This window comes from Ailuropoda melanoleuca, chromosome 20 (genome assembly GCF_002007445.2).
Source record: "Ailuropoda melanoleuca isolate Jingjing chromosome 20, ASM200744v2, whole genome shotgun sequence".
Lineage (NCBI taxonomy): Eukaryota > Metazoa > Chordata > Mammalia > Carnivora > Ursidae > Ailuropoda > Ailuropoda melanoleuca.
In genome coordinates, this window is record NC_048237.1 from 25,377,424 (window position 1) to 25,448,832 (window position 71,409).

Genomic DNA, 71,409 nt, shown 5'->3' on the forward strand with positions numbered 1-71,409 from the left:
TCCTCAAACAGCCAGCAACCAGCTCACTGCTGAACACCCAACGGTTCTTCACAGGGTAGGAAGAGCAATGGCCTGGGAACCAGAGGCCTGTTCCCACAAGTGGCTATGCCACTGACTGCTAATGTCGCCCTGGGCCGGCCCCTCTGCCTCTTTGAACCTGCAATTTTTGGTCTATAAAGAACAAATAATAAAACTTGCCTAGTCTACGTCATTCCTTCCATAAGGTGTTTCTACTGAGCCATGACTGTGCCTGGGTGTGATGTGCTCACACATGAACACGCATGCACATGCACACGTGCACGCACACACACGCGCTCGCACACACACGCACATGCACACACAGCGCACACACGCCACACACACGTGCACACACACGCACACACACGTGCACATGCGCACACACCCATGCACACGTACACGCACACACGCACATGTGCAAGCACACGTGCACACACATGCACATGTGCATGCACACACACACATGCACATGTGCACGCACACACACATGCACACGTGCACACACACGCACATGCACACACACACGTGCACGCACACGCACTCTCTTAGCCACTTGCTCTCTGTGCTGTTCATCAGACCGAATAAAACAGAGCAAAGCACCGTCTTTCCGGGCCACCATACAGGTGCTCACGAAGGTCCTGGCAGGTGCTCTCAAGAGCGCCACCACCACCCAAAAGAGAGGCAAACACCAGGTTCTCATTAGGGCACTTTCCATAGTCATGGTGCAGTTTCTAACTGGGAGGATGAAGCGTGGTTACATTGGCGAATTTGAAATCCTTATTGGTCACAGCTGGGAAAATATTTGTGAGCCTCGGACGAGGTTAAACAAGTGTGGAGCCCCAGATCTGATGTGCAATTCAAAGATCTGGAAACATGGCAGGACAACCTGCTCCCGTCCCTTCAGTTTGGTTTTATTGTACTGATGATCTCAGCTGGCATGATGGATGAAAACACACGGAAGGGAAAAATCCTTGGATTCTTTGTCTAGGGATGTAATACATACAAATAAAAGGTCTCAACGGACAAGAGAGATTGAGAGGGAGAGAGCGAGCGTACAAAGCCCTGGGTCAGCTGTCTGCCACCTGCTGCCGAGACCCAGCCAGAGCTCTGGACGAGGGAGAACTCAATCCCTTGGCATCCGTAAGAGTGTCTAGACTGGAGAGTGTCCTGGGGCAGGCTGGGCGTCCGGTACACTGGAATTCTCACTGAGGATCCTGGAGCCGTTAGCATGCACAGAGGGACACTGGCCATCCAGGGAGCCCAACCCAGCAGAACCCCAGGCTTGCCTCAGCAGAAGAGGAAGGGACTGTGGGCCCTCGAGCCAGGGTGCTGGCACAAGACAGGTATGGTGTCTTTATTTTAGCTTCTACCTGCTCAGGGGAGGGCTAGAGGATGCTGTAAACCGATACAGGCCAGAGAACACAGGTTTCATTTGGGAATGGTTAGAATTCTTAGGCAGTGGGGCGCCTGGGTGGCTCAGTTGGTTAAACATCCGACTCGATTTTGGCTCAGGTCATGATCCTGAGGTCTTGAGATCAAGCCCCCTCCCCTCTGCTCAGCACTCAATGTGGGGTCTGCTCGAGATTCTCTCTCTCCCTCTGCCTCTACCCTAACCTCTGCTTGCACTCTCTCTCTTAAAATGAAGAAATAAAATCTTAAAAAAAAATAACTCTTAGGCAGAAATGAGATTTGAAACCGGTCTATTTCTCTCCTCCTCCCCCGCCCCCATTTTGTTAGCAAAAATGATTTATGACTCATCGACTATGTGCCATGCACAGCGTCAGGCACTTGACTTACATTCTCTTAGCTTACACGCTCTTTTCACAAAGTTAGAAACGAGGCCCAGGAGCTCATGTGAGTTTTAGAATCTAAAACAGAACCTGGAGCTCCCAACTCCCAGCTCTGTATCCCTCAGTCCTTGGCTTTTCCCAAAGGGTTCTCAGTAGAGCGCCAGTCGGGAAGGAGCTTCTGCGGTCAAGTGGATTTGGGCGTGTCTGCATCTTGTGTCCCTTCCAGTTTCAGGGTGCTAGTGGCTGAACACCACAGAACGCCCCGTGCCCTGAACAACGAAGAAACAAACCCAAGAGTTAATGCAACAGCTTAACAGCATCAGGGCCTGAGATCACCTTCTCTGAGGCGTTCTTGGCTTTTTCTGCTTCTGATATGACTGCAGCCCCTCCAAGCTCATGTCTCTGCACGATAATGTCCAAAGACAGGAAGAGGCAAGTACTCGTACTGTGTGTTTTAAAAGTGAGGGAAGCCTTTCTAGAAGTGCCCAAGTCTGATTTGCCTGACATCCCACCAGCGGGGCTGCGTCTGGTGCCCACACCTACAGCGATCACTGCCAAGGGCCGTGGATCACACTGAGCACCGTGCCTCCCGGCGCAGGGGCGGAGCCCGCAAGACGCCCAGGTCATCATAACCGAACAAAATCCAGGTTATCTGAGCAAAGAAGTGGGGTAGGGGATGGTGTTGGGGAAGAAATCCACAGGGTTTTCTGCAACTTCTTGGAGGGTAACATTGTATATTAGTATATTAAAGGCTCTACATAGTAAAGAAACCCATTTTATGTCTTTGAACCCATTGCTTCCCAAGCTAATTTTTCCTTGGCGCTCTTAGTGACTTCCCGCAGGTGCACCAGAAAAGCAAGATCCCCGAAGCCGCTTGCCCGCAGTGACATGACTGTCCTGAGAGCTCTTGAGCACTGCGCTCCGGCTCGTGCAAACACGGAACACTGGGAACAGCTCAGGAATTTGAAGGAGAGTTTTCTTTGGCTCGGTTAACAGGAAATAAAAGCAGGTTTCTTTTTTCTGCACACTCCTTTTCTCTTTGGCCATTCAAAATTAATAGGTTTTAAGACATTACTTGTCGTTGAATTTCTTTCCACTAACCTTGCCACCGGGGAGGGAGAAAACGATGGCTTTTCAGCGCGATGAAAGAGGGCGCGATGGTAAGGTCACAGCAGGACTGCATTTCCTCCCATTTGGCGTGAGCGTCAGCATTAGCAAAGCCTGTAAGAATGCTCTCCTGACTCATGGCTTCCCGAGGCCCCTTCTCCAAAGCCAACCGCTCACCAGAAGCCTGGATGGCAGGCAGACTGCCCTCCTGAAGCTCTCCGCTCTGCAAGCCCCTCCCTTTCCCTCCTCCTCCCTAATCCTCCACACCCCCCCACCCCGCCCCCCTCTCCCTTTTGCCTTCTCCCTTGTTGTTGGACTTTTCTTACCGGTTTACAAAACGGAAAGCGGAAAGCGTGAGGTTTCTTTGACATTGCTGTTTGAATGAAAATAGAATCCCAGCTGTAGTCCTCTGCTCTGGAGGACAGCCAGGCCCCTGATCCCTGCAGGTCCTCAGAACGGACTGAAAAGGGGAAAAGGGATTTGGGCAGGCAGGAAGGACCTACTTTGCATGCAAGGTAACCAGGGTTCAGGTTGATTTCACAGATACAACCATTCTTCTTTCCCCTGTTCATCCCTGGGTCCTCCTGGGGTCCCGCCTTTCTTCCCATTCTTATAGGTGTGTTTTGAGAGGCCAAGCCATGCAGGCAGGCATGTTAGGGAAGGACTGGCACCCCCAACCTTCATAAATTGTCCTACAAGGTGACAGGCTGAGCCCTCAGGGTTAGGATCTGGAGGAAAGACTGGGTGGATAAGGTCCACCTCGCTCAGAGGACAGAGAGGAGCTCAGCCTCAGGACAATGCAACCAAGTGCATTTGCAAAACTGAGCTTGCTAGAAGCTGGGTCATAGGCGGGTCTGTGATGGACCCTGCCTGGGCTCTTGCTCTCTGACCTGTGGTCTTCTCCTCCACTCTGCTGTACCTGTCTTCCTACTCTCTCACTTCATCCTCTGCCTGGTTGAGCCTTCCCACTCCCTGGGTTCTTCCTTCCTTGATCTCTTTATCAATCTTTTCTTTTACCCCCTGCTCATAAAATGTCTCTCATGCGTCTGTTTCTCTCCTATGGCCTCTACCACAAAGTCACTATCACCTCTTGCCTGCCATAGACAGCCACATTTTCACTCCTTCATGGTCCAATCCACTCTCCACATCATAGCCAAAGTGATCTAAAATGTTAGTCATCTGCTTGACACCCTTTGGTGGTTTCCCACTGGATGAAGAACAAAATGCAAAGAATAAAAGCTTTGCAGGGCCCGCAGATCCCCTGGCATTACCTGGCCCATGCCCCTCATGTGCTTTCCACCACTGACTGTAATCAGTCATGATGCTGGCCTCCTCTCAGTTCTGAACAGGGTCAGTGTCACGGGCCTGAGACCAGGGAAGCCCCTTTGGGCCTTACACTCAGAAGTTGGCGGGTGTGTGTGTGTGTGTGTGTGTGTGTGTGTGGTTGGGCTTTAATACCCTGTGGTCGCCATCTTGAATTTCTTTTTTTTTTTTTTAAGATATTATTTATTTATTCAACAGAGATAGAGACAGCCAGCGAGAGAGGGAACACAAGCAGGGGGAGTGGGAGAGGAAGAAGCAGGCTCACAGCAGAAGAGCCTGATGTGGGGCTCGTGGGGCTCGATCCCACAATGCAGGGATCACGCCCTGAGCCGAAGGCAGACGCCCAACCACGGTGCCACCCAGGCGCCCCAGCCATCTTGAATTTCTTAATAATTACCTTTGAATTTGTGTTTTGCAAGTGAAGCCTGACCAGTCAACGGAGCAGGACATTTGCCCTAGGTTTGGAGCCTCGGCTCATCTGTGGCCACACCTCCTGCCACTTTCCAGCTCCCTGGGGCCCCAGGTCCCACCTGGCCTACTTTCCTTTCACTCTCCATGTCCTCTCTACAATCACGGCCACTACCAGGCACATTGGCAGGGAGAGGCCCATTTTCTGCTGTCACCTTTCACCCCTGGCGACAGGCTGGGCAGGGCTGTAGGGAGGGTCCGAGTCAGGTGCCTGATGGGACTCCTCAGGTAGGGCACCTGGGCTGGCGGCCCCAGAGCACGATGAGTCTCTCACCCAGTCTGGATCCAGGCATCATGCACGTCCTGGGACAGAGGTCGCAATCCTTGGGGGATCCCCCTCTGCCATGGGTTGAAGCAGCGAGCCCCTGGGAAGAGGAGAACAACCTTCCCACCCCTGGCTGGGGGCCTGCATTGTCCTTTGTGCTGGCTGTAGCTAATTACACAGCCGCCCTGGTTGTGAGAGTCTCTGGGCCTCCGCCCAGTCTGCTCTGCCCGTGGTTGGTTCTTTCTCATCCTCCAGGTGTCAGCTCACGGCTCACCTCCTCAGACCCCTCCCTCGGCCCCGCCCCTCCTGCTCGTAGTAGGTCACCCCTGTTATCCCTGCTTGTTTTCTCCGGATCCCTAAGAGTGTGTTTGCTCGGCTGCCTGTTGTCTGTCTGCCCAGGACACGTTACGCTCCATGAAGGCAGGTTGCTTGTCTGTCTTGTTCACAATCACATCAGCCTCACCTAGCACCATCTTTAGTCCAATGTCTGCCAAAAACTACATGCTAACATAGATTATTCGAGATGCTGCATGGTAAAGACGGTTCCTATTTGAAGCAAACACGGCCCAAGACCGCATGGCGGGTCTACAAGTAAACATTTGTGATTTTGTTCTCCAAACTTCCCTGTATGCTTCAAATGATAACATTTTAAGGAAGTTTTAAAAGAAAACAGAAAGTACCGGGGGGGGGTGTTTATATACAACTCCTGTAAGTATTATTTTCAACTCGCCACTTTCCTCTCAACAACAGATCTGTGGGGCTCTTTCCACATCAGTCCGCGGAGATCCATTCATCAGTTTTACACTGTTAAATGCTTTTCCAGAGCGCTTAGCAATGGCGCACCTTATTTAGCTGTTTCCCTGCTCCTAGACAACAGACTACTTAAACAGCCTTTTTGCTGTGATAAGCCAGGCCTCCCTGCACATGTGTGAGCATTCCTCTGAGCTGGAGAGCAGGGCGGGGAACTGCTTGGTTCATAGGCCTTGCCCATGTTTTAATGTAATAGATCCAGGCCCTTAAACCACTTGTCTCCTTGGCACAGAGGGACCTCCTGGAAGGCAAGGTAAGCGAGATGTGTGTGGCTCTGAGCCCACTGGCTGACAAACTTTGGTTCCCTTTCCTGCCTCATATGGTTGCTGTTGCCTCTCCCTCCCTTCTTAATCCCTCATGGTCAATATGGGGAAGGTCCTGGTGATTAGTTATCTCTAGAAAAAAAATGATTCCCCCCCCCATGTTTCTGTGCAGAGTCACTTCCTCTTCTCCGTGGGGTGGGATGGGAACAGGAAGGACTTGAAAAAAACCCTTTGTTTAAAAATAGTAGAGAGTTGCCACTTGGCACTTTTCCTGATTTTTATTTATTGAAAAATCTGACACTAGCTCCTCTTGAGTTCAAGATTGATGGTGGAAAGGCACGGAGCCATGCCAGAATCTAGCGGGCATTTGCCTAACAAGTCTTCCCTGAGCACCTGAGGGGCAGAGGATGGGCATTGATTCATTAGGAGGTCACTGGCCCTAAGATAGAAGGGGGGTCCTGTGAGTCAATGCCTGTGTCGTTGGTGTTACAGACTGAACCTTTGTGTTTCCCCCCAAACTCATGTGGAAGCCCTAATCCCCAGTGTGATGGTATTGGAGATGGGGTCTCTGGCAGGTAAGTAGGGTTAGATGAAGTCATGGAGTTGGGACCTTTGCCCAGTGAGATGAATGCCCTTAGAAGAAGAGACTCCAGAGACTTCTCTCTCTCTCTCTCTCTCTGTGAATGTGTGTGGGGTCTGTGTGCACGTACACAAGAAAGCAGCCATCTGCCTGCCAGAAAGAGAGCCCTCGCCAGGAATCTCTCCAGGAACTGAATTGGCCAGCACCTTGATATTGGAATACCAGCCTCTGGAGCTGTGAGAAAACACATTTCTGTTGTTACGGCCACCCAGTTTGTGACATTTTGTCATGGAAGCCCTGCTAAGACTGCTGCATCCCTAAAGCTACCATGGGAGGCACTGACCAGTACAGAGGTACGTCCGTATTTTAGCAGCTGGTACAAGCATGCTGTGGTGTCCTGGCACCGTTCATAGAGTTTACATTCGAGGGAGAGGAGCCAGACAATACAGAAAATAAGCAAAATAGATAGTATGTCAATGGTGTTATGTGCTATGGAGGAAAAAAAGGCAGAGGAGAGAATTAGAAAGGCCGTCAGGAGGGAGGTTGCTATTTTTTGTTTCAGGAAGGAGGAAAGAGAAGGAAAATGGCATGTTGTCTGTCCTTTAAGGGCTCTTTCCAGAAGTTACCCACTACACTGAAAGCCTATTCCTCAAAACTTCATCCCACAGCCACACCTTGCTGCAAGGGAAGATGGGAAATGCAGATTTAATTCTGAGAAACCGCGTGCACAGCCATGGTGGGTAAGTGGGGTCCCATTACTGAAGATGTAGAGAATGGATACGGGGGAACCATCAGCCACGACAGGGCCAGAGCACGATCAGGGAATTGTGTTGTAGAAAATGTTCACGGACCTGCTGAGTGATAGTTCTCCGCGGGTCTCTCACATTTGCGGATGGCCCACGAGCAGGGGACTGGCTGCCGTTCTCCCCGACTATCTTTCCAAGAATGTTTCTATGGCAAGTGGGCTTGGAAGACAGACAGTGTCTCCCCGTGGAGCACAGTGCAGGCGTGCTGGATGTCCAGGATAATAACGAGAATGGCTCCTTTTGCAGACCGTGTCTCTTCTGCATAAGAGGGGACTTACGGCCCATAACACAATGCTTGGGTTCCCCAAGCACAGGATTCCAAATTGAGAGATATGCTATAAAAATACTAATATCATGAAATAGAAAAAAGGAAAGAACTATATATTCTAAACAGCAAGGGACTAAACAGGACAACGAAATGCAATTTGTCACCTTGATTGGATCCTGAATTGAAAAAGGAGAAAACAACTATAATAATATTATCCAACATATGTCCATATTCACATTTCCCTTGGAAAAATGGAATGTGGCCATGTATTAGATAATATGTCCTTGTTAAATTTCTTGAATGTGATCATGGCATTGTAATTATGTAGGAAAGTGTTCAAACTCTTGGGAGATTCACATCGAAATACTTAGGAGAGAAGGGTCATGATATCAACGACTTATTTTCAAATGGTTCAGGAAAAGAATGTGTGTGTACAGAGAGCGCACCCATGGGGCTAACTGGCTAACAGCTGGTGAACTGGGGTGAAGGACATCTGGGCGTCCATTCACTTATTCTGTGAACTTCTCTGTAGTTTGATCTTTTTAAAAACAACAGGTTGGAAGCAATGGGACAGAATCCTGGTGAGCCTGTGGAAGGTGGGTTGGAGGGAGGCCATGGCCGGATTCGGGGAGGCTGAGCTAGGCACGCCATCCATTCAGGAATTCTCTCGCTATCAAGCTTCAGCATGGTCTCCTGTCCTGCTGCAGACAGACTTTTTCCAGGCAGCAGGGCACGTGGCCATGGGCTCCCACAGGTCTCCCAGCTGGTAACCAGAGAGGAAAGGGGGGCCACTTGAAAAATCCTGGGGAAGGGCTCGGCTGGGCTCAGCCTGGGTCACGGACCCAGCCTGGGTCAGAAAAGGGCAGGGAGCCCAGGACCGGCACGGCTGTGTACTCCAGGCGGGGAGAGGAGACTGGGGGCCTTCGTGAGGCAGCGGGGGTCGGTTACACTCGGAGAACTGGGAGGAGGAGAGGAGAGGAGCAGAGGAAATCAAGATGATTAGGCATTTGCTAACTACGGTGACTGGGGGAAGGTGAGGCCGTGAACTGAAAGAGAGGATACGAGAAGTCTGGAATGCTCTATTATGCACTTGAAATTGGAAGCTTTGGGGGCCTAGAAGAGCAGAAATTTCACAGATTGTTGGAAAGATAGCTCTGTAGCTCAGCGGAGCGTTGGCAGGCCCAGCCGCCCCATGAAGGCAGGGGGGCGCCAGCTCCAGTACCAGACGCTGGAAGGGGCCGCCTTGTCCCGCAGCCTAGCAGCAGAGCCCTCTCCTTGTAAGGAAGCCCCTTGGCGAGAGGGACCCTGACTAATTATGAGGGAGGAGAGGCTGGAAGTCATTAAAAGGCCTCGTATCACATTTCTGTTTAACGCCTCAGCATCCAATGACTCAGCAGGGCCGTTCCTGCTTCTTGTTCCAAAGCACTGGGAGTTGTTGGGCAAATATCTGAAGAGCATTTAGGTCCTAAGCCGGCAATGCCCTGACCCACTCCAGTTACAGAGCCCACTGCCTCCGTGTAGACGCCCTCTGAACTCTTCAAACCCAGCTACGGCAGGGGCCATGGGGCCGCTCAAAGTTCAAATCCGGCTTTCCAGAAGCAGGCCCTGCCAAGCAGGGTGTCCCTGGGGGAAAGAAGGAAAAAGCAGGATCACCCTTCTCCTATCTTTTTCTCCCAAAAACAGAGGGCTCCCTTTCTTTACTCTCATCCTTCTGCCTCCTTATTCTGTGTTTAGGGGAGGTGAGCCTGTGGTTCATCCTTGAGACCCAGAATTAGTCAGACATGGGTTTGGATTCTAGTTTCTTTATCTACCAAGGGGACTAACAGTGCACCTTCCTCGTGGGAGTGAGAGGCAGTGAGACAAAGCGGCTTAAGCGCTCGGGGGCGTGAGAGCGGATGTTAGCCCTCCTCCCCCAGGAGCTTCTGAACAAGGCCACAGGTGGGCACCTCCATCCCTCCCGGGGACATTTCCAGCCTCCAAGCAGGGATGTGCCTCCAATCAACCGCCCCAGGAGGCTGTAGGGAGGGAGGCTGGGACTTCACTGTGTGAACTGCACACCTAAAATAAGGCCAGGCAGAAGACTCTGGGAATTTCCTATAATCTTCGCTGCGAATGTCCTATTTATAAAGCTGAGTCACTGCAAGCCGCTGTTCCGCGGCCACTCAGCGTGTGGAGACAGGCTGCCGCAGGAAACGGGGAGCACACCCTGAGACACAGGCCTCTCCCAGGCTCTCGGGGGAGTCACGCTGGGGCCGACGGGCCTGGCTCCGCAGCTCTCAGAAGCACCTTGACAGGCTCAGGGCATTTGTCGCGGCCCTGGGCTTACTATCCCTCTTCCCATTGACCCTTGTTCTGGCTTCTTTGCTCCAGAATAGCTTCCTCTGTTTTGAGGTGATAGATTTACATGGTTTGCTTACAAACAGAGCCAGGCCTGTCTCCCCACTGAGCCCCAAGGGGTCTGGCATCTGAGTGGGATTTGCAGGATCTGTCTGCTTCCCCGCGTGAAGAGACCTGCATGGATGCCTCTGCTCCTCCCAATCTCTTAAAAGAAGCAAATTCTCCAAGGAGAGTGTTCAAGCCCTCAGGGCGCTGGCTCCTGGCGGTGCAGAATTCATGAAGGTCGGTAAGGGAGCAAAAGGGGGAACACAGGTCAGCAAAGAAGAGCTGCATTTAATGTGTTCATCATTCCATCCAGGGCAAGCCCTTGAAGGGGGGACAGGGAGGGAATGGCCTCCCCACTTCCTGATTTTACAGCCACTCAGCCAGTGACTGAAATCAGGGTCACCAATCACGGCTGTTAACCAAGGCCCCCCATCCTGCCTCCCACAGCCCCATCCAATACTGTGCAGGCCCAGGGCAGTCTCTCAGGTGTGCAGAGGTGTTTCCAAACCAAAGCAACCTTAGCATTCAGCCATGGTTTCTCGTTCAACAAGGCAGACAAGCCGCCCAGTTAAAGCATTCTCCACTCCTGGACTTCCCTCAGTAAACTTCTTCTCAGGACCAGCCTGAGTCCTCAACGTGGACTCCCAGGACCAGCCTGACTCCTCAACGTGGCTGGGCCTTGTACATCCAGCTGTGACCTGTGGGAGCTCGGGGGATGTAGGGAGTTCGGACCCTGGGAAATTCCCAGGCCCCCAGCTGTGGGCCTTCGGTCCCTGCTTCATGGGGGCAGAGTGGTCAGCAGGGCCCCTGTCTGTTGGTCAGCATGGCTGGAGGGGGGCTGGAGGGGGCGGGAGGTGCCCAGGCTGGTCTCCTGCTGCTTGACCTCCTCACCCCCACATTAGGTGACCAACACGTCCCAGGTTTTTTGGTAAAATTGCAGGATGGTGGGTCTCTGGTCCAGCTACTCTTCTGGAACCAGAGACTCTTTTACCATCTGCTGTCCCGGATACTCCCAAGGCCCCAGATGGAGCCCTGATCCTGTCAAAGTCCCTTCGGAAGAGTCCTTCCCTTTCCTCTTCTTTCTCTTTCCAAATCCCTCTGTCTTTTGGGTGACATTCCCACCCCTCCCCTTCCCTGTTACCAGAGAACTTTAGGCCAACTTTTCTCCCACCACAGTGGTGGGGGGCATGACTCTGGAGAGGCCAGTGTCACAGAGGCCCCGGCCCTCCTGTCGCGGGGAAGGAGGAAATATTTTCCACTCCTCCCTGGTGAGTCATCCCCTTTGAAAATCACCACCACTACCTGCCACAGAAGTTAAATGGGGGTGTTTCTTCCTGCGGCAAAGGAGAAGCAGAGTGTCAACTGAGAAAAAACAGAAAGATTCTCAAACAAATCAGAACTCATAAGGTTCAGTAAGTCTGCCAGGTACAAGGTCAACCTGCAAAATCGACAGCATCTCTCCTCACCCACGAGAGCTACTAGAAAATATCCCTGAGAGGACACCATTCACAATAGCAACAAGAATTACAAGACATCTAGGTATTAACCAAGAATACACAACTTCCATCCAGATTTTTGAAATTCTAATCAAGGAAACAGAAAACGATCTGAATAAATAGAGCACATTCCATGCTTTTGGACGGGATGACCGAATATAAGATGACCTATCTTGGATGACTCTATAAAAACCTAATTAAATTAACGATTAACTTACAAAGTCAGTGCATTCCCACTCAGCATTCCAGTTGGATTTCTTTTTGAGGAACTTAATAAATAAATAAGTTAATTTTTTAAAAAAGGAGAGTAAAGGGGTGCCTGGGTGGCTCAGTCAGTTGGGTGTCTGCCTTCAGCTCGGGTCATGATCTCAGGGTCCTGGGATCGAGCCCTGTATTGGGCTCCTTGTTCGGCGGGGAGCCTGCTTCTCCCTCTCCCCTGCCCCTCCCCTTGCTGGTGCTCTCTCACTCTCAAATAAATAAATAAATAAATAAAATCTTTAAAATTAAAAAAAAGGAGTGTAAAGAAGGAAGGCTTGCCCCATCCAATCCACTACAAACCAGAGTAAGAACAGCGTGGTGCTGGCTCATGAACAGCCCACTAGACCGGTGGAACGGAACAGAAAGCTCTGGGACACGCCCATGCACTGTATGTGTACAGAAACTGTACGGAAAAACACACCCTCTCTGTGGGTTAGGCCACAAGTTAAGGTTTTGTTGAGACCTTCTGCTCTACCACTATCACCATAACAAGCATACCCAAAGAATAACAAAATGTGTATGTCGAGGTCCCTGTGTGACTCAAAATGAACTACCTAAAACGGGATCTGTTGCGAGAAGAGAGCTTAACTCTCCACAGGCCTAAGCTTCTGGAGCTCTCTCCGGAAGTCAGCAGCAGCCGCACATCCCTGCCACACAAGACATGAGAAACCAAGGCCCAGGGCACGGAGGCAGGTTGGCGTGCAAAGCCACGGGGCGCCCGGGTCCCTACCTGAAAAACATTGTTAGCAAGTGAGAGGATGAGCTCCAACTGCCAGATGAGCCCGGNGAGCCCGGGGGGGGGGGGGGCGGTGAGTCCAGGGAGGTGGGTCTAGGCTGAGAAAAAAGACAAGGAGTCCACAGAGCAGTTCTGTTCTAAGCGCCCAGCAACTTTTACATCTGCTAATTCACGCAGATGTTCAGCTCTCCTGAATTCCTAAGAAGCATAAAAAACTTGAAGAAAAATATGGCGTGAAAATCAAATCTCATGAATTTCATGTCCAGGCTCTTTACCTATCTGTCAGTCACGTAGTATTTCTATAAATATTTTATTTCTATAAGATAACATCCCTTCCCCTGTTTTTAGGTAGGATTAGTCCAGGTTGTGCTGTAGTAACAAGCTAGCCCCGAATCACAGAGGCTTATGTCTTGATAATCACTGAAGCTAAGTAAGAGATAGAGTGGGTTGGATATCCTCTTGCTTCTGCTTTCATGCGTTGGAAACTTCCATGAGAAAAGTTTTTCTATCTCTGTGGCTTAAAACAACTTGCTCCTCCTGTGCGTCCATCTGGGATCAGCCAGGTTTGTATTCCCACTTTGTCCTCATGGAGAGAGGCCGACCCATGGCCTTCCGCTACCTGAAGCATGGCTGGTGACACGGCAGGGGGAGGACCACAGGAGCGCCCTGTGATGGCTGATAAGGCTTTTGCCTGGAAGTAAAACCACCATGCTCTTCATATTTCATTGACAGAGCAAGTCACACAGCCACACTTAAATTCGGTGGCTCAGAAAAATATAATCCTACTACGCGCTCAGTTGAAGGAGAACAGAAATATTTGGTGAATAGCGCTCATGATTTCCACAGCCCCAAAGAGAAGTGAATTTGGAAATTAATTAAAGGCAAAAAGATTTTCTGATATACACCCTCATTTTTCTCAGTGCACCCCCAAACAGAAAATGCTCAGCTTTTTCACTTAAGATAAAACATTCAAAACTATACCAAGATGGGGAGTTCCACAATGTCAGGGACAGTTTATCCGCCTTTACCTTTCCAATACGGAGCACACTGTCTTGTCTTTACCAGGTGCTACAGTAAGATTTGCTGAACTGGGGGCGCCTGGGTGGACCAGTTGGTTAAGTGTCTGACTCTGGTCTTGGCTCAGGTCATGATCTCAGGGTCATGGAATCAAGCCCCATGTCGGGTTCTACGCTCAGCGTGGACTCTGCATCAGATTCTCTCTCCCTTTCCCTCCTGCTCTCTCTCTCTCTTTCGAATAGATTAATAAATAAAATCTTTAAAAAAAAGTGTTTGCTGAACTGAAGAGTTACTGGAGGCAAGCAGGGTGAATTAGCAGGCGTTCTTCTAGAGAACCCATTGCTACTTTTACCAAACTCTGTCTTACGACACTCCCAGGCAGCGTGGGGAATGGGCTGGTGCTTTTCTAGAATGCTGGGTTATTAAGGCTGTCCTAGGTGGCCTGTCTTCCTCCGCTGAGAGCCTCAGCTTGAACTTGCCAATGTCAGAAGGTCTAGAAGGGAGCCTCAGGATCAGCCCCAAAACATACATCTTACAGGTGAGGACACTGAACCCAAGAGAAAGCAATGACTGCTCTCTCTCTCTGCCATATTGTACTGAGCCATGTTATAAATGTGTTCAGCAAAACTAAAATTAACAGAGAGAGAGAGAGAAGAGGGAGCACTCTCTAAAAAATACAGGAAATTCTGCCTGCGTTTCCCTTCAGTGAATGGACATGAGTCTGCTATTTCCAGTAGGTCTTGGTTTCTGCCTTCTCATTGCGTAAGGAGTAGCCCGGCTTTGTGTAGCTCTAACACGGCTCCCAGACACAGGCCAGTCCTTCACGTGGGTTCCACAGAAAGACGATATTCTGTTCCAACACTGGAGGGAAGCTGGACCTACTGGACTTACTGAGAAATGGTATCATGATCTCCAACATGGCAACTTCCGAGAGGATTTCCAAAGGTCATTTGGACCATCCTTCCTGCCTTTAGAACCTACGCCTGGGTAAGAGGAGCTTCTGCTATAATGACTGCCAGTGCCAGAGACAAGCTGCCAAGAAAGGACCTGCCCGGAACAGCGCCATGTGTTCAATAACCCGTTGGTGAGCTCCTGCTGGAGCCTCTTACGGGCAAGGGAGCGTGCAGAGAACGAAAACCTGAGCAAGCCTGCACATCACTGGACTATAAAAATCATTAAAATATTGAGGAATTTAAAGACTTAATGACCCAGTAAAGATGGAAAATACTCTCAAATGCAGATCTCAGTCATTAAAAATGCATTTTGCATGCCACATTTACCTCCTGTGAAAATGGGGGCAAAACACATTTAGGGCAAGATTGCCACAGCTCCCCAAGAGGGTGGGTTAGAAAAAGCGAGTGCCCAATGAGGTGCAAGCTCTCAGGTGCTCCGGCTGTCCTCCGCGGGGGGTGGCGACTCTGCGACCATCTCAAGCGACAGCCAGTTCACCACCCCAGAGACTTCTGAACAGTGCGTGATGGAGAAACTGTCTTTCTGAGCGAGAGTCTGGCTTGGCAGAAGCATCCAGAGGTAAGGCAGTAGGACGAATGCATATGGCAAAAACCACTGAGGGAAGCACCTTACCACAGAGACCAAGTTAGTCTCTTACCAGTGCGTGTTTGTGTTTTTTCGTACCGGACCTTTCTGCATTAGTTTGCTAGGGCTGCTATAGAAAGTACCAGCGACGGGGTGGGTCAGACAACAGACATGCACTTTCCTCCCGGTTCTGGAAGCCAGAAGTCTGCAGTGAAGGTGCTGCCAGGCTTAGTTTCTTCCGAGGCCTCTGTCCTTGGTTTACAGGCGGCCACCGTCCCTCTGTCTTCTCATCACCCCCTCCTCCCCCCGTGCCTGTGTCCAAATGTCCTCTTCTTAGGACACACCACTCACACTGGATTCGAGTCCACCCTCATGACCTCATGTGAACTTAATGACCTCTTCAAAGACCCTGGCTCCAAATTGCTCAGACTGTGAGGTGCTGGGGGGTTAGGATTTCAACATATGGATTTGGGGGGGGGGGACACAATTCAGCCTATTACAGTCACCAACATGTTATAATACCCCCAAAAGGAGACTATGAGGGGTTTTGTTTTATAGAGAAAATTCGAAGTTTGTGTCATGTGGAGTGGCTTGTGCCTTTCTAAGGTGTTGGATTCAGTGAGACTCCGAACTCACAAGCGCTCGCATGGGCGTGAAAGCGAGAGAACAAACGCCAGGGCTGTTAGCCGTGCACGGTTCCCGGAATGTGACCGTGCAACACGAGCACGGACCCCGCCCCCAGCCTCGATGTCCCATTTGTAAAACAAAGGAATTGAGTCAGTGAGCCCCTGTGCTGACTGGCATTCCAACCCCCTTCTGGGAGCTTCCCCGTGTGCAGAGACAAGAAACCCCAACACTACACTTCCCACATGCCTTTACAGCTAGAGTTCTGCAGAAGAATTGGGTGGCCCCAGTAGGATGCGCTGGGATGAGACGGGGGGTGGGGGGCGCCGAAAGGAAGAAGAGGCCGCCTTTCTGGGGCTGCTCCTGCCGTCCAGGCCTGTCCACTCGCACGGCAAGGAAGGGAGGCGGCTGTGCTCTGCAGCCAGGCCCAGGGGAGGCGGCGGTGGCAGGGGGGTGCCCCAGGAATCCTCCCCGAAGGTACACTGGCAAACACGAAAAACAGGTACAAGCATGTGTGTTGCAGCTGTAGAGGGAGGGGCCGGCCACGTCTCCAACATCCGACAGTGAAGAACCGCTTAAACCAGCCATGGTTGAGCCAAACACACATGATAGAATGTTCTGTAGCTCTATAAAGAAATAAAGAGTATTTCTATACAGAAATATTTCTATAAAGAAATAAAGACGACTGCAGTAATCTTCAAAATAGATCGTTAAGTGAAAAAAGCAAAGTAGAGAAAAGGGTATGACGTATACTACCATTTAGAGAGGGGGGGATAGGTATGTATATTTAAAAGAAATCTTGGAAGAATAAACAAAGAGGTAACCCTAAAGATTTCTTTTTAGTTGTAAGAACAGTGTGACTAAGACATCAGGTCCCAAACTCTGGGAGTGAAACCAGAAACAAAGGGACAAGTGTGCAGGCCCCTGTTCTCCCCACCGGTTCAGACTCAGGAGGGAACAGACGGTGGGGGAGGGGAGGATTGAGCGTTTTCTGAGTGTCTGCCCTCTGCAGCGCCTGGGCCAGGTGATTCAAAGACATCTCCTCCTTTCATCTACCCCGGGCTGGCTTTCAGGTCGGTATTTTTACTGTCCCCATTTTGCAGATAAGGAAAGGAGAACAAAGAGGAGTTGAACAATTTGAGAAATTCAAAAAGCAAGTAGTATCAGAAAATAGTGACACCCCCTTAGGACTCCGGTGTCTGTCTCCTTCCCTCATGCACCCCTAGAGTGGGGTACCAGGCCTGGCTGCAAGGGACGGGCCCCAAGCCTAGCCAGGGCATCTCCCAGCCTCCCAACCCATCCCCATCCGGGCCGGGGACAGGGGAGTGCCTCTAAGCCACTGGCTTTCAATCTGATTGCATATTAAAATCACAGAGGAGCTTTCAGAAATGCTGATGCTCGGGTCCTATCCCCAGAGATTCTGATTTAATAGGTATGGGTTGCAAACTAGACATGGGGTTTGGGGAAGCTTTCCAGGTAATCCTAACGTGTGGCTAAGTTTGAGAACCGCTGTTCTGAGCTCATGCTGTTTCATGTGTAGTCCAGGACCGTGGGCATCACCTGTGAGCATGTGAGAAATGAGAAATCGTGGGCCCCGCCCCAGACCTACTAAATCAGAAACTTGTGGGGAGGGAGGAGTGAAGGGAAGGAGACAGTGATCTGTATTTTCACCAGCCTTCCACATGATTCTAACACACCCTAACGGTTCAGAACCACCGCTCTGAGCAGCAAGTAGAGACAGACCATCACATACTGTGGTTGCCTTTACCAACTGCCACACAACTGTGTTTATTACAACGGAGGGCAGACCTGATGCCCTCAGGTGACGAGACCGTCCAGGCCACTCCCCCAAGAACAAAACTTTGAGAGACATGGGAGAAGGTGTTTGAACGTCACTTGGAATCATCTGGAACCCACTGTAGCTTCTGAGAAGGGGAGTGGCTTGATCAACATGCACCAAGAGCTGCCACAGGGAGCGTCGGGAGCCCAGGAGAACATGGACGGATGGCGGCGAACCGGCAGGCTGGCCGTGGCTCGCGCCAAGGCTCCTTGGTGTGAGTGTGTATCCATTTCCCAGGGCTGCCATGCCGAATTGCCACAGCCTTCATGACCCGAAACAACACAAGTCTATTCTCTCACAGTTCTGGAGGACAAAAGCCCAGAATCAAGACATCAGGGGTGGTTCCTTCTGGAAGGCCTGAAACTCGAGAATCGGTTCCGTGCTTCTGTCCCAGCTTCTGGTGGCAGCTAACAATCCTTAGAGCCCCTTAGCGTGTGGACACATCACTCCAGATCTTGGCAGCACTTCCCTTCTGTGCCTCAAACTTCCCTCTCCTTTCTTGTAAGACAATCATTAGATGTGGGGCCTACCCTAACTCTAGGATGATCTCAGCTCAAGACCCTTCACGTAATCACGTCGGCCAAGATTCCATTTCCAGATAAGGTCACATTCACAGGCTGCGGGGCAGGGGTGGTGGTGGTGTCAGGACTTGGACATTTTCTTTTTGAGGGCCACAGTTCAACCCACAACAGATGGGAAACCATTTCACCTTCTTACAGGGCCCTCCCTGACGCGGATTCTGAGCAGAGGAATTTCCTGACGTAACTCAAGGCAAACACGATGGGCCTGCCATACCGCGCTATGATTGTCTTCACGGAGTTCCGCATCATACAAAGTGCTTTCATGTGTGCTCACTTAAGCCTTGCCACAAAGCTGGGATGTTCTTGTGCTCTCGCATAGGAGGAAACTGAGGCACGGGGAGCCTGGGTGACTTGCCTGAGCTCCCAGAATCAACCAGGGGTAGTCCTCCCACTCTGAATGTGCTGCCCTTTCTGTTGGCACCAGCCGCTGTCAGGAGTCATGATTTAACCCCACTGCCTTCGAGAAAGTGGGGGGCAGGGAATCTCTTACCTGAGCCGGCGGTGTGATGGAGACTCAGCAGTGTGCCACCAGTTTATCACCAGTGGTTAGGGGAGGAGGTCTGGTCGCTTGTTTCTCGGTTTCCCGTGACCTTTCTCAACTCCAGTTCGACACACAGAGCCTTGTTCATGCCAGGCACTTGGCCTCTGGAAGGAGCTCAGTACGTGTGGCTGGAATGATGTGGTTTGTTCTGGCCCTCGCTGGCAGGAAACCTGTCTGAGATACACAGCTGAAAATATTCACCTCTTCCCAGGAGTTCGTCCAGGGGACCCTCAGACCCACTCTGCCAAGTAATGACGGCAGAAGCCCCGGGTTCTGACATCAGCCTCCTCACTGTCAACTCAGAAACGGATAAAAGCCCCTAACCGAGCAGCCAGACCCTGGGGTGGGTGCCTAATTCTCCAAGCGGTCTGGTCAATGATAGGATGTCGGCTTCACCTTTAGGGTCTTTGTTGCTGAGCCCCGAGCCTCAGGTTGGCTTGCTCACGTCACCACAGCTGCTGTTGCCCCTTCTAGGAGTCCAGGGGCACGTGTGGCTTGAATAGCCTCGGCCTCCCAGCTCAGGACTCCTGCTTCCCTGCAGGTCCCAGCGCTCAGCCTTGGGTTTCCAGCCACCAGCAGGACTGGCCCGCTCTCACTTCAAACTCCAAAATAACATACCAGCCCTACGTTCCCCTTCGGAGTAGTTGCCCCTCCTGAACTTCTCCATCTGCTCAGTGGCACCACCTGGAAAACAGACATCACGGTTCACCCCTCTCGGCCCCTTTCCTCCAAAGGCAATCCCTTCCCACAAGACGGGAGGTGGGGCACGGAGATGGACCAGTGAGGAAGGGAGCGAACATTTTCGAGCACTCCCCATGATGAGACAGACTGCGTGCCGTAAGCCAACTCACTGATCTCAATAATCCAGCGAAGTGGGGCCGGTATTTCTGTCCTAATTCTACAGGTGAAGACGAGAGGCTCAGAACGATTCAGGCCACACAGCTGTAAGGCAGAGAGCAGAATGCAGCCCGTGCTCTCTGCAGTCCAGGTGGTGCTCAGCCCGATTTATTCCTCCTTTGGTGACTCCCAAGTAGGCTGCTTCTCTCCTGCCTTCGCCAGAGCGGCTCTCGGCCAGCTTTCACCTGCTCCCTCCTGACTTGCGGCTCTTCTCTGCACCGACACTTTCCTCCTCTGATTGGCCTGTGTCCAACTGCTTTACATTTCTTTTTCTTTCTTTCTTTCTTTCTTTCTTTCTTTCTTTCTTTCTTTCTTTCTTTCTTTCTTTCAGAAGGGGGACACTCCCAACTGACTGAGCTACCGAGGTGCCCCTGTATTTCTTTCATATTTCCCACAGTGCCTGCTCCTGGACTGGACATGGGGTAGACACTCAGCACGTTTTGTTGGGCGTGGCACAGCAGGAAATTATTTTCTACCATCTAAGAATGATTTTACATGAGGCTAGCTGTCACCTACTGTTATTTGAGAGGATGCAGAAAAATCATACCAGATCCAAACTTGGTTAGTAATGTGCTTGACTTCTTACCATCCTTGGTCGTGAAGGATGAGGGTGGTATGTACACGGAGGTTCACGGATAATCTACAGCGCTTACTGTGGCTGATAGCTTTCATCTCCTCGGCTGACCAGTCTGTAGCCGGTCTGGTTTCTCTACAACTTCAGGTGAGGACAGAAAGTCCCACGGCAGCATAACCTACATACAGAATCCTCCAGACTAGGTGGGAGTTTGTGGAAGGCGCACATCAAAGGAATTGCTATTTTCTCAGGAGACGTGGACGAGCCTGACGCAGGAATGCACACTGACGGGTACATTTTGGAGGGAAAGGTGGATTTTACAGAGCTGAGGTCCATATGCTGATCTGATGTAATCAGTAAAGTGTACAAGTCTGAGTCACAGATATTCCCTTTACCAACCTGGGTGGGGATCGGAAGCACCCCCACTGGGTGGGGTTACGGAGTTAGGAAGTGCCAGTGAGATATGGCAAATATCCCGCACAAGAGAACAGTTGCCAGACGTGAAAACCACACCCAATTTTTCTCCTTTGCCATGAGATTGCCACCTCCAGGGGCCACCCTCCCCCTCGCCAGCTCAAAATATCTTGACAAACGCATCTGCATCCATTCCATTTCATATATTCATCATTCCATTTCATATATTCATCATCTGACTTACCTGTTACACTTCACGGCAAAGTTGCATTTCGTATGAGAATGTAGTCAGATAAGAAGGCTGCTGGACTCAGCGTTTAAAAGTCCTTCCACTGAGAGCAAGTTGGTGCAACCTCTTTGTGGGATGATTTGGAAATATTAAAATTTAAATACAAATATCCTCTGACCTAGCAGTTCCACTTCTAGGAATTTTTCCCCCACAAGAACAAAACCAAGGCAAAACAAAAATACATACATGCGTGGAAATAATAATTTCAGCATTATTTGTAAGACCACGAGAGGAGACACAGTTACGATGTTCTTTAACATAGATGATAGTTAAATAAATTCTGATACATCCAGACAACGAAACTCTCTGAAGTCCTGAGAAAGCAGGAGGTAAATGTTTACGCAGTAATACTGAATCAAGAACGTGCTACAGGTTATGTTACATGGAAAACAAAGGAGCGGAGGAACGGGCACAGTGTGTAGTACGCAGATATCCCGGACATATAAAAAGGGTATCAGAGGGGCGCCGGGGCAGTGCAGTCAGTTAGGCGTCCGATTCTTGGTTTTGGCTCAGATGGTGATCTCAGGGTCGTGGGGTCGAGCCCTGCGTCGGGCTCTGCACAGAGTCTGCTTCAGACTCTCTTTCCCTCTTCTCTTCCCCCCCCCGCTCTCTCTCTTTCTCTCAAATAACTAAATAAATCTTTTTTAAAAAGGGTATCAGAGCAATTATTCATTGACTTAAACTAAATTACCAGCAAGTGCCTCTTCTCCACGTATTCCTCACTTCTACCGAGTTTACTGTAGATTTCTGAGGACTCATCGCATAATCTAACTTGTCCTAAGAAGCAATGATACCATCATCTCTGAATCAAAATAGAAAGGAAAGAGGGGACTAAGAAACTAGGTGCCTCTCTATAACCTCAGGGAAAACACCGGGCTAGGTTTTCAGGCCCTGCACCCCTTCCTTGTTCTCACTGAACCAACCTGCTCCCTTTAAGCTGATATTGGTGGGTTCTCAGGGGCGGGTTCATGGAAGTATCTTTTAAAAAAAACTATAATACTGAGCCTGGTGCTGGCTCCTTACAGCATTTGTGGGCTGAAGAGCAGAGCTGGGTCCTGGTTTTCATCCAGCAGCATAAAGTAAGGGGTGGATACTGGAGATTATAAAAGATCCCACTATGTTTTCAGGGAATTTCCAGACCAGCGGTATGGTAGGGCAGCTGGACTAGGGCATTAGGGCCCATGAGATTCAGCCCCTGCACTTAAGCTTGGACTAGTAATTGGATGAAAAGTATATGTTTGTGAGGAATGTCGCAATAGTTCCCAGTCTCGTAAGTTTGGCACGTTGGCTCTTTCAAGGTGGCAGAGCACAGTCGGTAAGGGCAAGACTCTAGCCAGATTCTAAGATTCAATCCTGGTGATGCCATTTATTAGCTATTTGATCTTGAATAAGTTACTCTTTGGTCTTAGTTTTCTCATCTGTAAAATGGGATAATTCTGGCACCTATCTCCTAAGACTATCATGAAGATTAAACATATAAATACAAGAAAAACACATACCAAGTACTCAATGCCACATCCTTAAAAGCTAACCTGTTTCAGAGAAAGTCCTATTTCTGCCCAGTAAGCATTGAAAGCTTCAAAACCCTCACTGCCTCTCCCCTCTCCAAGCTCCCTGAGGCCATGAATTAAAAGAACAGACAGGATCGTTGTCTCCTACGTTCAACAGAGCAGTTTTTCCTGAGCAACGCTGCGTCTGCGATGCACCTTAGTGTAAACGATTCGTTTTATCTCAAAATCATGTCAGAATTCCGTAGTCATTAATTTCAAACCCAGACTTGCCTTTGTGCTTAATTATTGGTTCTCTCAGGAGTTGAGCGTGTGGCCCTTTCGTTCCTTTGGGAGAGGCTGCTGTGCCTGAAGTGGTGGTGGCGGCCGGCTCTGAGCAGACCCCCAGGGCTCTGGGGTTGCCGCGTTAGCAACTGTGTCGCTGGAGGGTCTGGGCTCCGAGCCGCGGTGGCTTCCTCCTCAGGTGCAGGCAGGATGCGGATTCCAGAGAGGGAGACAGCTGTGAGATGCTGAGCAAACCCTCGCCTGTCTGCACCCGAGTCTTGTCATCTCTAAACACAGGGGCCGCATTAAACGGGCCAGTGGTTCTTTCCAGTCCAACAGACTCTAAGTAGGTATGAACCCAGTCTCAGCCGGGCTTTTTGTCTCCCCGCTGACCCCAGCACTGCCACCACACACAGTGAAATACTAACCGCTCCCCTTTCCTGGGTGCCACGCGCCAAGTGCGTCCGTCACATGCATCCCTGCGCTTGCTGCAGGGGCAGACCTCGGGGCAGCTGTTCGTTTTGCAGACACCCGGAGAGGCCAAGGTGAAGGCCAAAGTGGGAGCCTGGAATCCGGCCCCTCCCCGCTCCATACCATCCTCTGTGTCTGGATCCAAGGGACGCTCGCGCCCTCCGAGGCAGCCACGTGTGCGGTGAGGGTCCTGGAACCGAACCGTGGGAGTCCCCTGAGGTTCCAGCTGTGACATGGCAGCATCATCCTTGCACTTTCTACTTTTCCAATTGGTTTTGTTTCAGCCGTGCCGGTGTTAGGAAGCCACGCCCGAGGAGTTCTCCTCGAGCCCTCAAGGGCCCCCCCAGCAGACAGAGATTGTGCACGTTTGATCCCAAACCTTCTCCCTGTCTCACAAAAATGCACAGCCCTGCACGGTTGCACTCGGGAGAGAGAGGCGGCGGAGCGCCCCTCCTGGGGGCTCTGGCGGGCTTGCGTCAGACCCCAGGGCAGGGCTGGGCCGGAGCACCAGGGACCAGACCTCCCTTTGCGCGTCTGCTTCCAACACAGAGTCGAGCCTGACTACCGCAGCTGCACACGTTCAGAGCCTTTATCTTCCACCCCTGCCTTGAGCACTTCAGTCTGCCAGCCCATCTCTCTCTCTCCACCATACACTCACACGCACTCACACTCACACACTCACTCATATTCTCATTCATTCTCTCTTTGAAGACATTTCATAGCTGAAAATAAACACATCAAAATTAAGACTCTGCCCTGTGATGAGAAAGCACATACAAAAGAATTAAAAGCCAGAGTTCTTAAGACCTCAGCCCTTAAGGAACGTCTCTGGAAGCATCCTTCTCCTTCACAGGGTGGAGAGCGGCAATGCATGGAACTCCTCAGAGCCTCAGACATACTCAGAATAAGAAACACACACATTTACTATGAGCAGCTGTGCTCAGCTGAGTCCCTGGAGGCGTGTGGGAGACGCCTGGCACCCATTCACTGCTCTGGAAAAGGCTGATAACACCGCACCCAAAGGAACAAGAGCCCGGCACTGTGGGTGGCGCCCACCAGGCAGCGGCGTCCACACAGGCGGGGCCAGCCTCTCCCTGGGGCTGGGTGCACAGGGCCTCGTCGCCCCCACCACTTGGCCACCGAGGGGCCAGCCACTAACCCTGCAACCTCCTCTCGGGCCTCCAGCCCCCTAGGCTGTGAGGGAGGGTTTCCTGAGCAGCTCCCCCAAACCCTCCGATGAGGCAGTCCATGGGGCCCCGGACTGTAGCCTGCCCGTGGGGCGGGAGAGGGGCAGGACCCAGCTGGTCAGCCTGCAGCCCCCTCACCAGCCCCTCAGGGATGAAAATCCTGCCATTTGCCAAAGGCAGGCACCACTTCGTTTCCCACTGGGCCTTCACTTACGGTGGGGCCTTACCTCTGGATAGCATTGAGCCTTAGAAATATAGAATACCCAGTCAGATTTGAATTTCAGATAACAAATAATGTTTCAGTATAAATACGTCCCAAATACCGAACGGGGGCATACTTAGGCGAAAACATCTTTTGTTATTTATCTGAAATTCAAATATAACCATGTGTCCTGTATTTTATCTGGCAGCCATACCTCCCTTGCAGACTCCCCTCCCTCCAGACCTTCCCAGGGAGTGTTTATTCTAGAGACGTGCTCTTAAGCAAAATTTGTTCAGTTCTGATTCTCCCAGGATTGCTGATGGAAAGCAAAGACTTCGGGGCCCATCTACGGAATAAAATCTCCATGGGTGGGTCTCAGAAGTCCAGATTTTATCAAGTTGTTATTTAGGGGATTCTGATGCACATTTGCATTAGCTATCATTACTTCTGGGCAAATTACCCTCCAACACAAAGGCTGAAAACCACCAGCATTTATTAGCTCAGAGTTCGTATGGGTCGAGAATAGGGATGGATTTAGCTCTGTGTTTCTGGCTCAGGCTCTCTCGTGATGCTGCGGTCAGGTGTTGGTTCAGGCTGCGATCATCTCAAGACTCCACCAATGCTGGGGAACCACTCCTAGGCCCCCCTGCATGGCGTTCAGTAGGCTTTAGGTCTCTGTTGGCTATTAGCTAGAAACATCAGCTCCTCATCGCGTGGTCTCTGACTTTCCCCAGAGCTGGGGGTCTGGGAGGTAGGGAGGGGGACATCCCCAAGACAAATCCCAATCTAGACTACACTCAAAGGAAGAGAATTTCAGAAAAGCATGAATACCAAGAGGCAGGAATCACTAGGGGCCATCTTAGGGCTGTCCACCCGTACAATACTCAAGTTTGAGAATCACTACTACAGATCAGTCCTCAGTATACTGCAACCAAGACCACATTTTAAATATGGGAGCAAATGTCTGTCTTTACTGATTTCTTTTTTCCTGTTTCTGTCCTTCTTCCATCTCCTCCGCCCCTTGGAGATTTGAGACAACAATGAAGAAGAAACAGGGAAGAAAAAGTAGTCAAAATGACAATTTTAGAATAGCAAAATGTTAAATTTTAAAATGCTTGCAAATATTCTTTGAGTAGAAGTAAATTATATGCAAATTCCATGCATATGTAACTGTCATCCTAAAATTTTACCGCTCAATGTGGTTTCTGAAGACTCTCCTATGAGGACTCTGGTAACACAATAAGTAAGGTGACCAGTTGTCTCAATTTGCCCAGGAGTCTCTCCTTTCCTGGAAAATCCTTCAGTCCCAGGCAAAATGGTCTCTCTCTTTTTTTCCTTAAAGATTTTATCCATTTATTTGAGAGAGAAAACCAGAGAGAGAGAGAGAGAGAGAGAAAGGGAGAGAGTAGGAGCGGTGGGGGATGGGGGAGGGGCAGAGGGAGGGGGAGAAGCAGGCTCCCCACAGAGCAGGAAGCCCACCCTGCTGGAGCTAGAGCCACCCAGGCGCCCAGCTGCTGTCCTTCTTAACAGGGAGCCAACAGGAAACTCCGCCCCTCTCCACAGACAGAGTGGGTCCGTCCACCTTGTGCTGAAGCCGGGAGAGCATGGGATTTGAGTTAGAGTGTGTGCCCTTAGCTGTGGCCTTAGACTCTATCATGAAGAAGACAGGGATCAGAAATCTGCTTTAGGGAAGCTTAAATATAACGACACACGCGGGACTGTTTTGTAAACCTAGAGCTGCCCTATGGCTGCTGCTCTTTGGTGCTATTCTGAAAAGAGCTGCTCCTAGTATGAAAGATGGGACCACACCATTAGCCCTTCACACTGCTGCGACCAGTCTGACATGTTCTCCTGCAACGGGGCTGGCGTTGCTGACCCCCCTAAAAGGGAAACGTAGCCCACATGACACACCTTAATTTTTATTTTAATTTGCAATTTAGTCCCCCAACCGATTTACTCTGTCTCCTCCGGAAAACGCTAAGCTACCAAAAAGGACAGTCCTCTCTAGTGTATCCTCAATGACAGGTTTCCCAGAAAATCTGTGCGAAGCCTTGATAGAAGAGACATGATTCATTTTCGCAGCTCTGATGGTGTGACTCCCTCCTCTGAGAGAGAAAGCCTGTCGCCAGCACCCCTCCTTCCTTCACCCTCCAATTCCATTCCTCAAGGTTTGGGAGATTTTTTTTTGGTGAGAAAAGCAGTCATCTGTAAATTGTGTTAAAGTGCTCATCCTCTCTTTTTTCCTTCTGCCTTTACCAGTTCTGGGCAGCCCTCCCCATTTATGTGATGTGAAGTCTCTAACTCCAAATAGACAATGCGACTTTTGAACTGACTCTGTTTTCCCTCGAGGTGGGCTGACTAGCAACAATGGCCTTAATTTACTTTTTTGTCCAGAGTTCTCCTCCACTCACCCCTGTACCCTAGTACCAGAGCCTAAGCCCCAGGCACGCAACAAAGATGCTGGATCAATTGGGGTGTAAAAGAGAGACCATGTGGGTCTCATCTGCTCCCTGCCACGTGGCAGCCATATAAAACCTGGAACTTCTCCATCTCAACGAGGAGAATGAGGTCTGGCCTTCCCGGGGCACGGGGCGACGAGATACAAGGGTCTAGTTTTTATTGGAGTCCTTCCTTTGGCAGGCTTTAGATATCTGGCCGGCTGAGTATTCCTACAGTCGTATTATTTGCGTTGTTTACTGGAGGAGAATTTCTATTTCCTGACCTTAGCAAGTTTACCTAATAATTATAATAATCTTAATACCGCCACACAACTGTTGCCTTATGATTTCTGTTTTATAGTTTTAACACTTAAAAGGCTGATTTTTGCCCCTGTACTTTAGGCCAGTTTCCAAGGTGTGTCCTTCCCCTGACATACAAGATGGTGAGATTTCCGTTTATGCAGAAGAAAGCTTTGAGTTTCAACAAAGATACAGAGTGTTATAAAAATCTAGTTTTGAAGTCCGCAGTTCTGCCTCAATAAAACTGATTTTTTAAAAATGAACAATGCTTAAGCAAACCTTAAACAAGTACCATAATTAAAGAGAAGATTATAAACACATTTTCCTTCTGGTTCATTAAGTTGCATGCAAGCTTATAGTTAATGTATAATGAAAACATTACAACTATATCAAAAGAAATGACAAAAGAAAAAAAAAATGCTCACCTACACCCCCACCAATCTGATACAATAAAGTAAATTGTTTCATACCAGCCCTTTTCTTCTGAAGGAGAAAAGATGGAGTGAGTAGGGCTCAAGGCTCAGCCCTCTCCCACAGCCCTTCCACCCTTTCCCAGGGCATCTGGGGCCTAGGGGTGAAGTTCAGTAACAAGCAAAAGCTCTCAGAAAATTCTCGATGGAGCTGGGCAAAGACACCGTGATGGTGAGATGGTGAGTCTTTTATTTGTCAACGTGGCTGGGCCACAGTACCCATATATTTGGTCAACCACCATTCTGGATGTTTCTGTGAGGATGCTTTTAGGGGTGATTAACATTTAAATTGGTGGACTTTGAGTAGAGCTGATTGCCCTCCTAAACATGGGTGGGGTTCACCAATCAGAACAAAACACCGGAGGGCCGCAGAGGAGTCCCTCAACATCTCACAGCCTTGCTTTCCTCATCTCAAAAACTGAAAGCACTTGGAAACACTGCTATGTAACGTGGGACGTTATAGTTACTCAGCATATTTCCTACGTTGGTAGCAACAGCTAACACTGGAGGACTCTGTACGTGCCAGGCTCTGTGCCGAGCACATACGTTATTTCATTTAATCCATTCAACAACCCCATCCGGTGAGTAGTAGTATTGTTCCCATTTATAAATGAAGAAACTGAGGTACAGAGAAGTTAATCCACTTGGCTTAGGGCACACAGCCGGCACGCAGTGGAGCTGGGACTTAACCTGTCTAGACCTATCAGAACTAGGGAATGTTCTCCCTAGCGATTAGCTAGTGACCACGGGGAGTTATTTAACTGCCTTAAGTTCTGATATTCTCGTATGTACCATGGGATCCCTATCCCCTAAGCCTACTGTGAGAATTCGGGGAATCACCTTTGGGAGGGCAGCTAGCAGCGTGCCCGGTGTGCACTCGAGGAGTGCGACGAGAATCTCTGTGTAGACCCCCACGTGCCACCCTGCCAGCCCCCCTGCACGGAGGACAGCCTAATCACGTGTAGAATCGGGAAAGCAGCCCCAAGAGCCATAAATCCATGACCGACCTGCCCCATTTATCAAAATCTCCTTTGAAGAAATAGTCTTCCTGAAAAGAATCAATGAATTTGAACAGATTTATGTTAAGACTTTTAAAATGGTAAATGAATATCTTCTTCTTGAATATATCTGAGATTACCCTGCTCTAAAACTCGAAAATTTTATCAAATCATTCCTTAAAATACTGACGAAATGTATCTCGTATTTTAAAATACAGCCGTAAGATGACTGTGTTGGCGTGCTGGAGCCGCCATAACCAGATACCTTGGGCTGGGTGGCTCAAACCGCCGAAATGTGTATTCTCACGGTTCTGGAGGCTAGAAGTCCAAGATAAAGGTGGTGGCAGGCTTGGTTTCCTCTGAGGCCTCTGCCCTTGGCTTGTAGAAGGCCGTCCTCTCCCTGTATCTTCACATCATCTTCCTTCTGCGCCCGTCTGTGTCCTAATCTCCTCTTATAAAGACACCAGTGACAAGGGTGAGGACCTACTTCAAGGACCTCATTTTAACTTAATTACCTCTCTCAACGCCCCATCTCCAAACAGTCACCTTCCGAGGTATTGGGGGTTAGGGCTTCGACATATGAACTCTGTAGGGGCACAATCCAGCCCGTAATACATATTTATTAACTATATTCACAAGAAAAATATACTCCTCTTTGTCGGACATCTTCAGAATCACTGACTATGCATGAAGCATGTATTTATATTCACTGACTATATTTGCGACAAATATATGCATGAATATATTCATACATGGAGTACGCCTTGAAACAAGCTTTGGGAAACTGGTTATTTTGGTAAATTTGACAAGTTGGCCATATGGTAAATTGATACTTTGTTGAACGGTCTCTCTGAGAATTAACGATTTGGCCTATTGATCCAGAGCTGATGTAAAGTCTGTGCGAAACAAAAGCTACTGGGCCCTCCCCACCCCCCAAGCATATGACGCTGTTATCCGAGAGAGAAAAGCGCCCAAAGCCGGGAGCAGCTGCCGAAACACGGGCAGCACTTAGCTGACAGGTCACCGGCAAAGGGCCTTCTGAGGGAAGGGGGAAGTTGGGCCCGCGAACTTCGGAACCTGGGGAAGGCCAGGTGGGTGGGGTGCCCCCTGGGGGCTTCAGGATCCTGGGACGTGGGCTGAGGGCAGGGGAGCGAGGGAAAGGGGACCCTCGGGATAACTGTTTCCCAGCTTTGCTTTTCTTTAGCTTCCCTCTTCCTGGATCTCCCCCCGTCAGGCCACACGGCCATTTCAGTGTCACAGGTGCCACTTTCTAAGTCACCCCAGTCCATGGATCCTTACACCATATGTTCCCTCATGTCAGGACCCATGTCTCCTTTTTGATTCATTTAATAGTGAAAACCCAAGGACATTAGTGGTGAACCCCTTTCCCCTCCACATCCATGTCCAAATGCAGCTCCATCTTCTTTTCTTCCATTAGTCTACTGAAGGGGTGACCCTCTTCTTTCCAGAATCAATTCATCTGCCTGTGCCCTGGATCGCATTCCTTCCATTTGGGATACTCCTAATCTCACGATGTGCCTCGGCCCCCAGGCACCCCCCAACTCTCCCCTTTCATCCTTTCCTACCTGCCTTCTCTCAACCCTAATGCTTTCCGCTCCTACCAAACTCTATGAAACATTCTCCACTCTTGCCTCACTTTTCACTGACGTCTACTCATGTTTGTTTTCCCTCAGGCCCTAGTCACACAGCTTAGGTGCTCAAGAAAGGGTAGTTGGACTAATACTGTACCGGATGATGGAATCTTCCTCCAGCAATAAGTGTAAGGGTCATGCAGGATGCAAGATGCTCCTCTTGTCTTCAAGGAGGGGGCCGTGGAGTTAGCAAGATACATGCGACAAGAAACATGACAAAATGTCACCTAAGCTACACTGTGAACAAACAGAAGAGAATCTTTAAAATGGAGGCGTCTGGAGAGGCCTCTGGGCTAGACCAACACCTTCCTGTTTCCACCCAGCACTTACGTAAATGCGAATCAGCAAAGTCAGAGTAAAGGGCAAGGACCGAAGGGGATCCTCAGCCACCGCGCCCCAACTGGGGCTTTACATAAAATGAGGGTAATGAGTACTTGGGGTTCTCTTTTGTTCAAAAGGGTGGTGTCCTTGGAAGGAGGAAGGCGCCAGTGGACAAATGCGCTCTGAGCCGTGGTCCACGCAGAGCATGAATCCGCACACACGGCACTTCTCCAGCGTCTGGAGACCTCACGCTGGAACCTGGAGCCAGCTGGCCCCGCTCTCCCTGGTGGCGGGCCACAGCGTCTCCTGCTGTAAAGCGTGGGTGGTGCTCTGAAGACGGGAGTATGCAAGGCAATCGCAGACGGATTCTCTGCACCCTGCACAAGTCCTCCACCACCTTCGGGACCGCCCATCCAGGAGCCGCAGAACTTCCTCTGACCGAAGCTGGCGGCCGACAGCAAACACCAGTGGGTTCCTGCAGCTGAGCCCTCCTGCGAGTTTCAGCCCTGGGGAGAGCCCTGCCCGATGAGCCAGGAGCTGAGGGGCCTCGGCACCCCTGCAAGCCCAGTGTCTAATGCCCCGGTCTCCACAGCAGGGCTTCTGATGGGCTAGGAGCTCCCACAAGCCAAAGCAGTGTTGAGAGCCTGCCTTGGAAGACCTGCAACCCTAAAGCCTTCCAGGGACAATGACATACGCCACAGTGTGGAGCTGAGGGGTCCTTTCACTTGATAGGCTGGAGAAGTCAAAGGAAACACATTTGCAAAACCAGGCCAATCCTCAGTGCTCCCGTAGTAGTACTTATAATAATAATAATAATAATAATAATGAGGAGGAGGAGAAGGAGGAGAAGAAGGAGACGAAGGAGAAGGAGAAGACGAGTTAAGTGTTTATAAAACGACTGGCATGTGTTGGGCTCTGGCCTACAGCACGTAAGTCCTCTCAGGAACTGGCTCCGCTCCGTGCCAGCCGGCAGCTCACAACTTGCTGGTCTCCCCGGCACCTGCCACGAGGCCTGGCCTTCCGGACACAAATGAGGAGACACGGTGACTCTGTCTCTCCCTATCGCCCGTGAAGAGAAAAAGGGAAGGTGAAGATTGATAAGATGTGGCCCCAGATCAACCAGGGTCTGCAGGGAAGAAAGCCCGAGAGACCAAGGGGAGCCACGTCCGCGCCCTGGTGCAGACCTGCAGCTAAACGCACCTGCTCGTGCACAGTTGCAGCAGATCCCGGCGGCTGCCGTGAGCTGAGCGGAGAAACGACCCTGTTCGTCCCCAAGGGCGGCAGGGCGGCTGCGTGAGGTGGAAGGAGGAGTCCTGCCTTTTGTCAAAGGTGAGCCCCAAACACAGTAACTCACACTTCCAGTCGGCTTTCAAGCGGACCTTTGGCCCTCCATCCATTTTCCTGTTTGAGCACCTTAAGAGCTCTGTGGGGAGACAGCAAACGTCACCACCATCCTCATCATCCCCATCTCACAGATGCAGAAACAAAGTCAGACCGAGCGACTTGCCCAAGGACTCCCGGCCTGTCAGCAGCAGGGGCAGGGGTTCAGCCCTCGCCATCCAGCCTTCATCTAGCCCAGAAAGTTTCCACTGAAAGATGCTGAGGCAAATCTTTAATCAGGAGGGGACAGGGCCACCTGAGGGGACTCTGAGTGACCAATCCCCGAGTCACAGTCAGTGCTCGGCAGCAAACCCCCCTAGGACCTCGTGGGTCAGCCAGAGAGTGGCTCGAACTCTCCTGTGGCTGGAGAAACTTTTCTGAAGAGACTCGTAAGCTGAAGCCATTTCATCCTCCTCCTGAGCACGGCAGAACGAGGAGGCCAGAGTCCTGGGTTCTCTCTCGACAGAATTCCACTCTCCTTGCCAGGTCCTCAAGGAAAGACAGCAAACAATGCCATTCTTTTTGCTCCAGAAAAACGGTGACATTTTCAAGGCTATCTGGCAACGTGTGCCTGTGCTCTAGAGACACTGGGAAGAAAAATAAAGCTGTGGAATTCTGCCAGCCTTTTATCAATTAATTACAAACCTACTTAGAGCCTTCACCCTCCCTTATACACACACACCATCATTCTCTCTGCTCACATTACACAGGTCTGGGCAGAGATCTTTATCTAAATGCAAAACTCTGAATTGCTAAGTGGCAGTATTAGCTTGAGTCTTAGGTTAGCCCTGATCACATTAAGCAAGATCACATAAAGTCGCACTTATATCAATTTTGACAGTCCTGAGCCCATCCAGATGCAACCCACCATTTAATCTGGTTTCCTACTGGTTGCTAATTTAATTCTCCTATAACTGCAGCCAATCATCTGTCAATCATCAAAGCTGTATTTAAAATCAACCTAGGGCTCTACTGTGGGAACAGAAAGTGAATGCTTGTCTTGGGTCTTTCATATATTAGCCCATGTGAGACGCAGGGATCATACTGGAAGCTTTTGAAATGCATGCTTTTATTTTAGATATATTTTTTAAATCTCAATTTGGTTTTAGGATACTGTATAATCACAACAGAAAAACTTTAGACATCCCATAAAAGGAATCACAAGTTTTAAAACTACCTTAACCAATTTATTTGGAATAATGATATGACTATAACTCGTCTTGACAATTGCAAATCTGGTAATATAAAAAAATTAGGCTCATTACAATCTTTTCAAATACTTTGCTCTGCACTAGTTCATCTAAAGTCCAGTGGAATGTGTATTGTATCTGTAACATCTGCACCCCCAAGAGTCAACTCAGCCTCGATGGCAGGACTTCCCCCTGGCATTTCCTGGGAAAGGGGAGATTTCATCTTGCATCTCTTTGAGTGGCCCACGCAGTGTAGGGGCTTTCCCTGCTGCTTCCAGCTTTGCCCTATCTGTCCAGTAAGTTCTGCCTGGCCTTTCCAGACCTGTCCCCATGCTGCTGCTCCCTTCCTGTGAACCTCCCCAGAGAATAACATGGGCAAGTATGGTTCTTAACACTGCCCTCTTCACTTTCTGCCACCACCCAGGTGTCGCTTTCCTGAAAGCTGTGTAACTGAGGGGAATTACCATAAAAAAGATAAAAATTAAAACTCCACATGAAATGTGGGCTTTTCCTATAATCCAGGGAAAAAAGCAGCAAAGAAGTTTAACTTTTCTTAGATGACACTTTCCATTTCTAATCTTGCTCTCCGGATCTCAGACCTCACTGCCCAGTGACCTCTCCTAATGCACGTTGTAACTGTCCCTCCACTTTTTAGGTACCCCCTAACCTTGGGGGTTAGTCCAGCCCCAGCATCTACCGTCTCTCCTAAGCAATTCATCTTCTTGACTCCTGAGTTATCCCCTCTAAATAAGAATTCCAGGACGGGGACAGAGGTGGAGGCTGGCACATTTTCTGGGTGCAAAGGTGGTGGATTTGCCTTTTTGTTAACACGTGAAATCAAAGTATTGCCCGAAACTATGGGTTTTTGTTTCCTCACTTTTGCTTTCTGACTAGTTTTATGATGTTTACTTTTGTGGTTTGGTAAGTTAAGATTTCCATAGTATGATCAGTAACCAATGCTATTCTAGAAAGCTTGTAAGTCAACTGCTAAGATGATTGGGCTGAAAGAATGGACAAAATGAAAACTTAAAAAGCAGATCACTTCCTGAGAAAAGTGAAAAGGATCGTAAGACAGAAGTAGGGTTTGAAGAGCAGAAAAGCTCGAACACTCTACCAGTTAGGACCTGCTTCACTACAGGGAAGAGAAACCCAATCCCAAACCAAAGGTAACTTGGATATAAAACTGCAGAGTCTAGAAAGAGCAGCTGTCTTTAGGCGTGGTTGGTTCCAGAGGCTCAAAGCGAATCCCAGTTTCTCTCTTTGCTTCTAGACTCTGCTTTCCTCTGGGTTGACTTTTATTCTTGGGAACTCAAGGCTCATTTCACCATTAGTATTAGCTATCCTAGAAAAGAAGTGGCTCTTATCCAGGAGGGCTCTGTGGGGTTAGCTTGGGTCATGTGACACCCACCCCTCCATTGCAGCTGAGGACATGAAGCGGTTAGGCTGGGTTTGGTTACAGGGCGGGCAGAAGGGTCAGTGCAGCGGGTTCTGAGAAATTTGGTCTTTATCAGACAGTCGGGAGAAGGTCTGATGGGGGACACAAGTTATTGCTACAATTGCCCACTATATGAAAAGATCATGAGTAAAGAGTAAAACACACTATATATCCAGAAATATCCACTTTGGCAAGAGAGCAAGAGGCAAGCGACAGGAGTGTACTGGAAAGGATACTGAACGTCCAGCAGGCTCTGGGGATGTGTCCGAGCCGGATGATGGATGGTTCGGAACTCCAAGTTAGGAAAGTGCTCTGCCGTATTTGTTTGCACAGATGTGTGTGGGGACACATAGGAAGTGGGATACTATGACCGGAGCATAAATTAGAGGTAATGAGGCCCGAACTTGAGGTGATGGCAGTAAAAGCAGAAAGGGGAGAAGGACTGTGAGTCCCTCTGAGGGGGATTCTATGACACGCTGGTTTTATGAAGAGGCAGAAGGGATTAAAGATGGTGAGAGAATGGTACCATTAGTAAGATGAGCCAGCAAGGCGGAAGAGTCGAAATGGACACACTGCTGCTCGAGCAAGCAGAGGAAGATATCGGGCAGGCAGCTAAGAGGCAAGGCCAGAGTTTCAGAGAAGCGTCAGAGCCAGAGGCCGAGAGAGGAGGAATCTACAATAAGCTTGTAGTTGCAATCATGAGAACTGTACCATCCATGATGGAGGGTGAGTAGAGGTGAGCTGTCAAAGGACGGAAGTCTGGGGAATAGTGAGGCAGGCACCAGAGAAGGAACAGGATGATGACTGACAAGGAGCAGCCAGACGCTGGGCAGAAGGAGAAAGTTGAAGCTACTGAAGGCAGACAGGAGGGAGTTCCATTCCCAGAGAGAAACAGAATTAGACCTCCATGTTCAACATTAAGACTTCCAGTGTTGGTTCTTGTCCTCTTTATTTTATATTCTCCTTGTTCCTTTGAATGCACAGTCAAACTAAGTCCAGTGAACAGCCAGGCAGGCTAAAGATTTCCAGCTTTCTGAAAACCAGTATTTATTTCCACCCTGGGCTAGCCTGCATTAATGTGAGACCTAAGCTTCCTAGCATGAGGAACAACATAGTCCTTTTTGGGTCTTCTCTCATTTTTATAGAATATGGACCACGTATTAAAATAATTACCCAAGCACCACTGTGCTGCAGACAACAAAACTGTTGACCGGCAAGCAGCATTACTGTGCTGATTTGGGGACAGAGTGACGAAACCTGAACTTGACCCATGAAAGGCAGGCTGGAGATCTTGGTGTCTGAAGTACACGAATAGGAGTTAAAAGACCAACAACATATTTGAATTGAGAACTGCTTGTCCCTGAAGCCAAGGGAGAAGACATTTCCAAGATTTCTCTTAGTTCCCTTCGTTCCAATTATTCCTTGAATTCTGATATTTCCCAGGATCTTACCTTGGAGGTTTTTTTTCTATCTATACATTTGGAGTGATCTATAAGACCTCACCTTTCACTATGCAAGACCAACAACATATTTGAATTGAGAACTGCTTGTCCCTGAAGCCAAGGGAGAAGACATTTCCAAGATTTCTCTTAGTTCCCTTCGTTCCAATTATTCCTTGAATTCTGATATTTCCCAGGATCTTACCTTGGAGGTTTTTTTCTATCTATACATTTGGAGTGATCTATAAGACCTCACCTTTCACTATCCACTCTCTCCTCTCCCTCCAAACCTATATATTTAGCTGCCTATTACATTGTATCTCACCAGGGTTGCAGTATGTGGTTGCTCAGGCTTTGTACTTCAAAAAGTGCCACTGAAAGGGGACACCATTCACATCACAGATATTATTGTTTTGAAGTTAAGGGGGAGGGGCGCCTGGGCGGCACAGCGGTTAAGCGTCTGCCTTCGGCTCAGGGCGTGATCCCGGCGTTGTGGGATCGAGCCCCACGTCAGGCTCCTCCGCTATGAGCCTGCTTCTTCCTCTCCCACTCCCCCTGCTTGTGTTCCCTCTCTCGCTGGCTGTCTCTATCTCTGCCAAATAAATAAATAAAATCTCTTAAAAAATAAAAAATAAAAAAATATTGAAGTTAAGGGGGAAAAATTTAATTATAACTTGACTCCAAACGTGTACAATTTATATACATGACAATTTTCTGGTAGATGGCAGTCAAGTCTCTAGTTGTGATAAATTAATATCACACTTCTCCATAGACACTATTTTAAAGAAAAAGAATCCTATCTGATGTGCACAAGGACGCTACGTGGGCTGCGGGGGCCCTGACTCTACCAGGATGCTTCATGGGCACCTACACCATTTCTTGTTCAGTCTACGTCCATAATGGCTCTCAGATCCATTCCTTCTTGTCCATTCTCACTACTACTGCCTGAGCTCAGACCCCTGCCCCACCCCAACATCTCCTGGCTGGGCCATTGTTCATGCTTCCTTCTTGATCTCTTGGCTTTATGTTTTGTCCCAGGACTGTCAGAATGATCTTTCTAAAATGATTTGACTCAAATGATTTCCCTGTTTCATATCCTCTCATTGCCTACAGAATTCAACTTATACTCCTGAATATGGTATATAAGACTCTCCATGTCCTTCCCCTGCCCTCCTGCCTACCAATCACTTGATACACCCTATGTTCCAATGCCACCAAACTACCACATTTGATGCAGCTTGCAGGTGCCTGTCTGAAACACTTGGCAGGTTGTCCACTGCATGCCAATTCATCCTTCAAAAATCAACTCAGTGGTCCCTTCATGCAATCGTCCCTGATCAACCCAGATAGAGTTAACCAGACCCTCCTTTGCACAGCCACTGTAGCTAATTCATACCTTAATTATTGCACTTTATGGATAAGCGAGCAGCTTAAGGGTACAGACTGTGTTTTATTGATTTATTTGCCTCTAGTACCTAAGCGAGTACAAATGTGTATACTGGACACGTAGGGATACCTGTTTCTGTACCTGTTTGTTGACTTAATTGAAAGAGTGAAAAAATGTGTTGGATGTTTCAGAGAAGTTATGGAGGGTGGATTTGACAATGGGAGAAGGGAAGAGAACCACTTAAATGTCTTGAGGATCCTTTACACCAGGTGTTATTCTAGACAATTTATACATGGGACCTCGGCTTCAGGTTAAATGTGGAAAAACGAACCACAACAAACCACATTTCATTTGCTGTCCCCTTTATAGTAGTTTAAGGAGTCTCCAGGACCTTCTCCGCTAAATTCTGCTCTTGCTCTGCAGCGTTGGGATCTTCGTGGTTTCAAGGGGGCCACTTCTCGGTTTTGCTTTGGTATTGCATCCCCCTGGGAAGCACCAAACCAGTAATGCCTAATATCTCATTAATGCCTTCCAGATTTTTTTATTTTCGGTAAGAGCAACCTCTTACCATGACCTCTTCCTCCTTTCCTGTGATGAAGGTGGAGTCTAAAGAGGAGATGAAAAAGTCAGGGGACATAAAAGTAATTGATAGGCATGCTACAAAACGGAATCCCTCCTTTTTGACAATTGAGGCTTTTGTTTGTTTTCCCCTGGACCATGTGATGTGTTGTTTACTTAGGATGACTTCTTTCACACCTCTCCAGTTTACAAGAGTTGACCAGTCTCAATTCTCAGAGCGAACTCAACAGTTGAGGCTTCTGCTGGGAGATGCCTTCCTCTCTGCTCCCGTCTCCATGTATAACCTAGTTTAGCCATCACCACAGTGCTAGCCAGTGCACCGCATTTTCGTTTCACAGAAAGGGACATTAACATTCAGAGAGGTCGAGTTGCCCAAGGACATAACAGGTGGATTAGGTAGTAATCAAGTGAACGATCTTAAGAGAAAAACAGAATGTTCAAGCTTGGGTGCATAATGGGAAGGTGACCGGACAGAGATCGGAACTGGGGCTGTCTCCTGGGGCTACCCGGGAATTCTGTTCCTCCAGGCCACACTAAGCCACTACTGTGCTCTCCTCTTCCTTAGGATCTCAGGTTAGCAACCAGACAGTTACAGACTGAATGTGGGTGTCATATAGATGCCTGAGAGCACAGTTTTGGAACAACAAAATTAAAAAAAAAAAGAATCTTTGTGACAAGATTTAGAAAGAAGATAGCTATTTTAAAAGCACATTTTTGGGGGTGCCTGGTGGCTCAGTAGTCAGTTAAGTGCCCTACTCTTGATTTCAGCTCAGGTCATGATCTCGGGGTCATGAGGTCAAGCCCCTAGTCAGGCTCCGCACTGGGCAAGAAGCCTGCTTAAGATTCTCTCCCTCTCCCTTGTCCTTCCCTACCCACCCCCTCTCATAAATAAATAAATACAAAAAAATAAATGCACATTTTTGTATCTACATTCATAAATGTCACAGAAATCCAAAGACACTCTCTGGTTAAACATTTATTATTTGTGAGAATGTAAGACTTCTGTTTCCTGTTGTAAAGTTTTGAGAAACCAGGCCTATGTGAATTAGATGCCATGAGATTATTCTTTATACTCATTCTGAATGCAAGTGTAAAGCTTCTCATCTAAGTCTTGGATAAATACACTCTTTATATTTGGAACACCCAATATGCAGCTGTACTGTGCATGCAGTGCAAGCAGGGCTGGCTTTTTTTTAAGATTATTTGTTTTAGAGACAGAGAGTGCAAGCACGTGTGTGCCAGAGTGGGGAGGGGGAGGGGCAGAGGGAGAGAGAGAGAGAATTTCACGCAGACCCTTCACTAAATGCAGAGTCCCATGGGGGGGGAGGCTCGATCCCATGATCCTGAGACCTTGACCTGAGCCAAAATCGAGAGTTAGACGCTTAACTGGCTGAACCACCCAGGCGCCCCACAAGCATGTTTTCGGGACACATTCCTAAAAGAACAAGGTCAGATCCTGCATGCAGATACATGGATGTTTGTGTTGTGTACTCTTAACCCCAGCAATGACTTATCAGAGCAATGATGAGTCTACATGTGGGCCTGAACTCACACTGCTAATGCCTGGGTTTCAGTAAATTAACAAATTGGAATAAAAGTTACCTTTAAAAAAACTACCCGGTAGTGTTTAAAAGCACTGATCCATCAAGGGTTTAACAGACTGCCAGCAGTACTTCATTAAAGCTAGTACCAGGAAGGAAATCTGCTCACTACTCAAACGCTGAAGTCTGTAAAATCTACCCGTAGAATCGCTCTTTCCCAAAAGCCTTCAGTTCGCTTTGCAAGGGAGAAATATCAGTTTTCAACCTCGTGAATACTAAAAAGTGAGAACTTATTCTTCACCAAGATAATTTAGTGTATTATAGGTAAGGAATAAATGTTTCTAAAAATTAAAACCAGCTCTTTAGTGTTCATGACAATCTCTTCCATGAATCGAAAATAAAAAAGGCCTTGAAAATTTAATAAATGCAGATAAATCCATGTGCCTCTTTACACCGGCTGATGAGGAAGCAGCTACAGTTCAAGGTTCTCTCGTTCTTGTCTGTTAGCACAAACTAGCCCCCAGGTAGCCCAGGGGATTAGTTAACTCCTACAACCCATCACATATATTCATTACGTGGTAAAATCTGCTTAAAATACAACGTATTTTACAGTCGCCTTGTTCTTTTAGAGTCAACACACCCGAACTTTGAACGTAGTTACATACATACATCAACTTGGGAAAAGTGACCTGTTGCTATACTTTCATTACCTGCTACCTAACCGGTCTCAGTTTTACAGAGATAAGAACCACAGAAGAAAGAACTGGCTAAAGGTCCAGGGGGTAGAATGTCAATCTTGGAGCTCCAGCCAGCAAGCCCAGGCTCCTGTATTTAGAAATGAGTCTCCTGTTTCTATTGGCCTTTGGCACTTCTAATGCCCACGGCACTTACTTTAAAACCATAAAAAGGAATAGGAAACAAATGTTTTTCTTTCACCCCATTTTCTTCCTCTTTCTAAAATTGCTTACTTGTTCAAATAACAGGGGTGTGGAACAGCGTTCTCAACCTCCTCCTACACGGGGGGCCATTCCTACCATGCTGGGGGAGTGATGTGTACATGGGCCCTACACTCTCAAAGATGCCCAGATTTTGCACTGCAATATAGATAAAAATCAATTTACATTATACATATTTTCCTAGTCCCTACATGTAAAGTAATTCCATCTCTACTATAATCACAACATTTATCGAACACTTACTATGTGCCAGGTACCTAAGTGCATTACATATATTAAACTGATTTAATCCCCATGGCAAACTATTAGGTAGATATTATTATGACCCTCACCTTACATATAAGAAAACAGGCACACACAGTTTAAATAACTTTCTCAAGGTCACACAGCTAGTAAATGGCAGAACTGGAATTCAAGCCCAGATAATCTGGTCTTTAGGCCTGTGCTCTGACACATGGTTCTCAGAATGCACATGAGAACAACATTATCATGGAGATAATTTGCTATAACACATTTTTAAGTCTATAATATGACAATTATCTTGTTATTAACAGAGATTACATAAAATCTATCTCACAATTGATGGACTCACTAGACCTTCAAAAAACTCCAACCAATACTTAAGAACCTTAAACAGTGTCTTAAATGACCCCAGTTTGTAACAGCTTTAACCTAACGGGTATACATGGTTTGAGAATTCACTGCCTTCTCATTCAAAATTATGTCAAGTGAAAACTTTGCTTTTTCATTACTTGACTAAGTTTCAGTAAAATTTTGTTGCCACAAATTTTTTTCTGTATTAGCTTGAAGGTCTCCATGGTACAACTGACTATGCTATTTTTACAATGTTTACTATCGATGAAGCAAAAACTCTTCCAAATCCTGATGCTCCTTGAGGAACAAGAGAAAAAGTCAAATAGATGGCCTAAGCCTACAGGACTGTGGTATAACCAAAGACAGAGTTTCAGTCTTTTGATGTAAAAGCTATTTATTACTCTAGTCGGGAAGGTACACTGGTTTGAAAAACTAATTAAAATTAATTAGAAGTTTTAAGCAGCTCAAACATAAAATCATGCATTATAAAAGGTACTTTTAAGGTCAATTTAATTTTCAGAAACTGACCAACTAATTCAGCCTCTCACAGAAATCAATAGCAGAGAAATGGTCTATGAACTGAAATTTCTGTAGCTTTATGAATAATATTCTGAAATTCAAAGGCATATCAGAATGCAATGGACAGAAAGATAAATCAAATACAATTTTATAAGAAAAAAATTCAGCTTTACCTACACTATTGTTATGGTCTGAATGTTTGTGTGTCCTGCCCCACAACCCAGCCCCAAAATCTTATGCTGAAACCCATTCCCCCAATGTGATAGTATTTGAGAGATGAGTAGGTCATGAGGGTGAAGCTCTCATAAATGGGATCGATGCCCTATAAAAGAGACCCCAGGGAGATCCTTTGCTTTTCTGCCATGTGAGGTTACAATGAGAAGACAGTTGGCTATGAGGAAGTTGGTGCCTCCTACTTCCCAGCCTCTAGAACTGTGAGAAATGTTTGTTATTTATAAGCCACCCAGTCTATATTTTGTCCTAGCAGCCCAAATACACTAAGACAACCACGCTATACTCGAAAGCAACCCGATTAGTTTGATTCTTTAAAATCTAATTTAGTTTACCTTTAAAATGCAAGTGTGATTCCACTTTTTTAGCAACTTCCTTTTCATAAAATGTTTCAAGACAAGTCAAGCAATGCCACCTACAGGGAAACTTTAGAACAGCAGTCCTATTCCTATAACCCACACTTTCAACAATTAGTCCAGTATTTATAGTCTAAGTTAATATTGCATTTGGCATCATTTAACAAGGAAACTTACAAGAAAAAGGTAGCTGTGTAAAAAATCCTATTATCATTCCGGATTAATAATTCCTAAAATAATTAAAAATTACCTAACTTCATTCCCAAGTTCACGAAACGTAAGAGTCACAGACCCGCAGGTATGAGCTACACCTCAGGTATAGTTCCAAGTTATGCAATCTCAAAGACTTAGTTATAACTGGTATACGGGGGAGACGCAAGTCACTGGAGACTAGCCTGTAGCAATTTTACTTTTCCAGCTATTGGACTCCCCTTTCCTCTTGAGTAGCATCACCTTTGCCTTCTTGACCAAGTTCTCTAAAATTTCAGGTAAACACTCAATTTCTAAAGCTCAGTCCTGTTTATTTTAAAACCTATTTCTTAGATGATTCCACATTGGATTCAAAGCTCTTTCCCTCCTTATGCAGTATAGGCCCACTCTAATCATGGGTGGTTTATTTTTATATTTCTCCTCTCTTTGCTCTCTTCCCCTTGGGAAATAGATGCTAGGCTTCCTTAACACAGCAGTTCTCAATTTAGGCTAAATACTCAAACCACCTGGAGCCCTTTAACAAAAACCCCATGCCTCTTAATTGAACTGGGACCTGAACATGGCTTTGTTTGCTTTTAATTTTCCCGATGATTCCATGTGCAGCCCAGTTTGAGAAACACCTCCTTAAACTGGGGCTCCCTAATCGGCTATAACTGCATTCTGATAACTGGCCTATGGGTTTTGTGGTGCACAGTGGCAAGCCCCCATTCACCTAGAGGCCCAGACGTTCATTCCTGAGCTGTCTCCCCACCTGCCCCCAGCCCTAGCAGTCCCTCGAGATTGGAGCTGGCGGTATTCTGGTTGATCCCCAGTCCATGGCATCACACCTCACTCATCTGCACCTGCCTTTGTACTTCTCCGTGTTGTTGCACAAGTCCTCTGACCGCCAACTCCTGTATCAACACTGGCTGGCAGGACCCAGCTTTAACACCTCTCCAATTTCATTCCCATGCTCTGAAATAAAAACACAGATGTGCTAATCTGCTGGGTAAATCCAAACAAGTGAGAAAATGCCGGGCTCCCTTCTTAGAAGCAACCTAAATCTTGAATTTTTCCTTCACGCCTCCCTCCTGTTGTTTCTGAGTGCAGATGCACCTTCTTCCCTCCCTCATGAGAGAGCCCAAAGGATTAGATCCCAGTCCCCAATGCTGCGCTCCTCAAAGAGAGACCTCTTCCAGGCCTCCCTGGCTGTCTGTGGAATGGTGGTTCGTGACAGGGATGTTACTTGAACTGGCAGCCCTCTCAGTGCTTGCTGATCCTAACGACCAGTGGTTCTCTGATCTTACTATGTGGAGACTTGGTACCTTTTTCTTTTTTGAGATTTGGTATCTTTTAATCTCTGCTTTGGCCTTATTCCAATAGGAAAAAAAAAATCCCATGATTTAATGTTACAAATTACTTAAATCTACAGTCAGTAACTTAGGTCAGTTCTCCAGAACAGATGGCGATAAATGTATGCAAGTGACATATTGAGGTGGTGAATTGAGTGGGAACAGGACAGGGAAGGGAAGGAAGCACACACAAGTAAAGGGGTGATTCTGGCAAAACTGCAGAGGCTGACCTCAACCCAACTCCTCCAGAGAATTTTGGATTGTAAGGTGCACCTAGGTGAGGTAAAGGAGCTGGGCTTTCCTATAGGAATGCCAAGGGGCACCTTAGGCCTAAGACCCAGAGGCACTGAATAGTAGAAGTCTAGTGAAGAGAGGAGGAGGGTGAACAGGGATCTGAGAATATAAGCGGATTCCTATAGGTGGTCAATGTCAGACTTATTTTTTTAAGTTGCACGATGTTATGGAATAGGCTAGAAAGTAGTCATCTGTGCCAAGACTTCACTAATGATAACTGGTGCTATCTGTAACTAACAAAGAATCATATATTTAGTTTGCACAGTTTAGTAAACTGCTTAATGAAATGCTAAGAGCGGTATGAACAACGTGTTTTGAAAAAGAACAGCAAGACAAACTTTAAAGACCGAAGGGAGCCTGAGGGAAAGAATGGTTCTTTTGACTTGGATCTTTTAATTTCTCTAAATAGGGCTGCTTTTGCTTTTTCTGGAAAGTCTGATTTAGATGTTCATTTTCTTCAAAGCTATTTCTGAAACATTCACAAAATCACAGGATCTCAAAAACAATGTTTATTTAATACATAAAATGTGCCACCTTGCACCAATGCCTACAAGTACCAGAATTCTATCCAGTTAGTATTACTCTTCACAACTGGCGTGTCCTCGATCAGTCTGTGAGCAGATGATTATTGTAACATCATAAAACAGAGAATACACAGAATCAAAATCACTTGGTCAATGTATATAGAACAACATTTGTAGTTATTTAAAAACAGTTCTCTGTTTCATGTAAACAACACTGGTGATTTTAGCCATTTTCCTAGAAGATATATGCAAAGAAAAGTGCAAGAGCCACGTAAGTGCACAAGCCTGAAACTGGACTTTTATTCCTACTCCATTCTCAAATGAAAGAAAGTTTTTAAAGATACCTTTTCCCCCCTCCTGATTTCTTACTTTCATTCCTACCAACTCATTACAGTATAATTTACTATCTAACTCACATAGACATGTACGGTGGAAGAAAAGAATAAAACTTTGGCTAATAGAAGTATACAAAACAGTATATTCAGGTTTTCTTTTTTTTTTTTTAAGTAAAAGAACATTTAAATGCTAAGGCTATCGTAATAACAGCAATGAAGTGGAAGGTACATACGATAAAAACCACTGCAAAATTACATTAAAATAAAAACCAACTTTTAGATTTACTGATCTTGAAGACAACTAAATTTTATTAGTTGCAACTTAAACAGAATTACATAGTAATAGATATCTCTCTTTAGAAACTGGATCAGTTTATCTCTAGTTTCCCGACAATAATGCCAAGTCAACCAAGCCACTTCACTGTTTATTTCTGGCAGACTTTAGGCAAACCTCAACACCTATATTCATTTGAGGAGTGACTGATACACAATTTTCTTCTAAGCAGAACTTGACGCTGAGCTACAAGTAAACTAAGTTGGATTTCAGGCCCATTGGCAGGCAGTCAGTAATCATTTTTCGAACTGCAGGCAGCCCATGGTGGTTGTCAGTTATATATTGAATCTCTATGGACATGCTGGAAAAATCTGTGAACACAATCTTCCCATGCTGTATTCACATGCTCCATTCACATCTTTAGCTTACCCAGGTTGTTAGAGAGCTTGGGTAAGAGGACTAAAGATTTCACGATGGAGATTTCTATAAGGAAAAAAAAATGAAAGCTTTAAAGACTGATTTCTTATAAAAAATTAAGTATTTACTGGGTACTTAATACTAAGCAATATGCTTAATAATGGCTAAATGCAATTCAAATGAACAACTATGCAGAATTTTTTAAAAGACGGTTTTTTGCTGATACCTAAAACAAAACAACCAAAAAAAATCACATATACTGGACATCATCAAAATTAAAAAGCTTTGTGCTTCAAAGGACATACTATCAAGAAAAAAAAAAAAAAAGACAAACCACAGAATGGGACAAAGTATTTGAAAGTCATGTATCTGCTAAGGGTCTAGTATCCAGAATATATAAGGAACTATTACAACTCAACAGTAAGAAGACAACTCAATTTAAAAAAGGCTAAGTATGGGACACCTGGGTGGCTGAGTCGGTTAAGCATCTGCCTTCGGCTCAGGTCATGATCCCAGGGTCCTGAGATCGAGCCCCACATTGGGCTCCCTGCTCAGTGGGGAGTCTGCTTCTCCCTCTCCCACTCTCCCTGCTTGGGTTCCCTCTCTCACTGTCTCTCTCTGACAAATAAATATCTTAAAAACAAACAAACAAAAACCAGGCTAAGTATTTCTGTAAAGATATACAAATGGCCAGTAAATATATGAAAAGACATTCCACATTAGTCATTCAAGATATGAAAATAAAAACCACAATGTGACACCACTTCACCCCTACTGAGACGACTACCATCAAAAAGATGGACAATGACAAGCGCTGGCGAAGATACGAAGGAATGAGAACCCTCCACCACTGCCGGTGGGAATGTAAAATGGTACAGCAGCTTTGGAGTACAGTTTGGCCAATTCACCGGAAGTTAAACATGGAGTTCCCATGTGACCTAGCAATTCTACTCTTAGGTATATACCCAAGAGATTTGAAAACATAAGTCACCCAAAAATTCTTACATAAATATTCATTGCAGTATTCATTATTGCCAAAAAGTGAAAAACCACTGAAATGCCTAATGACTGATGAATGGATGGATAAGGTGTAGTATATCAAAGAAATATTAAAACTATATTTTATTTCTAAAACTATAAAAAGGAGCCAGATACAAGAAGCCACATAGTGTGTGATTCCACTTCTATGGAATGTTCAGAACAGGCAACTCCACAGGCAGAGAACAGACTGGTGGCTGCCAAAGATCAGGGAGAGGTGGGAACAGCAAGTGACTGCTAATGGGTACGGGGTTTCTTTTTGGGGCAATAAACAATGTTTAGAATTCAAAAGTGGTGACAATTGTGCAACTCTGTGAATATACTAAAAACCACTGAACTGTACATTTTAAAAGGGTGAATCTTATCAATTTTGTAAAAAGAAGTAATTCTTCGCAAAAAAAAAAAAAAGCCTTTACATGTAGGAGACAAAATCTTTATGCCTCAAAAAAACCTCTACTTTTAAAACTACACAACAGCTTGAGCTAAAACCAGATTCCTTAAGGCATAAAACATTTTAAAAATTTATCTTTGGATCTCCAGCACTATGTCAAATGAAAGTTAGTAGATCTGAATTACTAATCCCACCGCCTCTCATTTCTTACAGTTCTAATACCTAGCCTTGATCCCCCAACTTACAAGCTATTTGCTTTTGGCTAGAATTCACATAATCAGAGAACTTCATCATGAATAAACTTAATCAAAGCAAAGATAACAGGAACAAGTGGGACTTACTAAATTTAGCACCCTTAATTCATAAATTAGATCATGTCCTTGCCTTATACTAGTCACATATACAAAAGGTGATACAAACAAAATGGATGAAATACAATTCTTCCCCTCTACACACAGCAAACTCTTGGCATACAGAGGCAACTTATATGAAATGTAACTGTTGTAACAGGTAAAGGAAGCAAGAAAAAAGGGTAACACAAATAAATTCTATTTGAGTGCATTTTTATTTACTGGGCAGATCTACCTTGCTATACTTTACTTTAGACTATTTAAAATAATTTGAATGGTTGGAAAACGTTCACAAAAGTCAGAACGGGCATTTTTAAATCTCTGAGAGATAAAAGAAATGTACAAATAGCTAAGATATTTGCCTGAGGTAATGCCCAATTACAAAGCTCTATTATTTACAGATGGAAAGGACCTTTATCAAAGAAGCCTGGTTTTTTTTGTTTTTTTTTTTTAGAGGAAGAATCCAAGGCCAGGTAGATTAAGTGATCTAAACACTGAGAGTGCCAGTGAGTCATTAGAACTGTTTCCCCACATCAAAATCAATCTACACCACACATTAGCCCAGAGACAGTACCCAGCTAATGAGATCTCCTCAGAGGATAAAGAGGTGGGAATGTATTTACCGATTTTTTCTTTCTGATGTATAAAATATGAATATCCTCGCTTCGATATTCTTCATCATGTTTCTCCAAAGGAATTTTTTCAAAGTCAAAGTCTAGCTGGAGGAGCTATAAATTTAAAAGAGATATACTTCAAAATCAATAATAGGAAATTTCCTGTGGCGACAGAAGTCAGAGTGACAGTTAACTTTGGAGGAGTACTGACTGGAAAAGGGCACATGGGAGCCTTCTGAGGTCCTGAAAATAGTCTGTATTTTTCTGTAGAGTGGTGATTGCTCGGGTGTATACATATGAAAAACTGAGCCAAGCACTTGATATATGTGTAGCTTACATGTGTTTGACTCAATTTAAACTGTTTAACAATATAGAATTTTCAATTACAGTCTCAAAAGTTCATTAACATTCTTTACTTTCAAGAAAAACATGAAAATAAAAAACAATTTTAGCACCTATCTGAGGCAGAGTCATGTATTTACATTCTTATTTAAGCACAGTAGTCCTTTCAGTAGATAAATTGCAGGGCTGTGTAGATGTACCCTCAAGCGGAGTCACTTGTAATTGATTTTTGCCCATCAGAAGGGTTTGGAGGACCACTGGGGGAAGACAGGTGAACGATACATGGGGCTCTATGTACCACTCTTGCAACTTTCTGTAAGTCTTTAATTATTTCAAAGTAAAAAGTAAGAAAACAAAACCAAAAAACATTCCAGAAAGCAGATAGGATATCTTGGTCGAAGCTTTCATAAAAATGCAGAGAAAAACAAAGACATAAAAATGTATCACATATATTTCTGATTCCAAAAGTAATACATTACTATGTTCCCAAAAGCCAGCATCATGTTTAATAAAGAAACATGGAAAACTTTCCTAGAAAAGACAAGGGTGTTACCGTTATTATTTTAGGTTGTTCTGTAGATACTAGAGCAACTTATTAGAAAAGAAAAAGAAAAAGGATCAGAAAAGATGAAAAAGGTGGGGGGAGAAGCTTAGTAGAATGGTGGGCAATGAAGGATACTCTCCTTGGATTCATACGAGCAGAATGTGTTCCCCACTCTAAATTACCCTAATATATGTGAACACACAGTCACATAAAGCCTCGATGAAGTCACATGACGCACTACAGAAACAGATCTACGACTTACCTCAAAATATTTTTTCTCAATTTCTGGATTTTTTCCCATTGTTCGTTGTTCGTAACAACATATAATACAAGTCTCAAATCCACTAAGATCTTTTAGAGTTTTCAACAACGGCTCCAAAGACTGTTCAAAAAGGAATATCACTTTTACGTACGATTTTTAAAAATTTATATTTTTACTATAAAAAGGGGGTAGGGGAAGTGGAGAGTAACTATTAACTCCCCTCCAATTTATCCATCTTTGAATCAATCGACAAAGTATATGTGGTTAAAGCTCTGTAGCTAATGACTGGTAAACTCTTCATTAATCAACCATTGTATTGATTTCAGTTTCCAAGACTCAAATGACTGCATTTTGGAGTTACCATGGGAAAACAAATGAAACCGACCTCACTCTTTAAAAATTAATTTTATTTAATCTATTTTAACTTGGGATTTTACCCACAAAAGTAAGTCCGACCCTAACTTGAGCATAAGGTAGTTCAATGTTTGTTATTTTAAAAATGTGATGCCCACAATATTATACAGACTGATATTTTAAAAAATACCATCCTGAATCAATCTTGCCCCAGAACAATGAATTCTTTACAGTGCAACTTAATTCTCAACGTCATGGTTAACTTGTTCACTGGAAAGAGCTTAAAAAAAAACCCCTTAGCTTCTCTTAACAGATCCAAATGGCAAAATCTTTAAAATATTACAGAAGCCTCTAGTAAAATGCACATAACACTTTTGTCAACATGTTTCACAGGTCTTTATGTTTATCACGAGTACATGCATATAGTTCCTGGTAAGCTTAATGTTCTTTACTGTGTCATCAACTATAGGACAAATATCCTGCCTTCAGAGATGTTAAAAGGTGAAGAAATAAGCACTTTGGAATCCACGAATTATGATACAACTTCTAAAGATAGACACTTCACTCACGGAATACTTACCTCTTCATAGTATATGCAGTCGGCCATCAGTATGTAGTCTGGCGGAGATGGAAAGTCTTCTATTTCTTCCCCCCTTAAAAATGTCAACCAAATATTTTAACTGTTGCTTTAATAATCTAAAACACTGTTCTCTAAACAAGTTCTGGAAGGTCCCCTTCGTATTAACTGTGCTTTTAGTGAAACGCAATTTAAAGCAAACTACAGATCGTTATCTTAAAACAAGCTGAAAGGCCATACAAACCATTTCAGTACCTTGGCTTGAACAGAACCAGTGACAAGATGCTTGTTCATATTAATATTCATCTTCAGCAAGTCTTGCAATTCCTCAAGATCTGTGACCACAACATCAGCCCTACAAAATAACGTCGATTGAGGTGTAGGCACAAGCGTCGTGAACCACGAATCCGGGTTTCCCGAACGAAGCGGCACCCCCTCCGGCCAGCTCTTACCCGAGGGTAGCAGCCATGAGCCCCACGGCCCCAGTGCCGGAGCCCAGCTCCAGCACGGACCGCCGGCTCAGAGCGTGAGCCCCGTCGCCGGAAAACCCGGGCGTTTCCAGGTACTTAGAAAGGACAATGGCAGCGTCCCAAACAACGCAGCCCACGCCGCCCGAGCCATACTGCTGCAGTCGTAACACCGTGCCGTCTCGCTTTTCCAAAACTCGAACAAAGTTCCGCAGTGCGTCCTCCGCCGAGGACTCCAGAGGAGCCGCCATCGCCGCCCGGCAACAAGAAGCGGCGCGCGCACTGACGTCACACCCACACGCACCGCCCAAGGCCGCCTGAAGAGGGCCCGGCGCCTCCTAGTGGCGAAGTTGGCGCCACGGCGCGTGCGCAAAGGCACAAAGCTGGGCAGGCAGCATTAGCAGGGCGTGGTCGGTCAGCCTCACTCCTCTAAGTTACAAGCCTGGCTTAGCAGACAGGTAGCTTCAACCGCTCTTCCAGACAAAGCTGGTATTGTCACCTGCTCTTAAGGCAAACTCCGAGTGTTTTTACCAGGAGGCTAATTCACTCGGTAGTTATTGGCTTTAAATCCAGGCAGTTTTCAAGATTCTACCAAGCAGGCTACAACCCTCCTTACCAAGAGTTTCCTTGCATGCTAATTTTTCATCTGAATGCATAAAAATGGTTGCTGGAAGCTTGCTGATCGCTGTTTTAACAGTTAAGACAAAGTTATCCTTCTAAAATTTACATAAAATTCTTTGGGACTACGTAATTTAAATTGCACAAAATACTGAAAATAATGTGGGTGTATTTCCACAGAATTCAACAATCTCTCCCTTGTTTCTTATAATGAAAACACATATTTAAAAGTCTTTTAAAAATTAAGACTGGGGTGATTTATTAATCTCGTTAAGAACTCTGATACAAAGCACAGTAAAAGGCCACAGACCAGTAAATAAACAACGTGGCTTCTGGCCACTTTACAACTGCTGCTACAGCACTATCAGCAAAACACACTTTTTCATCACTTTGAACCCAGGAGTCCAAATGGCAAATAAAACTTTTACTCACTTCTCGGAATAGAAAGTTTAATAAAGCTTTAAGTATGTTTGCCGGTTTAAATGTTACCAATCTAAAAAATAATTTTTTTTACTTTAGTTAACATGAGATTTATAGAGAACGTTACTATGTTTTGAGGGCAAGGCAGTTGGTTCCTATGCCATAAGAAATTTTCCTCTGAATTTCTGAATTAGTAAAGTAGCAGATTGTATTATAGGCCTTGAGTCACTTAAATTTATATAGGTTATTAGCATTATCTTTAAATATACAATATAAACAAAACTGTACATACATGGCATATTAATTAACTTTGTTTTCCAAAACAATAGGCAACTCATTAGCTAAAGACACCATAGTCTGCAAAACCAAAAGGCACATCTGAATGAGATACATGCCCTTTTTCCCTCTATGATTGGGTTAGGTAGTCTCTGTATACATTTTGACAAAATAATAAACACTTACAGTGCATCCTATTACTTTCATTCTATTTTTCATTTTTGTCTTCAGCAGCAAATTCTGGCATTTAAGACATGGCATTAAAGAGTTTAAGAACACTGGGTGTTTTTCACAATTCTCCCTAAACGTAAAAACTAGAAGTAAAAACTAGAAGATGGTCAAAGAGTTTTAAAAATCAGTAATACCACACACCCCCTATATCTGTGTAAATTCACTGCCTTAAAAAGGCGTCTATTATCCAAATTTGAAAAATTCCACAAATGCACTATCCCCTTTCAGTGCAATCAATGTCACTTTAAACCATATTTTAGCAGAGTCTACAGTGCAAATATAAATTCTTTATACTGGCCTTTTGGCAGCACTGAGGATCCAAGACAAGGCAATGCTACTGATCACCTGAGGATAATGATAAAGGACTTTTGTATTTTTACTTTTCCAATTTTAAAAGCTTATTTGATCAGTAGCATTTTTGTAAGAGCATTATTTGTAAAAAGTACTAAAATACTATGCCTTTTTTGAATAAATTAAAAAAAAAACCCTTTACAAATACCATTCCAGTGTCAATGACTACATATGGCTAAGGTCACTGAGGAGTTTCCGCATTTTCTAGCACAGGCAGTCTGAATGACGGAGGGTGCGAAAGCTCCCGTTTGTAAGTCTTTGGTGGCAGTTTTGGTAGGTTTGGCAGGTGAGGGCTTGAACTCTGCCTCGGTGGAACAGGGGGAGCTTGAGGATGAGCAAGGTGGTTGTGACTAGAACTGAGCACGTAGCATCGACGTGGTACTCTCGGAGAGGGTGTGCTAGGAGGAGTATTTGGCGAGTTTGGGCAGGTACTAACATCTCTGAACCAGTCTGGGTCTCTGTGCAGATGTCCTAGTGGAGGTGGCTGAAGATTAAACGGGCAGTTTAGAAAGTGCTCTGGAGGCCGAAGGGGAACTGGTGGAGGGGTATCAGGAAGAGGGTCTCTTGGTGGCGGTGGAGGTGGACTGTGCAGAGGCCCGTCAAATGCACCAGTAGGAGCAGGAGCTCTGGGTTTTACCTTTGGAGGAGGAGGCTGTCTTGGTGGAATAGCAGGGGGGTCATCATCAGATTTCGTATTTCCCTCAAAAAAAAAAAAATTAAATTATACCTCCATTCTCCTGAAAAATCTGTTAAGCTTTAAAAGACTGAAAAATTCTTATGTGTTCAGTTAAATCCAGAAGCTCTAAACAGATTAATCTGATTTAATGATCAGATTCATGAGTAAAATACTCCCAGTTTAATTTGGGGCCTAGTTTATTATTTTTATATATGAGATGTTTTCATTGGAATCTTAGAACATAAACCCTCAGGTTATCTCACTTTATATACCTTTCAAAAATTTATGCATTTTAACTGTAATACGCAAGTCAGTCAAAGGAATACATAGCTTTGTAGCCATTAAAGAACATGATGTCAAGGGAACTCAATGTCCAGCTTCTGCTTTCCGGCCATCTACTTCTACCTTCCCCAGTGAGGCTTACCGTGCTGGGTCTCAAGTGTGATCCAGGGACCAGCAGCATCAGCACCAGTAGGGAACTTGTTAAAAAATGCAAATTCCTGGGTCCCACCCTAGACCTACTGAATTAGAAACTCAGCAATCTAGTTTTAATAAGCCTCCCAGGTCATTCTGATGCAGCCTACAGTTTGAGAAGTACTGGTTTAAAGTTTGAAGAATTCTTTGAATACTAAAGTTTTCCCCCTTTCTACCAGAAGGAAAACATACTTCTGAGTATCTGTGAATCTGCCTGCCCAGCCTCTTTTTAGAAAAAAATATAAAGGAGAATTAAGCAATTATTAAAAGTATTTTTCAGATAAAACAACTGAAGCATTTAAAAACTATAAAGGGTAGCCAAAGTATGATTTACAGACTTTTTATAAGACCAAGAATTATCTGAAGACTCGCCACTCTGAATGAGTTGAACGCGTGAAGGCAGACTCAGTGCTGCTGACTACCTTGGAGTTTGAAGCATCGTCCTCAAACTTTTTTCGAGGAGGAAGCGGAGGGGGGATCAGCGGCTCTTCACTCAGTTTATGTAAACTACCACAGGAGCTGAAGAAAGATTCTGGGGGTAAAAGAGATTGGTTTAACCACAATTCACAGGGCAACCGTAAGATACGACTTTCTTTCAATCTGTGATCACCTCTGCCATAGCAAATGTCAGACTGTATTGTAGTTAACTGTTGGTTTAGCTATACTCTCCACCGAGCCACCAGCTTTCTCAGGGCAGTGTGTATGTCCTTCTGTGTCCCTAAGCACTAGTACAACAGGGGTAATGCTTGGTATAGGGCAGATACTACAGCCACCTGAAAACAGACAATTTAAATAAGATTAATAATGAGATTCTGCTCCTTGAAAAACCTTTTAAAATCTAAAACAGACAAAACAAACATGTTTGTAGAAATTGTAGTAACTTCCAGAGGAAGATCATATATAATCAGAGACCTTGTGTTTTTGAAGCAGCCAGTATCAGATACATTTCTACACAGGTGATAAAACCCCCAACTAGGAGACAAAAAGGTAGGGTTGTATTAAATAATCCTTTCTCTTTCAAGTTTCTCAGTGATAAAGGACATGTTATGTAACCACATTAAAAAGAATTTACAAAATAATAAAGCACCTGGGAAAATTCTATGCCAAACAGACATAGAATAAGAACTCTTTTCATTTTTTTTTTCATATGATAAAAAGAATACCTGTAGTTATGGACCAACTCTATTTGCTGACCAACACTTGTTATAAAAGCAGTGACCATGTCTTGTTTATCATTACATTAAGACTGGGCTCATAGGAACTAGCTGAGAAAGCTGATGAGTTTAATTTAAACATATGGAGTGTGAACTCTTTATGTGATATCCAAGTAGAGATGTTAATATCTTTACTCCATGTAAAAAAACTGCTGTCCTGATCTTGTGACTCTGCAGTCACCTCATGCGTGCTATTAGCTCAGGGTGTCAAAAACAAAGTATGCCTACGGGGTGTCGGCACATGGTGTGGGAGGTCAGGCAGAGCACTATCTGCTGGAGATATACTCCTTTGGCCTGATCAGCATCGTTGGCCCTGTCTTTGGAAGCGAACTACTCTTGGTGATAGTGAATATATCCCATGTGGTGTAGTCAGCCAGTCTGGCCCAGTGCACCCCAACTCCAATCAGAAAAATAACAAGTGTTGGGATGTGGAGAAAAGGGAACCCTCATGAACTGTTGTTGGGAATATAAACTGGTGCACCCACTGCGGAAACAATAATGGAGGTTCCTCAAAAAATAAAAAAAAATAGAAATACCACGTACACACACACACACACACACACACACACACACACACACACAGAGGAATATTACTCAGCCACAAAAAAGAATGAGATCTTGTCATTTGTGACAATATGGATGGACCTAGAGGGTATGAGGTTAAGTAGTAATAAGTCAGACAGAGAAAGACAAATACCATATGATTTCACTTATATGTGAATTCTGAAAAACAAAACAAAAAGAAAAAGACTCATAAACACAGAGAACAAACTGGTGGCTTCCAGTGTGGAGGAGGGTAAGGGCATGGGTGAGATAGATGAAGGGGATTAAGAGGCACAAACTTCCAGTTATAAAATAAGTCAAAGAAATAAAAAGTACAGCGTAGGGAATATAGTCAATAATATTATTATAACATACAGTGACACAGAGTGACTACACTTGTGAACACTGAGCAATGTAGAGAATTGTCAAATCCCTATGTTTTATATCTAAAACTAATATAACATTGTATGTCAACTATACTTCAATAATAAATACTTTTAAAAACCTCTATTTATTTTAAAGTGTGCTCTATGCCCAACATGGGGTTTGAACTCATCACCTTAACACCAAGAGTTGCATGCTCTACTCACTGAGCCAGCCGGGTGCCCCAATAATAAATACTTTTTAAAAAGTAAAAAAGAAAAAAAAGTAGTGCACATGGGACTCACTTCTCACCTCTTTTTTTTCTTAAAGATTTTATTTATTTATTTGATAGAGGGAGAGACAGCCAGCGAGAGAGGGAACACAAGCAGGGGGAGTGGGAGAGGAAGAAGCAGGCTCCCAGCGGAGGAGCCTGATGTGGGGCTCGATCCCAGAACGCCGGGATCACGCCCTGAGCCGAAGGCAGACGCTTAACGACTGAGCCACCCAGGGGCCCCTCACTTCTCACCTTCTTAACGTGATCCGATTTTTATCTAACTCCCTTTCATGGATGCAGCCCTATGCTTCACTTGGGGGAAAGCTGACCTTATCCTGTAGCTCCAAAGATGGGGCCTGATTAGACCAAGTCAATCTGTGTAATCCACTCCATCAGTCAGAGTGACTGACTTAGCTGTAGGCATGTGGCCTAGTTCAGACAAGTGAAATGTGAAAGATCTGCTAGCGACTACTGAAAAGAAAGTTCCTTGCCCTTCTGAAAAAGCACTCTGCCAGTCTGTCTCTGTATATCTCTCTTTCCTTCTTACCTGACTGAACAAAGAAGCACAAAACCATTACTCCTGCCACCACTCTTATGACCTTGAGGGAAAACAGCCTTAGGTAAAGCCAATAATTTGGACAAAACAATGAAGAGTCGAAAAGGATCCTAGTCTTTGATAACATCATTGAGCCAGTGATTCAACAAGTCTTAAAGCGGTCTTCCTCTAGACTTCCAATTTTCTGAGTCAGAATGCTTTCTTATTGTTTAAGTCAGACTTAGGTGGGTCTTTTCTTCCTTACAGAAATACACACTCATGGAAGCAGAAAATATCTGAATGATGGTGGAAAAGCTGTGAGAGTTTTTGGGGGCGCCTGGGTGGCTCAGTTGTTAAGCGTCTGCCTTCGGCTCAGGGAGTGATCCCGGCGTTCTGGGATCGAGCCCCACATCAGGCTCCTCTGCTATGAGCCTGCTTCTTCCTCTCCCTCTCCCCCTGCGTGTGTTCCCTCTCTCGCCTAGCTGTCTCTATCTCTGTCAAATAAATAAATAAAATCTTAAAAAAAAAAAAAAAAACAAAGAAAGAAAAGAAAAGCTGTGTGAGTTTTGGAATATGGGTCTGACTCTACAGTAGCCCACTTAACCACTATGTTATACTCTCCGTAGCAGGCACGAAATAACCCTTGATGAAGTGTGAACACAGTGTTATTTACTATCAAGAGCACTTCCCTCTAAGATCAGGTTTTGTGAGTATTTTAAATAGTTTCAGTGTTCCAAACTAATGAATGTAGAATAATTTACTAAGTGATTTCTATAATGTTAGTTAGCTATGTAAGTTACTTTCAATTTTTTGACATCTGTCCATCCACTTTTTTCAACAAACACTTATTGCGTAACTGCTACAGTGTCAGATGCTGTTCTAGGCACTATAGCAATATGGTAGTGAAGAACAACAGGCAAAACTTCATGTCCCTATGGAGCTTATATTCTAGGTTGGGGAGAGAGAACAGATTTGAAAACTAAGTAAAAGAATTATGGCTATAAATTAGAAGAAGAAATATTAGGTAGGGAAGGTGGATAAGAAGAGACAGGAGGGGAGCAATTTTAACTAGCGTGGCTAGGGAAAACCTCACTCAGGTAATACTGGGCACAAACCTGAAGGAGGCAAGGGAGCCTGCAGTGAGGCCAAAGAGATGAAGAGCATTCTAGGCACACGGAACGGCAAGAGCAGAAGTCCTGGTGTGGGAATGTGTCTACTGTGTGCAGCAGGCTGAGGGGCTGAAGCAGAATGAGTGATGGGAGAGAACAGTGGGTCATGAAGTCCGACATCAAAGAGGCTAAATTGCATAGAACCTTCTGGGCCCTTTCAAAGAATTTTGGCTTTTACACTGAGATAGAAAGCCACTGGAGAGCTTCAAGCACAGGTGAGACAAGTCTAACTTACATTCTTTTTCCTTTTTGGTCTAACCTACATTCTAAAAGGACTTGGCTACTATAGTGAAAACAGACTATGTGGAAGATGGGAAGTTAGGAGGCTACTATAATAAACCAGGTAAGAGATTATGGTGGCTTGGATCAAGGTGACAGCAGTAGAGATGGTGAGAAATAGATTCTGGATACATTTTGAAGGGTAACAAGACTTGCTCATGAATCACATTTGGGGTATGAGAAAAAGAGAGAAGTAAAAGATAACTCCAATATTTTTAACCTAAGCAATTAGATGCAGTTGAGAACTGGGATAAGGAGGCAGTGGGAAGAACAACTTTGGAGGGGATGAAAACAAGCTCAGTTTTGGAGAGGTCAAGTTTGAGATTCCTATTAAGTATCTAAATGAAGATGTTGAATAGGTCACTGAGTATATGGGTCAAAAGGTCAAGAGAGAGGTTCTAGGTAGAGAAAAAAATTGGAGAATTATCATTATATAGATGATATAAGACTGGATGGGCCAACCCAATGAGTGAGAAGAGGTCCAGGGACTGAACCTTGTGGCCTTCCAATCTTTAGAGGTTGAGAATATGAAGAGAAACAAGCAAGCGACACTAGGCAGCTGAAAGTACAGTTAGAAAAACCAAGAGAGTGGGATGAACAACGTGATCTTCATGTACGTGACTTCTTCCCCAAACTGGTATTTTGAATAAATGAAGGCAGAAACTTGGTTTTTTTGCTCGCCACTCAATCTACAGTACCCAGCACGGCAGGTGCTACAATAGTCGGCGCCACTCAATCTCCTGCTACTGAATAAGACCAAGGGTGTGAACATGTTCATGGTTTCACATGCTGGTTACAGATTTCTCTCCAAAGGGTCATACTAATGTACCAATTTACAAGGGATAAGTAATGTATGAGAGTAACTTTTAACATAGGCTTGCTCATACTTTGATGTGAACAGTCTATTCATGTCTGCTGTAAATGGAGTCTTGCTGTTTTTCCCATTGTATGTGAGCACTTTTCATACATACTATGTTCTTTCAGGATTTGTTTTAGGAGAGTCAGAATTTTATGCAGTTATTCTCAATATTTTCCATTAAATTTCAAAATGAAATTTTCCTTATCATATGGAAAATGTATTTTACTGCCATCCAAAATAATGTCTAGAACTCCTGATTCTAAAATCGCTTGGTGTTAGGGGTTGAATTGTGTCCCCTCCAAAAATATGCTGAAGTGCTAACACCCAGTACCTGTCAATGTGACCTTATTTAGAAATAGGGTCTTTACAGATATGTAATCAAGTTAGGACGAAAGTGGACCCCAATCCAGTATGACTGAGGTCTTTAAAAGGAGAGGAGAATGGACAAAGAAACATGCAGGGAGAAGATGACCATCTGACAACAGCGGTAGAGACTGAGATGACGCATCCATAAACCAAAGGAGGCCAAAGATTGTCAGCAAAGGCCAGAAGCTAGAAGAGGCAAAGAAGGGATTCTCTCTTACATATTTCAGAAAGAGCAAGGCCCTGCCAACATCTTGATTTGGGGACTTACAGCCTCCAGAACTGCGCCCTTCTAAGCCACTCCGTCTGTGGGACTTTCTTAGAGCAGCACTAAAAGAAACTAATATACATAGTAAAAACATTTCCACCACAGAACAACACAGAAAATAAGAAACAAACTTCAGTGAAGCCAGGAAACATCTGAACCCTGAAGCTTCAATACATGAAGGTGGACTACAATGTATATGAAGGAGACAAACAGAGGAAGATGAAACCCAAATGTCTACAGTTAGTGATACTGACAAACAGCATTTAATGTGCCCCCACAGAATGAAAGGAGGGATCAGGAGTTAAAGGTACTTGGTATAATGGAAGACATGGGATGAAAACAGAAGACTTGATTAAATCTATATAAGGAAATAGACAAGGCAAGAAACAACAATCGTTGGAAAGGATGTGGAGAAAGGGGATCCCTCCTAACATTGTTGGTGGGAATGCAGGTTGGTGCAGCCACTCTGGAAAACAGTGTGGAGGTCCCTTAAAAAGTTAAAAATTGAACTACCCTATGACCCAGCCATGGCACTACTGGGTGTTTACCCCAAAGATACAGACATAGTGAAGAGAAGGGCCATATGCACCCCAATGTTCATAGCAGCATTGTCCACAATAGCTAAATCGTGGAAGGAGCCGAGATGCCCTTCAACAGATGACTGGATTAAGAAGCTGTGGTCCATATATACAATGGAATATTACTCAGCTATCAGAAAGAACGATTTCTCAACATTTGCTGCAACATGGACAGCACTGGAGGAGATAATGCTAAGTGAAATAAGTCAAGCAGAGAAAGACAATCATCATATGATTTCTCTCATCTGTGGAACATAAGAACTAGAAAGATTGGTAGGGGAAGAAAGGGATAAAGAAAGGGGGGGTAATCAGAAGGGGGAATGAAACATGAGAGACTATGGACTCTGAGAAACAAACTGAGGGCCTCAGAGGGGAGGAGGGTGGGGGAATGGGATAGACCGGTGATGGGTAGTAAGGAGGGCACGTATTGCATGGTGCACTGGGTGTTATACGCAACTAATGAATCATCGAACTTTACATCGGAAACCGGGGATTTACTGTACGGTGACTAACATAATATAATAAAAAATCATTAAAAAAAAAAGAATGATGAAATTTAGGTGGCAAGATCATATTTGATTTTGGTTTTAATTATTAAAGCTTTCCAGATTTAAAAAAAAAATCTATATAAGGAGCAATTAAAGTTCTGTGGGAGACTGGGGGTTTTATTTTCTGGTGAATCTACACATCAGAGTGGGGCCATGAGCCTGTGCTAAAAACACAGATTTTCATACTAAATGTTCAGACCACCCAGGCAGAAGATTCGAAGATCCTTCTTCGGAAAAATTAAACAGTCCTAGAACTGCCCATGGATATAGCGTTTCCCATCAGTTTACACTGCCTCACTCTAAAATATGGAAAGAAAGGAAAGACTCCAATATGAAAGACAAGAGACTAAACTAATAGATGCAACTCAGAAAGGAAAAAAAACCAGAAACAATTTTTTTTCCAAAAACACTGTAATATCCTATGGAATATAAGACAGTGAATCCATGAAACCAGAATAATAGGATGATATAAAAATGGCATAAACAAAGGTAACTAGAAAGAATTTTTTGGAAATTCAAAATCAACAATTAATGAAAAGAAAAAAGAGTGGGAGGATGAAGGGAGGAAATCTTGGAGAAAAAAGAACAAGAAAACAAAGAGATGGACAATAAGAGATAAAAGACAAGAAAACTGGAGGCTCAATCTAGGATATACAATATGGAAAAGGAACTAAAAAAGCAAGTCAGACAACATATTTGGGAGGAAATTATTAACAAAACAATATAAGGAACATTTTCTAGAAATCACATGATCTCAAAATTTAAAGGGCTTAATAAGTAGATGACAAAATGAAAGAAAAAAATGATTCATATTAAAGCAGATCATTGCGAAGTACAGGTCATCAGGAATAAAGAGAATATTCTAAAACTTTCTTGGATATATTGTGGCAGAGACTTCTAACTGTCCCCCAGTGTACCTTTCCATTTCTTCCTTTTAGTAACAGGATCCCATGTATTTTAGCAAGACGAAAGGCTGCCTAGCTACAGGCAACATCTCTCAGCCTCCCTTGTAGCAAAGTTTTGACCAATGGAATGAGAGCAGGAGTAATGTGAGCAACACCCAGATGTTTCTCTTTTCTTTCCTTTTTTTTTTTTTTTAAAAAATATTTTATTTATTTGAAAGAGAGACAGAGAAAGAGAGAGAGCAAAAGCAGCGGGAGGAGCAGGAGAGGGAGAAGCAGGCTCCCTGGCGAGCAGGGAACTGGACTGAGGGCTTGATCCCAGGACCCTGAGATCATGACCTGAGTCTAAGGCAGATACCCAACCGATTGACCCACCCAGATGCCCCTCAGATCATGTTTTTCTTTTTTTTTTATTTTATTTATTTATTCGACAGAGATAGAGACAGCCAGTGAGAGAGGGAACACAAGGAGGGGGAGTGGGAAAGGAAGAAGCAGGCTCATAGCGGAAGAGCCTGATGTGGGGCTCAATCCCATAACTCCAGGATCACGCCCTAAGCTGAAGGCAGACGCTTAACCGCTGTGCTACCCAGGTGCCCCCAGATCATGTTTTTCTAACAAAACCTGTCGACATTCACCTTCCTCCTGGCTAGAAAATGATAATAACTGAAGCAGTTGCTCAAAACTCAAAGATGGAAGCCCCATTTTGAGATTCCTGAATTGTCCTGCTAGCTTGTGGAACAGAGGTGTTTACTTGGCCATTGTGAGAAATAGAGTTCTATTTCATTTAAGGTTCTGTATTTTTGGGTCCCTTTGCTACAGCAAGTATACTCTAGTTTTAAAAAAAGGATTGAAACTAGAAGGTCATTGACAGAGGACTTCTATTTTGTTCAGTGTCACAGTTTCTTGCACTTAGAATACTGCCTGCACATATCAGGCATTTAAAAACTATGCATGAACAATTTATGAGTGAATGACACTGGACTTCTAAACAGGAAGTATGAAAGCAAGAAGACCATAGGCAAATGCCCTCAAAATTCCTAGTGAAAAGGATTTATAATTCTATACCCAAACTATTAACAAATATATTAAATACATTTTCAGAAATATAAAAACTTAAAAACTTTTTATCTTTTTAGCCTTTCTCAGGTAGTTACTAGAGGACGTGCCCTACCAAAGTAAGGGAGCATTCAAGAAAGAAGACAAGGGGGCGCCTGGGTGGCACAGTCGTTAAGCGTCTGCCTTCGGCTCAGGGAGTGATCCCGGGGTCCTGGGATCAAGCCCCACATCGGGCTCCCTGCTCCGCTGGGAGCCTGCTTCTTCCTCTCCCACTCCCCCTGCTTGTGTTCCCTCTCTCGCTGGCTGTCTCTCTGTCAAATAAATAAATAAAATCTTAAAAAAAAAATGTAGGAGTGTCACTGGAGAACAAGAAAAGATGTGGGAAGACATGGGGTAGGGAAGTGCTATCAATTTCATTTTCAGTATTTAGGACTATTTGCCTTTTAAACTATATGCATATATCACTTTCATAAAAATTTAAATATTAAAATACAGAATTATAGCCATTTAAAAGACTAACCTTACTTTTCTCATAAGACAGGAACTGTCTTGCTACGACCTAAATTATATACATTTTAATATGACAGAAGCAGAAGTCCTCCAGATTGGGAGAATTATTCCTGAAGCTACTCTGTACCTTTTTGGGTAGTTGTTGTTGTTTAAAGATTTTATTTAATTATTTGAGAGAGAGAGAGTGAGCAAGAGAGAGAGAGCGCAAGCTGGGGTGGTGGTGGTGGAGAAGAGGCAGAGAGAGAAGCAGACTCCCTGCTGAGCAGGAAGCCTGATGTGGGGCTCAATCCCAGGACCCTGAGATCATGACCTGAGCTGAAGGCAGACGCTTCACTGACTGAGCCACCCAGGCACCCCTGGGTTGTTTTAAACAAATGACTGTAGAAAGAAAGGTGACAGCATTTATGTCGTACATTATGAAATAACCAAGAATGGCAGAATAGCGTTTTACTAAAATAACTGCCTTAATTAAATAGGACCATGTGAAGAAACAAGTGATCAAAGGCTAGTCTGGGAACCTAATAAACACTTAAGTATATAATCCATATTGGAAAATGAATTAGGATCAGAAAGAGGAGAAGCAACTGATATGAAGTCACTGTTCACTCTGTGCCAACCAATGTGCTGGGTGTCCTACATCGTGATCTCATTTGATCCTTAACAGGGTTGGAGATGCTAAGTCGTTTGTTCAAGGTCACACAGCCCCTAGACCATAGATAAGTTGTAAAATGATGAAAACTATAGTAAAGTTTAAATAGTACCCAGTTGTAAGCAAATAACTCAGTTTATAAGAATTTCATTCATTTTTAAAAAAATTTTTTAATCTTGCTAAAACCCAAATACTCCTATACAAATTTATTTCATTAGAATCAACTCAAATTCTTACTTACTTGAATGTGGCAAGAGGACTGGAGCAAAGATGCTATTGCTGCCTATTGGAATGAGAAAAATTAATTTGAAAAGAAAGGTAGTATGTATGGTTTTATTTTAAAAATATTTTTGCATAAAGTAACAAATGCAATAACACAGAGAGTACAGAATTTTATCATCCTCTCTTGACATGTTAGTTTTAAAAGAAATGAACCCAGAATATTACCTTTGTAGCTGGAATGTTTTTCCTTTCTTAGCATAAGTAGTTCCCTCTCTATCACAGTCTCTTTTTAAATTTCCTTCACAAAACTTTTCTGCTTGTTTTCGTATTCTCTGTTGCTCCCTTTGGAGCAGTAGTATGGGGCCCGAAAGGTACTAAACAAATCTTTAATGAATAAATTGGAAAATAAGATGCATAAACAATGTACAAATGATGCTTCAGTCCCTTGTGTTAATCATTATTTTCACATTTAAATGCCACTTTCCACACTAATATAGTGTGCAAAGGACTCTACAGTTCCCTAACTAAAATGATGAGAAGAATTATACGAAACACAAGATTGCTTTTTTACCAAATGGTTTACATCAAATACATACCACAGGAACTGCTGAGATCCACATCCAAAAACACACTAAGGTCTGAAGAAGCAGATACTGGTGGAGTAGATGGTGTATTTGGAGAGGTCGGTGCTGACACCGTTGATTCAATATCAGTTTCAGCAATCCGACTAAAGCTCATTTTACATGGTTCTCTTTCTAATGGCGTTGGATGACCTCGTAAAGTGCCTGAGGTAGAGCCATGTCGGCCTGTATTAGGCCGTATTCCAGGAGATTTTAAAGAGAAAGTTGATTTCCTAGGCTAGGAAAAGCAAACATAACTACCATCACTAATTTGCATGGACTTTATTTTTATGGCTCAACACTACCTTATTCATTCTTAGCCTATAGTTAAGAGGCTACAATAAATCCCAATCTGCAAACATCCTGTAACATTCCAGTAGAACACTTTGGGATTTGATTGGCTTAACTTTAAGATGGACTTGAATACAAGTAAATGTCTTTTCATACTGCAGAAATAAAATTCTTAAAAATCTGTATGACGACTTGTTCCTCCCCAAACACTTGAACCTAAGCTTCTGCAAAGCATTGGTATCAATTTTACATGTATTTACTGCGGACGTGATATATGCAACATATTATGTTAGATGCATCAAGGTAAATGATGCACCTAACAGTAAAGGACCACCCTCCACAATGGTACTTCCAAGTGTTTGGAGAAAACTGCTATCATTGTCTCCCACCATCATGCCCCCTTTTAAACTCTCACAGTGATAACCTAATGAAAAAACATGGAATTCAGATAACCTGAGTTAAAATCTCCAGTGTGCTGATATCTCGCTTTGCAGTCTTAAAAGAGTTATTTAACAACTTTGTGCCTCAGTTTTTGTTTGTAAAATGAGAATAAGATCTATATCCTACAACTGTTGTGGAGATGAGCTAACATCTTGCTGCTTGGCTCAAAGTAGGTATAAGTGTTTTTAATTCCTCCCACATCTTGCTTTCTGTTCGACTACTTAGAATTGGTCTTCCCCCTACTTCTGTTGCCACTGCAAACACAAGAATAACTTGGAACTGTAACAGCAAATTTTAGCATCAAGTTCATTCCAGTGGTGACCATGGATGATTTGCTCTAATGACAGGAGTCATGGTCAGGCCAGAAGAACCATGATACGCTTGCTTACTCCTTTTTCCTGTTTCATTTCCTGGTCATTTACAGCTCTCACTTTTTCACAACTTTCCCCCTTATACTAGGAAGCTTTTGACAAAGAAGTCTTACCAAGATAAAGGATAAACAAGATTTTATCAAAAGGCTAATAACATTGCCTCCTACAGTACCTATCACTTTAGAAACAGTATAGTACTACAAAACAAAAGGCAGAAAAATAGCTATTCCAATAAATTAGAATTTTAATGGTAATATGTTATTTCAGTGTTATTAAACACTGAAAATAATATTGTTTTATTATTATTTCAGTGTTATTAAACACTGAATAATATTATTGAAACACTGAAAATAATATTGTTTTAAAAAACAGTTTTTCCAAAATTATAATGAACTTACAAATCGAGGTGGCTGTTTGCAGTTTCGGGGTTCAATTTCTAGTGATTTGTTGAACAAATAATCCGTAAACTCCTTTTCAGAAGCACTTCCCATGGGGTTAAGGTTTTCAAAGAACCTCTGGAATTAAACAAATTTCCATAAGTACATGTTTTAGATCTTATTGGAACATGTATTTCAGCAGTTTAAAATAAAAAAATTATCAATAAATTAAGGGATCGTAATGTCTGAGAATTCACAAGAAATCTCTCTAATTCAAATAAAGTTGTACAATTTCTACGGGAGTTGTATATTTTAGTCTTCATTTTCTATTAAGAAGATGGAGAGATTTTCATTTATTACCACTTAATGGCTCAGTTAACATTTGTCCTACTCATTATAACAAGATGGTTATCACCAGTAAGCTATCAAAGGTGTTTAGAACAGAATTATAATTCACAATGAGGCTTTTTTAAAAAAAGATTTTATTTTTAAGTCATCTCTACACCCAATGTGGGGGTCCAACTTACAACCCCGAGATCAAGAGGCACATGCTCCACCAACTGAGCCAGCCGGGTGTCGCCATGACACCTTCGATAATCAGAAAAAGAATATAAATAGTAATTTCACCAAGCAGAGATCTGTTAACATTTTACTCTTAGAATATTGCAATGTTTTTACCGCGTGAATATATGCATATATACATATTACATATATTTGTTTTTTGTTTTTTTTTTATTTTGCAAAACTGGGACCATAACAGTTATTTTTAACCTTTTTTTTTTTTTTGGGTATAACTCAATATTTTTCCATGTGGTTTACTTATTTTATAAGTACAAACTTTAGCTCTACAATCTTTATTCATATGGATGTTCAGAATTTATTTCACCAGTCTCCACACATGCAGTTATCCACTGCACTGCTTTCTAATTCTTTATATTACAATAAGAATAATTATTATTAACTCCTCGTGCATAAATTTTTCTGTACATTTCTGATTATTTTCTCAGAAAAATTCCTTAGAAGCAAATTACTGGATTTAACTTTATTCAATTTCGAAGTGGTTTAAGAAGCATATATAAAACGAGTACTGGGTTTTCACTTTAACAGTAGGCAAGCTTTAAATTTTCTGATATAAAATTCTCCCACTTTTCAGGCACTCTGCCAATGTCAAGAAAATTATATTACTCCTTTAACAATATTGAGACAGCTTGTTCCTATACTCAGGTTAGTCAAATTAAATCATATGAACCAACAGCAATTTAAAGACTTCTGTAAAGTTATAATAGCAGTAATCTTGATTTTCTCATCCTTTGCTCTATTTTTTAATACTATTTACTACCTCGGTTAGCTATGGCTTGAAAAGTAAATACCCCCACACCCCCACAAAGCATCATTTAATGCTTTAAATGATGGTAGGAAGTCTAGACCAGAGCACAAAAACCTATTAGAAGTTACCGAGATACGAATGTTAAAAGTACTATTTCAAATATACCCAACTATAATTTAACATGATTTCTTGGGAAAACATAAACACTTTAATCTGAGCTTTAAGAGTGTATTTCTTTAGGGGCGCCTGGGTGGCACAGCGGTTAAGCATCTGCCTTCGGCTCAGGGCGTGATCCCGGCGTTCTGGGCGAGCCCCACATCAGGCTCCTCTGCTATGAGCCTGCTTCTTCCTCTCCCACTCCCCCTGCTTGTGTTCCCTCTCTCGCTGGCTGTCTCTATCTCTGTCGAATAAATAAATAAAATCTTTAAAAAAAAAAAAAAAAAAGAGTGTATTTCTTTAGACCTATGAAGTTCAATATCACAGAGGGCTGGCCCCATGGTGAGGAAAGAGAACGAAATATGGGACCACCAGCAGCTTGTCACGATTTTCTTCAGGAGCAGGTATCCGTCTACACTTTCATAATGCTGTAGTTTAGTCATTCTTTCTTAGAACTTTAGGGTATTTTGTTTTGAACTGGGAACAAAGAATAGTTACCATTTACAATTTAGGAGGGTGGGAGTCATGGTGACCATTTTCACTTAATATGCTGACCTGCACACTAAGCCTGAAAGTTGAGCACAATTTTTTTTTTTTTAAAGATTTTATTTATTTATTTGACAGAAATAGAGCAGCCAGCGAGAGAGGGAACACAAGCAGGGGGAGTGGGAGAGGAAGAAGCAGCCTCATAGAGGAGGAGCCTGATGTGGGGCTCAATCCCATACCGATGGGATCACGCCCTGAGCTGAAGGCAGACGCTGAACTGCTGTGCCACCCAGGCGCCCCTGAGCACAATTTTTAATGTGACAGGTGAACTTATTCTGATAGCTACTATATATTCTGAATTTCAAATAAGTATAACACAATAAAATTTATTTCACATAAACATAAACATAATTTACTATGATTTAGGTGTCCCACATCTTACAGTACCACAGAATCAATGTTATAAACTATTGCTCAGAATAGAATATCAATTGATAGAATGTTAAAAAAATGATTTTTTGCTAAGCATATACATATATATATACACACACACATATATATACACACACATATAAATATACATATAAAACCACCTCTTACCTTATTTAAACCTAGTGTTCTTATGAAGAAACTAATTAATGTTACATTGGCACATGTAAAATATCTGAAATGGCTAACAACCAATGACAGTGGATTTTCTTTTCACTACATGGACATCAGAGAGTTTCATTCCATTTCATCATGCATTTTTTGAAAGTATTACTTGAACCAGCTGCACAAAGCAATACTCTCAAGAAAAAAGTACCTAATAATATGTATTTTTTAAGATTTTATTTTTAAGTACTCTCTACACCCAACATGGGGCTCAAACTCTGATATCAAGAGTCATATGCTCTACCAACTGAGCCATCCAGGCATCCCAGTACCTAGTAATATTCGTAACCGCAGACTGTTAGCACAGAATATCTAGTATTTACCACTTCTATCTAGTGATTAATTATTAACTTACTATATTATTTTTATAGGAAAATAAGTAGCATAATGTGTGGCTATGATATTTCTTACAGATTGCAGAGGATTTAACATGTTCTCTTTTAAAGACAAGCAAAGAAAATATTTACCCTCATTTCTGGTTCTATCCGTAAACAGTAAGGTTGATTCTGATACTGCTGAATTTCTCCAGTAATTTCAGCTACTTTCCTCCTCTTACTGAAATTGATTAAATCTTTCCCTTTCTTTTTTAAAAAATCATTATTCCCTTCTTCAGTTTTCAGAATATTTGTTAAATATATTCCTAGTAAAAAAGAGTATTTGAAGAAAAGTTATAAAATCTGTTAATCATTTGAAAAAACAACTGATGTAATAAAGTTGAAAGACATGCTATAATCCAGCAATTCTACTGCTAAAATGTTGATAAGTCTCTGATAGGCTTATTATTAAGTTTACATTAGGAATTTTTTAACATTTAAAGAATTTAAAATAAAAAGAAAATTAGGGTTTAGGAAAGGCTTGATTTATTCCTTAGACTAACAGCCTAAAATAAAAGGGAGGATTCATTCACAAAGTCTAAGTTATAAGTGTTAAATCTGTTTTAACCACTTTAATATTTGATTATAAATATTTAATGCCAATGATCTTAAATAATGATCAATAAATTAATTTTAAGCCAATTCTGGTGATAAGACTATAGATTTATAAATTAATTATGTTTCCCCAAAGCCCATAATTTAGACAGAAAAAGAATTATTCCTCATTCTGGGACAGTAAGAAAGTTTTTAGCTCCTTTTTCATACATAATTATGGATTCATTTAAATCAGTGCCTCTCAACTGGGGGGCAATTTTGTCCCCTCGGAAATATTTGGGATTGTCTGGGGACATTTTTGGTTAACACAACCAGTGGGGGGTGTGTGTGTGTGTGTGTACACAGGCATGCATGTTTGTTCAAAATTCCTTTGTTGAAATCTTAATGCCCAATGTGATAGTATTAGGAGATGGGACCTTTGGGAGGTGCTTACACCCTGAGGGTGGAGCCCTCGTGAACAGACGTAGTAGTCCTACAGAAAGATTACAACAACTCTATGAGATAATTATCATAACCTCTATTTTAAAGATAAGGAAACAGAGACTTTAAGGTTTTATTTATCAATATAAACAGCTAATAAAAGTAGATATGCTTAGATACAAAAATCAGGACAATCTGCCTTTAAAGGCTGGTCTCTTTGCTACAATAAACTACCTCAAAATATAAATATAAATCTATATTCAGTAACTTACCAAAAAAAGGCACGCAAGGTGGATTGATTGACTTAAGTTTTACCAGGTATTTTTTAAAGTGATCTTGACTTAATTCCACAGCTTCATCCAAAATTCTCCTTTTTCTTTCCTGCAATGCCTTTAAAATATATAAATTGAGTATAATTTGTTTTTTACAATTCAATCATATTTTATGAACACAGAGCTTGGAATTTTATAAAATTTTGCAAATATCTAAAAAAATAATTTTTTAAATTAAAGATGAGTAGTATTCCTTTCTGCACTTACCTGAAATGATTTATCTATAAATATAAAACTTAAAAACTTAGTTTTTTTCTAATATAAATTAGAGCATTAAGCAATAATAAATTCTTCCTCAGAATCTTATTATTTATAATTCTGACTAGCCAGAGTTTCAAATTATAGCTATAAGAGAGAAATATAATCCTAAAGCATTCAAATATTTTTCCACTGTATGGTCTTTTGAGGCTAAGGGCAAGGTTTTGTTAAGGAGGAGAAGGCTGTAGGAGGGAGAGAAAAATGGAACAAAAATTTAGTAAACCAAATAAGCAGAGTCATTTCTTTTATATTTCATTATTACATTTTTGTTACAAATTAATTATTTTTAACCTCGTTAAGTGTACACACACACACACACACACACGCACTAATCCACAGCAAACATTGCACTTGATGGAAAACTGTCAATGCATTTCCTTTAATTTAAGGAAAAAGCAAAGGTGATTACATCCTAATTTTCATTCAGTACTCTACAGAAGTCCTAACTAGCATGAACAAGAAAAATAAAGAAAATGAAAGAAAAACTGTCAGTATTCACAAACCATATAATTGTCTGTGAAAATACCAAATATATCTACATATGGAGTGTTAATGAGAGAATTTAGCAATGTTGCTGGATATAAAACCAATAGGCAAAAATCAACTGCATTTCGAGATATCAGCAATAAATAAAACAAGATCTTAAAAAATATTCTAATATAAATCTAACAAAAGAGGTATGAGATCATCATTCAGAAAACCATAAAACTTTATTAAGTAAATAAATGAAGGCAAAGATATACA

The 71,409-nt window shown here is 44.1% G+C and overlaps 2 protein-coding genes and 1 long non-coding RNA gene across 17 annotated transcripts in view; all 3 read right to left on the reverse strand.

Moving 5' to 3' along the window:
* Positions 1-13,267: 13,267 nt before the first annotated feature.
* On the reverse strand, positions 13,268-31,070 carry LOC117797226. 5 transcript variants are annotated; one of them, XR_004622149.1, is made up of 3 exons: positions 30,471-30,696; positions 18,659-29,172; positions 13,268-16,373 (listed from the first exon to the last, which is right to left on the reverse strand). It is a non-coding gene; the product is annotated as an uncharacterized LOC117797226 (long non-coding RNA). The 5 variants fall into 5 exon arrangements; XR_004622146.1 differs by lacking the exon at positions 13,268-16,373 and adding an exon at positions 30,704-31,070 and having other exon boundaries at positions 17,506-29,172; positions 30,471-30,610; XR_004622148.1 differs by lacking the exon at positions 13,268-16,373 and having other exon boundaries at positions 17,506-25,535; positions 28,987-29,172; positions 30,471-30,697.
* Positions 31,071-44,630: 13,560 nt separating this feature from the next.
* On the reverse strand, positions 44,631-51,330 carry VCPKMT (valosin containing protein lysine methyltransferase). Of its 2 annotated transcripts, XM_002921991.4 has the most exons (6): positions 50,611-51,330; positions 50,403-50,513; positions 50,162-50,234; positions 49,228-49,347; positions 48,089-48,193; positions 44,631-45,752 (listed from the first exon to the last, which is right to left on the reverse strand). In XM_002921991.4, the coding sequence occupies exons 1-6, from the start codon at positions 50,874-50,876 to the stop codon at positions 45,738-45,740; spliced, it is 690 nt and encodes a 229-aa protein (XP_002922037.1). In that variant the 5' UTR covers positions 50,877-51,330; the 3' UTR covers positions 44,631-45,737. The 2 variants fall into 2 exon arrangements, with proteins under 2 accessions (XP_002922037.1, XP_019658127.1); XM_019802568.2 differs by lacking the exon at positions 49,228-49,347.
* Positions 51,331-51,473: 143 nt separating this feature from the next.
* SOS2 (SOS Ras/Rho guanine nucleotide exchange factor 2) overlaps positions 51,474-71,409 on the reverse strand; it is a 127,479-nt gene continuing 107,543 nt past the window's right edge. For 8 of the 10 annotated variants that reach the window (XM_034648589.1, XM_034648585.1, XM_034648584.1 and 5 more), the window contains 7 exons: positions 70,348-70,465; positions 69,194-69,366; positions 66,125-66,241; positions 64,600-64,861; positions 64,023-64,064; positions 54,094-54,203; positions 51,474-53,221 (listed from right to left, as the gene is read on the reverse strand). In XM_034648589.1, coding sequence (XP_034504480.1) covers positions 52,703-53,221; positions 54,094-54,203; positions 64,023-64,064; positions 64,600-64,861; positions 66,125-66,241; positions 69,194-69,366; positions 70,348-70,465 — 1,341 coding nt within the window. In that variant the 3' untranslated portion in view covers positions 51,474-52,702. Of the gene's footprint in view, positions 53,222-54,092; positions 54,204-54,281; positions 54,445-64,022; positions 64,065-64,599; positions 64,862-66,124; positions 66,242-69,193; positions 69,367-70,347; positions 70,466-71,409 lie in introns of those variants that run through there. The other 2 variants (XM_034648586.1, XM_034648587.1) reach the window with 2 other exon arrangements.

Bases quoted from the DNA above. Each gene is read 5' to 3' on its own strand.
- VCPKMT (XM_002921991.4), bottom strand. From the start codon at position 50,876: ATGGCGGCTCCTCTGGAGTCCTCGGCGGAGGACGCACTGCGGAACTTT. The intron at 50,235-50,402 runs GTTTGTATGGCC...GACATTTTTAAG, and splicing joins CAAGCCAAGGTACTGAAATG to GGGGGAAGAAATAGAAGACT. The intron at 48,194-49,227 runs GTAAGTCGTAGA...TTAAATTTATAG, and splicing joins TTGAGAAAAAATATTTTGAG to CTCCTCCAGCTAGACTTTGA.